At 45.1% G+C, this 62,427-nt stretch overlaps 1 protein-coding gene and 1 long non-coding RNA gene across 2 annotated transcripts; both read left to right on the top strand.

The window, feature by feature from the left end:
* The first annotated feature begins 7,528 nt into the window (after positions 1-7,528).
* Positions 7,529-8,595, top strand: LOC129146419 (uncharacterized). The gene is made up of 3 exons (XR_008553122.1): positions 7,529-7,806; positions 8,042-8,230; positions 8,485-8,595. It is a non-coding gene; the product is annotated as an uncharacterized LOC129146419 (long non-coding RNA).
* Positions 8,596-25,826: 17,231 nt separating this feature from the next.
* Positions 25,827-58,106, top strand: LOC119252045 (HLA class I histocompatibility antigen, alpha chain G-like; the record flags this gene model as incomplete). Its single annotated transcript, XM_054698542.1, has 9 exons — positions 25,827-25,864; positions 26,408-26,519; positions 55,217-55,246; positions 55,796-56,022; positions 56,225-56,500; positions 57,093-57,368; positions 57,490-57,609; positions 57,887-57,918; positions 58,047-58,106. Coding segments are annotated over exons 2-9 (1,062 nt in total), but the record flags the coding sequence as incomplete, so codon positions are not given.
* Positions 58,107-62,427: the final 4,321 nt, after the last annotated feature.

Raw genomic sequence — 62,427 nt, forward strand, 5'->3', positions numbered from 1 at the left:
AGTATACAAAACACTAATATGAAGGGATATGTGCACTCCTATGTTCATTGTTAATAGTATTTTCAATACCAAGTGATAGAGCAACCTAAGGGTCCAACAATAGATGAGTTGGTTACAAAAATATGGCACACAACACACAAATACTACTCAGCTACTAAAAAAACCCCACCGGACTAAAATTCCTCTTTGCAATAATATCGATGGTACCAAGAAGAGACTATGACTCACAGAATTAGCTAGAAGAAAGAATAATACCAGGGAGAGTAATGGTTTGTCCACAGATCCAAACTATAGCCTAACTTGAAAATAAAACAAAAATCTCTTACTTAGAGAGACCAATTTTCATCAACTACTTAAAAATTTATGGGCACAGAATGAACTACATCTATTCAAACATAGTGTTTTTCATTAGACTGTTATTTCATTGCAATCTGGTTCAGTATGCAAACTTGTAACATAAAAAGGTAATGAAGGGCTATTTATTAAAAGAGATGGATAAAAGGGATCTGAAAAGCATTATCCTTCAGGGCTACCATGCGAAACCCTGCCATTTCTTATTTTCCATTTTGTATAATAAGAACGAAAGTTTAAATTATTCATATTAGTTTTTTACTTTGACATTTACCAAAAAGACTCTTTTCAATTTCAGAAAAAATTGTTCGTATTAACATGTAGTATACAGTCTTACACATGCATACCAATTAATTTAAATCTAAAACTTGCCTGTGACATGATTCCTTGATCAGTAAAGACACATTCATTTTATATTAAATTCTATATGGCCAATACTGCAGTGAGGAATTATTGGGAAATGGGCCTCGCTGCTGGCTTTGGGAGTAAGTCTCAGCTCTATCACTGCTGTGGCTTGAGTTCAATTCCCCACGAGGGAGCTAAGCCACATAGGGTGCAGTAGCCTTCTCCTGTCATGGCCTGCTGCTCCCTGAGCAGGTGTATTTCAGTACATCTGCCTGTTCTGCTCCCCACTCTCTCTGGTGAATCCTTTCAACCACTGCACCTCTGGTCTACACCCCAGTTCTTCTATGCTTAAAAAAAATACATTGGAAAAGGTGCAGTCTTTGTTTGGAAAGTCTGCAAAGCAGATCAAGGAGAAAAGACTTTAATGAGAAACTATTTGAGAATAGTACAGAGCAATATGATGAAGGATTAACATGGGTAATTCAAACTAAGCATAAACTAACTGAAGTATAAACTTTTGAGAATAAATCAATCAGCTAATTCTGTTACATTACATTCATTTATCAACTCTTAATCAACTTGCTTCAGTGTACTTCTGCTACATTGTCTGGTCCACAAATCACTATACAACAGAATACACTTAAAATATGAAGAGGAACTCCATTATGGAAGTTTGTAGATGGCTCACAGCTATTCCATGCAAACACAGTTTGGGGAACCTCCCCTCAGGAAACCACAGGAAACAGGTCTTGGGCCCAAAGTCTCTACAAGGGTGTTGCCACAATATGCCCCCCGTGGGGCAGAGGAGTGTGCACGCATGAGCCACAAATTCATGGTCCTCCTTGGAACCCGGGTCCAGGTTAGTTATTTAGGCTTATGAAACAGGACTTGGGCACTATTCCAAAATGTGCTATGGATCAAACCATGGCAATTCAACCCTGCATTTCCATTACATTGTGAGTGCTCCTGCATCAGGAAATAATCTCCTCTTTTCACCACCATAGAGAACACTTGATTTTCCTAGGGCTACAAGAATTATGGGGAGTGATGTATTACTATCTCGTCTATTCTTTCTCTGCACTGTTCCCTATTGGAATGGCATTAAAATTAGCCAAATCAGACTGGAAAGGAAAGGAAAACAATGAAATAACTGCAGGGGACATAATTTGAGGAACATTTTCCAGGACATAATTTGAGGAAATTCAAGGATTTTCTATATTATTGATGCAGATGTTGGCTACATAGATCAACTGAGGAGCAACATTTTCTTACCCAGACCTAGATGTGGTATAAATGGAATTAGAATTGATTTCTAATATTGATGCAGAGTTGGCTACATAGATCAACTGAGGTGCAAACATTTCTTACCCATGACCTAGATGTGGTATAAATGGAATTAGAAATTTCCTCCATATCTGAGGATTGGAAAGCTGATAGTATACCAAAGACTATGATTCAACTAAGAGGCCCACATAGTAAGACCTCCGTAGTGGATCATGGCTTTTAGCAGTAATGTAAGCAAAACACCCAAAAGCAATAATTAATATATATATGCGCGTGTTACTCTAGTTTATAACACTGTATAAATTTTTGGAGTACAGCTTCACACCTATTAAAATGTGTAATTCCACACCACACACACCAACAGAGTTCTAATGTGCCTCCACTAACAGGCTTCCCCTAACACACACACCCCCTCCAGGATCAGGTCCTCCTGCCAATTTGTGTATGTGCAAGCATCGACTTCTTTCCTTTCATGTGTGTGTGTGGTGTGTTGTGTGTGTGGTGTGTGTGCCCTCACCCCACTGAAAGGAGGACTCTGGTGAAGTTTTTCTTAGAGGTGACCCAAGAAGCCCATCTGGACCCCCAACACCTCTCCCAAGGGAAACAAGGAAAGTCTGAGAAACTGTCATCCAGGCAAACTGGATGGGATTATTGGGCATAAAATGGACATTAGCAAAAACGAATTAAAGTATGGCGTTTAGTTATTTGTCAACATTTGCTGCTTTAGTGGTAAAAAAAAAATCTGTACTCATGTAGGATGTTAACAAATGGAATGGTGTGGGATAAACAAGACGTGTACTGCCTCTGCAACTTTTCTGTAAATCGAACAGTATTCTTTAAATGTTATTTTTTAAAATACTCTCAATATTTAATAGGTTATATAAAGAAAAATTTTTTTCTTTTCCAGTTTTCCCAGGTATCACCGTCCAGGGACTGGAGAGAGGGGTTCTGGGAGAAAATGGAAACCTCACACACAGGGCAGGCTCCGGAGTCTCCTCTCCTCTGAGCCCTGCTGCTCTGACTCCTCAAAGAGCATCTCACCCCCCAGGTCCCGCCCTCCAGCACCCCCAACTCTGCCCACCTCAGCCCCGCCCGTCCTGGCGGCGCCACCAAATCCGGAGCAGCGCGGCAGCGCCCCCGTGTGGCCACAGGGCTGAGCACAGGAGCCCAGAGCCGCCCTTTCTCCTGCTCAGCCAGGCCCTCCCCAGGCTCCCTGGGCCCCCAGCGGCAGGACAGGGATCTGCACACAAGGGGGCGCCCAAGTCCAGTGTCAGGTCGGAAGTCCTCAAATTTTCTTAGTCCTATGGACAAAGGACAAAGCAGGTTTCCAGGTCATTACAGCTGATTCCCAGATTATGGGCTGATCCCCAAATATAGAGGTTCCTTCAGTCTCGGATGGATCCTTGGACTCCAGAGTCTCTGTACTTTGTTTCTGCTTCTGCTTCCAGGGAATTAACATTCAATTCTACCCAGGAGCCCAGGGCCTCGCCCAAGAAAAGGACAAGGTTCCAGGAAACGCCAAGACCCGTGGGCCGATAACCCATCCATGTCTTAGAGCAGGGAGGAGCAGGAGTGATCACAGCCGGGGAGAGACCCGGGGAGCTGGTGGTGGTGTGTGGTGGATCATTGGTGGAAGGGCCGCACCTAAGAGGAACAATAACTATAGAAAGATGACCCACGCTGTAAGGAAATAAATAAATAAATATAGATCTTTTAAAAATTTCCATTCCTGAATGAGGGGAGGTTGAGGAGAGCCCCCAGGGCATGACTAGGAAGACAGGGAGGCTCCTGGAAATGGAGCAGGGGATGAAAATGGGACTAGGGGATGGGGCCCCAAAAGAGTGGTGGGGGCACCAGGAAGGGTGGGGCCAGGAAGGGGCAGCATCAGGACACTGTGAGGGAAGGTCTGTGTGGGTGACGCGGCTCTGGCTGGGGCTGGGAGAGTCTCTGTCTCCCCTGGTGGGACTGCAGAGGGGCTGGAGCTGTAACTGACCAGGGAATCACTTAGGTTCTGGGCCTTTCCTGTCCGTGCAGGGCTGGTGTGACTCAAACACGCACACTCAGGCTGATGAAGGAGAGAGAGGAGGAGAGGACAGATGGTTAGGAGGAGGCCCCCATTTCCTGAGCCACAACATCCTCCCCAACTCCCCAATGCTGGGGTGGCAGGGAGATTCCTGGAATCAAGAGGAGGTGATTCAGGGAATCAAGAGGAGAAAGGCCTGTGCTGCCCTGGAGGGCCAGCACTGGGGGCTGATTCTGGGGCTCCAAGGCCCCACTCCCTGCAGGCGGGTCAGAGTCAGCCCTGCTCACAGCTCCAGGCTGCTGACAGCCCCTCTGTGCCGTGACCCTGCAGACACCGCTCTGGGGATAGTATAAAGAAACAAAACAGCAAAATTAAATGGGAATCTAAAAACGGTAGAACTAATTTTTTAAAATCACATATTTTGAAGGACACTTCAGAGGACGTGGAATCCTTGTCTGACAGCTCATTGCAATCAGGACCTTGACAGTCACGTGAGCTACTCTGGCCTCCACTGTTTCTTGTGAGAAAACAGCCACTGATCCCTTTATCGCCTGAATATTTTACTGGTTTGTACCAAATCACTTCCTCCTTTGCACCTAAAACAAAGATCTGGCGTCTCCACAGTCTCTGAGGGGGAGGCGGCAGGAGGGGCCTCACTCAGAGGCTCCAGCTCTGGGTCCCACGAGGCTGCGATGGGGACGAGATGTTGGCGGATCTGAATGGCCGTGATCAGCGTGGAAGGACCTGCCTCAGAGCTCCTGCATGTGGCTCCTGGAGAAAACCCTCAGGTCCTTGTCCTGTGGGCGTCCCCTTAGCTGAGGGTCCACCGTGTGCAGGGAGTCACCCCAGAGAGGGACCAGGAGGGGAGCCCGGGCGGGAAGTCTCAGCCCCTGTGAGCCTGACTCTGTGACGTGGCGCGTCCCTTCTGCTTCATTCTCCTCACGAGGAAGAGCCAGCGAGTCAGACACACTCACGGGGGGAGCTGTCTCCCCTCCTGTGTATCCCAGAACTGGTGGAGAATTGAAAACCAACACAGTAGACCTTCTGGACACTCATTATTTCCATTCTGCCCACATAAAAAATAAGCTGCCTCCCACCCAAGACCCCTAAAAGTCTCTCCCATCACAGAAGCAGCGTGACGTCAGCATCTCATCGTGTGACTCAGGACCATGCAGATGAGGCGCCTTGAGAGCATCTGTGCAGTGAAATTGTCTGTGCTCAGCTCCTTGTGGGCTAGGGCAGTTTCCCATAAGCCCTTGATGAAGATAGTGGAGGACAGACACAGGGCAACTTGTAGACCCATTTTTTAATGTTTAAAAAAACTTATTGAGATATAACTTTTGGCCATTTTGTCATTTGTTGAAGGCTCACCTGTCATGTCCTTTTGGTAAGTGCAGAGCAGGACAATCATCCCATACTCTACCTTGAGAACATCTCCATCACCACAACAACCTTGTTTCCTGGGCCTGGGCCCATGGGCACCAGCCCCACTTTCCCCTCCCCAGCCCTGGGCAGCCAGAGCCCACTCTCTGCCTCTGGGGATGGGCCAGGGAACTTCTCTCTAAACACATCCCAGGCGACTCCGCTGACACAGACCTGCAGTGGACATTTGGGGTACCCTAATCTAATGCATGCTGGTGCCCAGGAACATACTCCACAGGGTGTTAAGGTCACAGAGAACCACATGACCCCACCCAGGAGGCCCTGCAGCCTGGGGTGTGTGAGGAGAGAAGGGCAGTAGCTGCCTCAGAGGGGGCCAAGGCAGAGCCAGGGAGGTTCCTTCCTCAGCAGGAAGGGGACATGGGAGCTGGGTCTTGAAAGCCAGATGTGGGCACAGGAACAGAAGTGGCTCAGGGAGCTGATGAAAGGCCGACTACATGACCTCAGCAGTGATTTTCTCCATGTGACCTTGGAGATCCCTCCCCAGCACTCTGTGAACTGGGAAGTGATACTGTCCTGACACCCCTCCCCCACACCCTCTCAGAAACAAGGACATGGAGACTGAGGTTATGGCAGTGCCAAGGTCAGAACCCCTGCCACCTGGCTAATGTCTGGGCCTCTGGACCGACACCATCCTCCAAACTGACCGGGGCACCAAGGAGGCAGTGACCCTGGAGCCCTCACCACCCGCTCCAGTTACCACACATGTCTTGTCTGGATTTGACTAAAGACAAAAGCACAGTAGTAAGTCATCATGTCATCACCCTTTATGGAAATGAACTCACCAAAGAACAAGACACAGAGTGACTGGTTGTACCAAAAAACAAAACCCAACTTGATGCTGCCTCCAAGAGACAGGATCAAAACAGCCCCACTGCGGGAGACAGGTATAGGCCAGGATGCCTCAGGCGCTGCCCAGGGTGGACAGTTCACACCCCCACTGCTGGAGAAGCCAAGACAGGATCAGGATCCTGCAGGCATGATTGTATTTTTTTTGATACTCTTCTTTTTTTATTTTTTAACTTCACTTTTCACTTGTAAACACTATTTGCTTTCCCCCACCCCCTCAGGTGTAGTCCCCATAGAGTTTCCTTCTCCAAGGCACCCGTGCACCATCACCTCAGGCCCCTGTGCTCCCCCCTCCCTCCCTCTGGTCCTCCACACACTGGGGATCAGAGAGAGACTGAGACAGGGACACAGAGGAATGGGGCAGGGACAGAGGAGCCGAGAGGACAGGGACACCACAGAGAGTGAGATGAGGACAGACCAGGAGGGGTAGAGAGAACATCAGAGGGACATACAGAAAGAGAAAGGGAGAGTCAGCCAGTGAGGACAGGGAAGGAGACAGAAGAGGCTTCGCTGGCATCACTCACTGTTGGAGTGGACACCCCCTGCCTTGGGTGGCCTCGTCCCAGTCAGAACCCAGCCCCAAGTCGATACAACCTCCAGGCAAGTGGGCAGGTATGTGAGCAGGCAGGGGGTCCTGAGAAATCTGTGGCCGGCAGGTGCGCACTGTCTGTGGCCCTGACACCTTGACTGGGCCTGCAAGGCCCTGTAGGGCACAGCCAGAGAGGAGCAGGCCTGACAGGCACTCTGGGTGGGAGGACAGGCACCCCAGGTGGGAGATGACTCTGCCCCCAGCAGGGCTGGCCAGGCCTGGGTGAGGCGTGTGCAGGTGCCCTTCCCCGGGTGGGAACCTCCAAGTGCTGTGAGCCTGACACCAGCCTCCCCTTCAAGGGCAGCAGAGAGGAGTGACCCACTTCCCAGGACTGCCCTGGGAGAGGCTCCACACTCTGGAGCTCCTCTGGGCCCATGGGAGACAGGAGCCTGGAGTTGCCGATGCTGCAGGGCCTGCTCCCTGGCAGGGAGGATGAGCCAGGTCAGCAGCCAGAGACCAGAGTGCCCAGCAGGGGCCCTGGCTACGTCTCGCCATGTCTCGCCATCCAAGGGCTCAGGGAGGCTGTGCTGCTGTCAGTGTTGTGGGCTGGGCCTGGCATGGAGGGTGAACAGGAAGTGGCCCAGGCAGCCATGGGATGGGGGGGGCATCTGTCTGAGCAGGAAGTCCAGGGAAGGGGACCCAGGAAGTGACATCACCTCCGCGAGATGACAGGGCACACATGACCTCGGAACCCTGGTCCCCAGGCAGTTGGTTCTGAACCAAATCTGACCCAGCTCACTTGCCTGGTGGGCCTGGACCCGGCACCATGTTTTCTTGCTGTTTGCCCAGGTCTCCCTGCAGTGGACCCAAAAAATTTCCCTGAAACTCGTGTCGCACTCTGCTGAAAGGCATGAGGAGCCTGTGTCGACGTCTCTGGCCAGCACCAGCACTGCCCCTGAGGAAACTAGGGGGGCCCTCGGGACAGGTCAGGCCACGCCAGGGCTCTGATGCCCCCACCCTCCCTTCCCCCTGTGAATGTGGGTGTGCGAGCGGTGAGAGTGAGCGTGTGCGTGCTCAAGGAAGGAGGGTCTGGCCCACCCAGGAGGCGGGTCATGTCTACACCAGAACCAGCCTGGCTGGTGGTGGGACCCAGAGAGTCATGGCTGCTCCCTCTTGCCCCAGCTGGTTGCTACCCAGCAGGTGTGTCTGTTTGCTCCCAGAGGGTGTTCTGTGTCCAGGAAGGTGAAGAGATCCAGAGAGTGCAATTCCCCGACTGTCCTCCCACAGCCCAGTGTGGGATCTGTCCCAGCACAGAGCCCAGGTTGAAGTGCACCCGCAATTTGAGATTGGGGCACATGTCCAAAGGAACTGGCTGGAGTACACAAAGCCCCTGGAGGAGCTGTCCGAGGGTAAGTGGCACAGGATGGTGCATGGGCCCGACTGGGCGGGGTAGGGTCAGGTGCCCTTGGAGGAGACCACACGGGCTAGATTCAGACCACGAGCAGTATGACCTGGCATCTGTAGCTGCCGAATTTGGGGAACAGAATCCCAGGGGCCCCCTATCTTGGGCTGGTCTCTGCTCAGGGCTCTAGCATGTGGTCTGTTTGCAAAGGCAAGTGGCAATCTGGCATGTGGCTGATGGCCTGTCCTTTTGCATCCTTAGCCCCTTCTCAAGGAGCACAGCCAGGCTCCCCTGCTGCCCATGGGACAGGCCAGGAGACCAGCCAAGTTGCTGATTGGAGACAAGCAGACACTAGGGGTCCGGAAGGGCCAGGAGAAGCCGTTCCTGCATATGCTGTTCCAGAGCAACAGGAGAGCCCAGCAGGCCTGCTGGGTCAGACAGACAATGCCCAGGGTACTGTAGCTGTTCCTGGGCACTCTGAGCTCACTAAACCCCTGAATAGTCAGCCTGAAACTCCCCAGATTCCAGCAGGATGTCTCCAGGCTGCTGAGCTAATACCAGCCCTGCTGGGGAAACCAGGCCAGGACCTTAAACTGTGGGACAACCTGCTGGGCACAAGCACACACCACCTGTTTGCAGGGAGCCAGGCCCTAGCCAGGCCCCAGCAGGGCAGCTGGCAGTGGTGTGTTTACACCAGCCCCACTGTGGGAGACAGGTAGAGGCCAGGATGCTTCAGGAGCTGCCCAGTGTGGGCAGTTCACACCCACCCCTTCTGGGGAAGCCAAGACTGGAGCAGAATCCCGAACACTTCTTTGAGGATTCTGAGATAAGAGGAGTGCCGTGGGAGGAACCAGACAATGACCAGGATACTGAACCCTATAGGGACAGTGCTGAGCTCACTCCACCCCTGCGGGACAGCCAGGCCCTGGTCAGGAGAATGCAGCCTATGCAAGAGCGTCCTGAGCTCAAACCATGCCTGTGGGAGGAAGCCATTTCTGGCCAACATCCTGCAGGTTCAAGTGAGGGTGCTAAGCCACAGCAGCCCTGCCTGGGGAACCAGCCCCTGCAGGGATCCTGCAGCACAAGCAGAGGGTGCTCACCTGATGCCATTCCTCCAGGGTCCCATCCCTGACCCCTGTCCTGCCTGTCCACCTCTGGTACAGACTAAGCACCGCTGACCCCAAACCTCTCCTCACCCACCTCCATAGCCACATGTCCTCATTTAACTTCTACTAACCCTGCACCCACAGACACCTGGCCCTCCTCTTGTAGTTCAAATCTTTGTTTCCTAATTGATTTCAAGTTGTTTTCATTTTATTTCCTCCAAGGTTTCTTGTTCATTATGGAAGTACAAATAAAGTTTGTTTTGTATCACCCAAGTTTTTTTACTCCTTCTGAGTCCAGTTCTGTCATAGTGCTGGCCTCCTTCTCACTGTGGCCTTGCGGAAGATCTACAACCCAGTGTAAACCGTTTAATCAAACCACTCACTGCCCAGGCCCCTCAGTCCCCGATTCATTCACATGCCTGTTACCTCTATTCTGAATTCTACCTGGACGTTTTACAGAGAAGGAACCACATAAGTGGTGACCTGGGATCTTCCCAAGTACACAATAGAGGTAGCACACATGGTAGGTGTAATGCAAATTTGGTTTGTTGGGCCTCCCTGGTGTCCCAGGGGTGAAGTCTCAGCGCTGTTACCACTGAGGCCTGAGTCTAGCCCAGGCCAGGGAGCTGACCCTCCTAGGGCTCAGCAGACTTCTCCTATCTCACCAGATGCTCCCCTTAGCAGTGTCTTTCAGTAAATCTACCTGGTCTGCTTCCCACTCTGTCTCTGGTGAATCCTCTTATTCCCATGCTTCAAGCCTACACTCTAGTTCTTCTCTGCAGAAAGAAAAAAAAAAATGGGGATGCTCAATTTAAGTTAATCGGTAGGGTTTTGCAAATGAGCAATATCTATCAAATCAGCCATATGTCATTACATAAGTATAATCAAGAAATCATTATTAATGTCTACATCAGTCCATGTTAGGACATCCATTTATAAGAACATATGTTTTAGGAGGAAGATATTAAGATTAGAGATGTAATGGGATATCCAGGGCTACAATTTCATTAAATAGTCTCACCCAGGAGCGCCCAATGAGACAGCGAGGAGTGGCAAGAGCTGCAGGCAGTGCCCTGATGACTTAATTTGAATGGTGGCAATGTTGACCTCCCTCCGTTATGGCTATAAAATAGACTCCTGGCAGTGGTTTGTGACTTTCTGAATGATTCAGTGCTGAGAAGGAGCAAGATGAGAAGATGAACGTCAAAGGAAGTTAGGAAATGCGTTTTTGTCCATGGGAGTGGACACAGGGTGTAAGACCTTTGTGTCTCATCTTAGGTCTCACCTCAGAGAGCACCTACCACAGATAATGTCCCCTTTGTGTGGATAACACTCAGCCTCTCTCGTTGGTCACCCCAGGGCTGATTCAACAGTCCCTGAAAGTCATAAAAATTGAGATCAAGAGTGATTTGATCATACCTGTACCTGAGTCCAGTAGCATGAGTTTCTTCTCATCATGGGAGATTCATCAGTCACTGTCACTCATGAATGCCCAGATTTCCAGTCAAAGAAATCACAGCCAAGCTCTTGCTGTGATAACATCACTTAGTAGACCAGACAGCTACATGGTAACAGGTGCATTTCTTCATCCAGTTTACCCTGTTATGGACAGTGATTTGTTCTCAAGAATTGACATCCATTCTGGATGTAAGATTCCCTTCCCTGACTGCCAGCATCTCCATTCGAGAGCCAACAGATTGCCTAATTTAACAGCATAGAGCCTATATAACATTGCCTCTGATATATAACATGTGGGCACATTTTATGGTGAAATAAGTATGACATTAGCAGCATGTCTGCAGGAATCACTGATTCTACCATACAGCATGTCACCTGGAAGTTGACAGCATAATTGAAGGATGAGAGACATTAAAAACTTTTAACATTTTATCTTGGGCAAAACACTCTGTGATGGTGGAAGGCAGATTTCAACATGTGTTATACACATTGAAGTAATGGCCAATATATAATCTGTGTTCCAATATCGAGAAAGCATGGATCCTGGAACTAAGAGGTGAAGAAGGATCAGCCACTCTCACCATTACTCCTAATGATCCACTGGAGGAATTTATTCATCTCACCCCATGCCTTTCACCCTATTAGATTAGAGGCTTCCCAGGGATGTGAGGTGGGAGGTTGGGAGGCATATTTGTACCAGCAAGGTTCTGCTGGATTTGATGTTATATCTACTGCCTAAGCATTTATATTCCGTGAGCCAGTGAGCCACAATGAACTCTATTGTGATCGTTTTCAGGATAATTGACCCTGATTCCTATGAGGAGCTAGGGTTGCTGCTGCACAATGGAGTAAGAAAGGAGCACGTGTAGAAACTCTGGAGATCTGGGGCTTCTTGCCAAGTTGAAATACAAGCAGGCCATGCAGAAACCATGTCCTGATGGGGGTGAGGGACTCAGCCTCCAACTCCACAGGGATGAAGAATGTAGGTTTGCTCCAGGGGGAGGGGAATCTGGAATGGGTGTGGGGGAAAGAGACAAAGCACATTGATAATGGTGTTGTGACCACATGCATCTGTGGAGGCTTGGCTCCATTAACTGAGTCTTTTGTAGAGCTTGTCACTGACCACCACATCAAAGACCCTCTGACTGACTGGACTCCGCAGAGGGCATGAGAACATTTGAGTGGTGTAAGGAGTAGACCTTATGGAACATTTCTCAGGCCTCATGTCTTCTATCCCTTCAGTTCACCTTTTCACTGCTATGGTTTATTGCTTCATAGTGAGCAGTTCCATGCAGGAATAACCTTCCACCACCTTAGTCCAGCTGCACTTTATTTGTCACTTTCTGCCTCAGGTCCTTTCTGAAGCCATTCTGTGAGATGACTGCTGCACCGGTCTGGCACCTGCTCACTCATGTACAACCTAGGAGAGGGAATTAATAGCCCCTGTGGCGACCCTCGATCTATGGGAGATAGAAATCAGTGAGTAAATAGGTCCCTCCATCTTTCCTTCCATCGGTGGACAATTCTGAGGTGTATTCCACATAGCTCCTTAGAGGGCCCCAGGGAGATTGAACCCCAGTTGCCCATGGCAGTACCCAGGTCAGTAAAGCACCCTGTTATCAACTTTTCTTCCACTCCCTGCTTTATGCTTCCTTTTCCCATGGTAATGAACCCAAATAAACTATTTGCATGCAAAACCTCAAGTTTTTTTCTGGCTAAGATATGTGTGTTACTTGGGGAAAATGGAGATGGGGATAAAGCTGCTGATATGGGTGTGGAAAGGTATCCCAGGAAAATTATCATTTATGCTAAATGCTGTTTATGTAAAAACACATAGATATGTAAAGAGATGCATGCAAAAATGTCACCAAAATATTAATGCTAATTATTATGGTAAGATGACAAGATAATTTTTATTACATTTTTATATTTCAGAAGTTTCATATTTTATAAATGGTTTGAGTTGTTCACAATGAATGTGTGATATTTACATAATATAATTAGAGAAACGCAGTAAAAATGGGAGTATAAATAATGAGACAATAAATAGATCTTGGGGCCAAGGTGGTATTTCTCACTTTAGACATCTACACATAAAAATCTTTTTTTCCTGAAGCCAGAAAGCAAACCCTTCTCTATAGAAGTAAATTGAAGTTTTACCTTGTCAAAACAAGTGTCAAGGCATGAGCAGAGCCCACTAGTTGCATAGCAAGGGCTGGACTTCAGTCTGAGCTCCACTGGAACCTCTTGCTATCCTCACACTCCATCCTCCAACCTTGCTGAAATCACATAACTCCAACTCCCACTTGGAGAAAAAGAAAAAAAAAATATCCTAAACTCTTAGGCATTTGGTATTTCCTCAAAATTCTTAATTATGAGCGATAACAAGAGGCATTAAATTGACTTATGTGTTCCAAAGGCTGATTTGGGCCCTATGAGGAATGATGGCATCTATTTTCAATTTTCTTTCCTCCACTATCCCTCCTTCTGATCCACAGTTTCAAGTCTTTTATTTATAATTGTCCTTAATATAGCTTGGTTCAGTTCCTAACTAGAACGTGCACTGGGAAGGAATTGAGACAGTGTTTTTGAGTGGTGGGGAAAGTGATTGAACCCCTTTTATGAACTAGGTTGAATTTTGGAAAATATAGGCAACTTCCTATTTCTTTTTAAAGATTTTTTTATTTATATAAGAACTGGAGTATAGTCAGAGGCATGGGAGGGTGAAAGAAATCACCAGAGACAGAGTGGGGAGCAGAACAGGCAGACAGACAGAAGACACTGCTGAGGGGAGCAGCGGGAGAGGCAGGAGAGGTCTGCCGTGCCATGTGTGTTTCTCCCTGGGCGGCTGGGAATCAAACCCACACTGCAGAGGCTGCAGACAGCTTCACAGTGCAGTGCTCCACCTGCTGCACCACTAGGGAGGCCCTCAACTTTCTATTTCACACCCATCACAGAAGAAATCTTCTGGGTGAAGATTCTAAGTATGAAGGATTTTGAAATGTGTACTGGAATGAAGAAGGTTGGGGAAATCAGTTCCAAAATCATCAGGTGACAGCAGCTTCAAATATTATTAAATCCTGACTTGAGAATTGAAGAAAATTTCCCACGGGGGAAAAAAAAAATGGAATGAAAGTTGATACTTGGCACTTGATTCTACAATCCAGAAGAAAGAAAAGGCAAACTTCCTGTAAACATCAGTTTTGAGACTTAAACACACCAGAAGCATCTTTTTTTACTTTAAGATGGATGTTTCTACCACCCTGTGGTGATTAAACAAACTTATGAACACTCTTTTAAGTTCAATATTCTCTATTGAAAACCATAACTTATCCCTCCCCCACCCCTCAAGTCATCCACTCTTTGTGAGAATAAATGAAACCATTGTTATTATTATTATCAAATGTTTATTAAATAATTTTGACCACAAGATATTGCTAAAAAATACATATATAATATATATATATAAATGTGTATATAAAAATATATGTATATAAATATATACAAATATGTATGTGAGTGTGTGTGTATATACAGAAATTTCCTATTTCTCCTTCACACTGCTTTCCCCAATGACATCAATCTTTGTGGAACCATCATTTCATAACATGATTACCCCTTCCCCACTCTTTTTTTTTTTTTTTTTTTTTTTTTTTTTATAGAGGCATGCTTTATTTATTTGTTTGCTGTTTGTTTGTTTGTTTTGTTTATACATGCACTGGGTACAGTCAGAAGCGCGGGAGGGTGAGAGAATTCACCAGAGCCAGAGCGGGGAGCAGAGCAGGCAGAAGGACCGAAGTACACTGCTGAGGGGAGCAGCGGGCGGCAGGAGAGGTCTGCGCGCCATGTGGGACCCTCCTCTGGTGGCCGGGAGCAGCCGGGGATCGAACCGGCGCCGCAGAGGCCGCGGGCAGCTTCGCAACCCAGCGCTCAACCGCTGCGCCACCGGGGAGGCCCCCTTCCCCACTCTTATCCCCCAGCCATCAGTCTTGGATTCTGAAAAAATCCTACTCTCAAGTGGCAGCATATTTGCAGCACAAGAATGAGAATCTGAGAATAAGAAGCCTTTCCTGGTTCCTGATCCACAGCTTATTGTCTTTATGTGATATGGCTTCTCAAGGACATAAAAAAATTCCCTCAAACAAAAGCCAATGGTTTATTTATATAAAGTAGAGGCAATGAACTCATGAATGCATGCATTTGCTTATTATTCTTCCTCGCAGAGGAGATGGATGGATGGATCTATTTATCTCTCTGTCTACACATCTCTCTCTCTCTGTCTCCTCACTGCCTCATCCCCTTCCCCTCAGTCTTTTTCGCCGCACCTAGGCCGTCTTTTCCTTTCAAGGACTTCTGACCCAAGATTTTGCCGAAAGCTGGTCTGCGGCACTGATTCAAGTAGGCCATCTGTGACTGCTTGCACTGTTTTCATTTGGCATTACTGGGCGGATTGTCAATAATTCCTTACGTGGACCTGCTTTACCCTTGTTGGCTACCAGAACTTAGCAGGCCTAGAAAAGCAGTGGGAGTGGGGGGGACAGTGAGAAAGAAGGCGGGGAAGACAGGGGGTGGCTAATGAGTCTCCTCAGTGAGCACACAAAACAGTGAAGGAATGAAATATAAGCAGGAAGTGAATTTGCTTCCAAGGGAAAATTGGTGGAAAATTATTTTTCCTCTGCTTTGGATTTCATTTTTAAAAAATGCCTTTCTCTTGGGCCTCCCCTCGTGGCCCAGCAGTTGAGTGCTGGGCTGTGAAGCTGCCTGCAGGCTCTGCAGCACCAGTTTGATCCTCAGCCACCGGCGAAGGTCCCACATGGCACACAGACCTCTCCTGCCGCCCGCTGCGCCCCTCAGCCATGTATTTCGTCAGTCTGCCTGTTCTGTTCTCCACTCTGGCTCTCGTGAATTCTCTCACCCTCCCGCACTTCTGACTGTACCCAGTGCTTGTATAAATAAATAAATAAATCTTTTAAAAAAGTGCCTTTCTCTTTAGTGAAGAAAAAAAAATTTAAAGGTAAACCCACAATGAGGCACCACTTCATGCCCATGAGAAAAGCCCATCTTGAAATAAAAAAAGACATCCCCTGCTCATGGATTGGAAGAATTAGCATTATTAAAATGGCCATCCTACCAAAAGCAATTTACAGATTCAATGCTATTCCAATAAAAATTTCAATGACATTCTTCAAAGAAATAGAACAATTATTGATGAAATTCCTATGGAATCACCAAAAACCCCAAATAGCAAAAGCTCTCCTGAAAAAAAAAAAAAGAAGGGAATGGAGGCATCAGACTTCAATTTATGCCACAAAGCCATAATCATCAAAACTGCATGGTACTGGAATAAGAACAGACACACGGACCAATGGAACCTAATAGAAAATCCAAAAATAAACCCACAGATTTATGGTCAGCTAATCTTTGACAAAGGAGCAAAGAATATGCACTGGAGCAAAGAAAGTTTGTTCAATAAATGGTGTTGGGAAAACTGAGTCGCTACATGCAAGAGAATGAAGCTTGACTACTACCTCACACCATACACAAAAACCAACTCAAAATGGATTAAAGAACTAGACATAAGACCTGAAAATACATAGAAGGAAATACAGGTGAAACACTACATGACATGCAACTCAAAGACATCTTTACAGACACATCACCCAAAGCAGTGAGAGTGAAAGCAAAGATTAACAGCTGGGATGACATCAAATTAAAGAGCTTCTGCACAGCAAAAGAGACAATAACCAAAACAAAGAGAAATCCCACCGACTGGGAGAAAATTTTTGCACACAACACTAATGATAAAGGACTGATCACAAAAATCTGCAAAGAGCTGATGAGACTTAACAACAACAAAGAAAATAATCCAGTCAAAAAATGGGCAGAAAAGATAAAAAGAAACTTCTTCAAAGAGGATATGCAAATGGCCAACAGGCATATGAAAAAATGTTCAACATCACTTGTAATCAGGGAAATGCAAATCAAAACTACAATGAGATACCATCTTACACCAGTGAGAATGGCACATATTAAAAAAACTAGCAACAACAAATGTTGGCGAGGCTGTGGAGAAAAAGGAACTCTTCTGCACTGTTGGTGGGAGTGCATACTGGTCCAACCACTATGGAGAGCTGTGTGGAGATTTCTTGACCTACTAAACATAGAGCTTCCAAATGATCCAGCAATTCCACTCCTAGGTATTTACCCAAAGGACACAGAAACAGTAATTCCAAAGGGCATCTGCAGGCCTATGTTTATAGCAGCACTATTTACAATAGCTAAGCTATGGAAACAACACAAATGCCCAAAAATAGATGACTGGATCAAGAAGATGTGGTACATATACACTATGGAATATTACTCAGCAATCAAAAAAGATAAACACATGCAATTTGCAGTAACATGGATGGAGCTAGTAGGGATCATGCTCAGCGAAATAAGTCAGAAAGAAAAAGAAAAATACCAGATGGTCTCACTCAGAGCAGGAATTTAGAAAACCAAAATAAGGGACCAGGAAAAAGACTAATTAATATGAAATCAAAATCAAAATCAACAAGCAACTATAAACCAGAGACACACTATGGGGAGGGCAGGGAGAGGAAGAACTCGGGTCAAAATAAGGGGGGGTGCAATTGTATGGGGAATATAACCAAAATGAAAATGCATACATTATCCAAAAATGAAAAATGATATAAGAATTATATAAAATAAAATATTAATTAAAAAAAGAGAAAAAAAGAAATGCTTTTATTCTTTTGGTGCAGCAGGAACATTGCTCCTCAAATAGTTTTTGCCCGTGGGATGAGGAGATGAGTGTTCTAACCTCAGTGTCTCTGACACTTACATCCATGAGCTCCTGCAAAGATTCACTTCTAAGACATCGTGGTTGTTTGAATGATTGTACCCAAAAGGTATTGATTAATGGATCCATGTTCACCCCCAAAGAAATTTCTAATGGGCTGCAACAAGGTTCTATCTGTAACTCTGTACACTTTATCATTCACTCACGAAGATGTGAAAGTCAGACACTGGATAATTAGAATACTAAAGCAATGGATATAGGGTGCAAAGGTGTTCTGAAGTTCAGTTAGTAAAAATGATGTCATAATCACAAGAATAGAAGAGGACATGAGACTAAACTGAGGTTTAAATATAAATGTTAAAGTGGGTTAAACTAATTGCTATTCAAAAAAAAAAAGAAAACTAAAACAATGTGTTCTCCAGTGAACACTGGCAGGGCTGTCCTTCCAGCACATCTTTTCTAGAAATTAACTCTCTACCTATACAGAATGTTAGCCACATAAGCACTTAAGGTACAACATGACGTAGGTGATAAGACCAGAAGTGGACACTTGACCCAAGAAAGAGAATCTGTTTCTGAGGATTCAAAAATCAGATCTGAGAATGGTAAGACAGTCCCGTTTAGGAAGTCTGGGGTCTAAGAGGTAAAACCTTGGGTTGGCAGGTAGCCATGTCTCCACTATGGGGGCAACACAGAGATCTATCTGTATAGACAGGAACAGGAGAGGCTTCTTTCTAATTTTAGTTTCCTTGGGTCAGTTGCTTCTGTGGCTGAGGTGCATCTTTATCTCTTGGTGTCATTCTACTGTAATAACCTGACAGAATCTAGTAAATTCCCTTTTAACTCAAGCTAATTAAGTTTCTGTCACTTGCAACATAAAATGTCAGTAATAATATTTAAACTTGACCTCCAACATAGTGTCTGGAATAAGGGTAGACTAATAATAAAGTATTAAATCTCTAGATAGTACTAATAAAGTATTAAATCTAAGCTCTGCCCTGATTATACTACGGTGGACTACAGTGGGTCATTTCCAGGTTCAGTTTTCTAAAGATGACTGTCAAGGGATAGGTCTAAAGGAAGAGGATGTAGCTGTACAGAAATGTTTGAAGAGTTGTCATGTGGAAAACAGGGAAGCTGGTCTGTGTTATCCAATGAACAAAATTTACAGCAAAAGTTGAAGGCTGGAATATAATATAAAGTTTCCTTTCTCAGCATTAGAGCTATCCTGTAATGGATGGATTATCTAGTGGAAGATCAAGGCTATCATCAATGGGAAGATTGCATCATGATTTGGATATTTACTTATTTGGTAATTTGAAATAGGTAGCAATTAATTGTTAGTTTATAATTTATTGAAGATTTTCCATACGTGAACTGTTGTGTTTGACATATGCTTTATATGAATTTACTCATGTAAACTTCATAATGATCATATGAAATAAGGATTGCCATATCCATTAAAATTATTTATCAACTATTGTGACAAAGGGTAATACTGTGGCAATTTTTAAAATGCAAAAGCTAATTTATGGAATGATGCTACTGTTAGTTTCAATTGTCATAAGTACTTGTAATTTTACCATTACATGGAATATTTTAAGTTAATAGATAGTTCTCAATTTTGACTCAATTCTATAGCAAATTGTAACCTTTCAGATTTTTAATAAATATAAGCTATAGCACTTCCATTTCCATTATGATTAAGTTAGTTATAATTACTCAATTAACTCCCTGTTGTGCTTTCAGGAAGTGGTGAATAATGTGGTGATTAATGTCCTTTCATTGTTTTACATAGTAGGAAAACTGACTCTTGTCTTAATATTTCAGAGTTGTGAAATTCAATTATTTCATCTTTCACAGGTAGGTAAGACATGGAGTTATACTTACTTACTTTACTATGGATCAAATCCCCAAATCTTTAAATTTATCTGCTCCATAAAGATTCCAAAACAAACTACTAAGTGGTCTGCTTAACATCAGATTGAATGTGGAGGGAAGATAACCTAAAGTAGATAACTAGCCCAACTTACCATATTCTTTATAAAATAACAAAATATTATCTATCACACTAAATTCTAACATACATTTTTTTAGAGACTACAGAAATAAACCCTTATTTAAATGGACAATTAATCTATGACAAAGGAGCCAAAAGTATACATTAGAGAAAGGAAACTTTCTTCAACAAATGGTACTAGGAAAACTGGACAGTCACATGCAGAAAAATGTCTCATACCACATACAAAAGTTAATTCAAAATGGAATAGAGATGTGGATGTAAGATCTGAAGCCATAAAAAATACACAGAAGAAAACATAAGCAAAACACTCTACCACATTGACTTCAGGGATGTATTTGGGGAATTGACTCCAATGGCAAGGTAAACAGAAGCAAAAATAAACAAATGGGATGACACCCAACTGAAAAGTTTTTGCACAGTGAAATAAACTACCATTATAACAAAAAGATGTCCCACTGAGTGGAAGAAAATATTTGTATATCATATATCTGACAGGGGACTAATATCAAAGATCTACAAACTTCAACAACAAAAATTATCCAATAAAATCGACACTTCTCCAAACAAAACATATAGATGACCAGCAGGAACATGAAAAAATGTTCATCATCACTTTTCATCATCTGTAAATCAAAACCACATTGGGATACCACTTTACACTGTGAGAATGACCCATATTGAAAAGACTAGAACAAGTGTTGGGGAGGGTGTTGGTTGGATTCAGACAGGGCTAGCCCTTATAGAAAAGAGTACAGAGCTTGCTCAAAATATTAAAAACAGATCTGATGGTTGATGCCACATTCCTAGGTATCTATCTGAAGTTACTTAGGCATGCACTAGAAGAATTACAAAAAGATTTATTCAAAGGAATATTTATACTCCTATGTTCGCTATACACGATTTGCATTGGTTATAGAAATAACCTCAATGAACTGGTCCAACCACTATGGAAAGCTGTGTGGAGATTCCTCAACCTACTAAAGATAGAATTTCCATATGATCCAGCAATTGCACTCCTATGTATTTACCCAAAGGACACAGAAACATTTATTCCAAAGAGTACCTGCACCCCTATGTTTATAGCAGCACTATTTTCAATAGCTAAGCTTTGGAAACAACCCAAATGCCCAAAAATAAATGACTGGTACATATACAGAAGATATGGTACATATACACCATGGAATATTACTCAGCATTCAAAAAAGAGAAACACATACAATTTGCAGCAACATGGATGGAGCTGGAAGGGATCATGCTCAGCGAAATAAGCCAGAAAGAAAAAGAACAATACTGGATGGTCTCACTCATAGCAGGAATCTAGAAAACCTAAATAAGGGACCAGGAAAAAGAATAACTATAAGAAAGAAAAAAATCAAAATCAACAAGCAACAATGAACCAGAGAAACACTATGGAGGGGAGGGCGGGGAAAGGAGGGATTGGGGTCAAAATCAGGGGGTTGCAATTGTATGGGGAATATAAAAATAAAAGAAATTAAAAAAAAAAGAAATAACCTCAGTGCTCAAGGATAGATGAGTGGGTAAAGAAGTTGTGGCCTATTTGTACAATGAATATTACTCAGTTTAAAAACAGATGAAAATTTGTCAGAACAGCATGCATAGAACTGGAGGGGATTATGCTAAGGAACTAAGAAGAAGAAAGACAAATACTGGATGATTTGATTCATATATGAAATACAGAGAAATAAATGAAAGGAACAGACAAAATTAAACCAAAACAAACTCTAGAAATATGACTGCAGAATAGAGGCTAGAGTGGGGATGAGTGGGAAGGAGGCCCCATTGTCTATGGTGGAGGATTCTAGGTATACATGTGTGGTAGGCCTGGTGTGGAAACATATAACTTATGAGGCATGAACCTATATCCCTTAATTGTATAAAGTGTTGCAAATCAATGTTCCCTCAAAAAGTTATAGAAACAGGGCCTCCCCTGGTGGCACAGGCAGTTGAGCGCAGCACTGTGAAGCTGTTCACAGCTTCTGCAGCGTCAGTTTGATCCTGACCGGCCGGCGAGGGTCCCACATGGCACGGCAGACCTCTCCTGTCTCGCCTGCTGCTCCCCTCAGCAGTGTGCTTCGTCTGTCTGCCTGTTCTGCTCCGGGCTCTGTCTCTGGTGAAGCCTCTCACCCTCCCACGCATCTGGCCTGTACCCCAGTTCTTGTATAAATCAATAAATAAATCTTTAAAAAAAAAAGTTATAGAAACATTAAAAATATATTTTACTTAAAGAAACTCTGCATTATCAATTTAATTTTAGACCCAATTTTTTTTACCAGACACTATAAAAATTCTGCTACAGTACATGATTTTTGCTTAATTTCCCTCATTCTCTTTTCCTAGTTTATCCTACATTTTTTTCTTTTGAAAATGTCTGCTTAAAAGACTATCCATAAATATACAAAGATCATAGCTAAACCAGATGCAGAGAGACTGTCAGTTAATGACAGATGCTGGAGATTCTTTTCAAATTAAATATTCAGGACCAGGTGGCTGAGTAGGCCTAACAAAAAAACACAAGCTTATGAGGGACAAAAAGATGGAGTCAGAAGAACTAGTTCTCATTTGGATAAATTTAAGTTATTTAATGAAAGCATGTAAGAAGGATTTGAAATCAAAGTCAAAGTGAAATTAAGTTAAATCATTTATTCACTTCTATACAAAAGGGAAATGTTATTGCAATTTGTAATATTTCTTTTCAAAATTAATACTTAGGACAAATGCTAGTATTTATAATATCAGCTAAAGGGAAAAAAAATCCCTTCATTATGCTTTAGTGAGAGCATAATATTCAGTCTGTTTCCGACTCCTACAGACTGGTAATAATTAAAATAATCAACTTTTCTTCATATGAGTTAAAGTAGAAATAGAATCTCATAAAATACATCATACTTCTTGTACTGAAAGATCTCATAGCTGAAATTCAGTTTGGTGCCTTACAGCTGCATGTAGTAAATGAACTATCCATGTAGTTTGACTTCACCCAGAAGCTAATGACCTCAGAAGCATTTTAAGATGTTTGTGAAACACAAATGAAGTGAGTCATCAGAGATATGCTGCAATATGTGTTTGAGATACATGCTCACACATGTGGATAATATTTGTTCCAAGCAGATGAATATTGCTGTTGCCAAAGTGGTCACTATTTTAGAAAGTAATCAAATGAAGACAACAGTGTGACCTAGGGAAGGTCACACTGTTGAGACTTAAATTTATTTCATAAAAAATTCCTTTTTTAGGGCCTCCCCGGTGGTGCAGCGGTTGAGCGCTGGGTTGCGAAGCTGCCTGCAGCCTCTGCAGCGCCGGTTCGATCCCCGCCTACTCCCTGGCCACAGGAGGAGGGTCTCACATGGCGAGCAGACCTCTTCTGCCGCCCGCTGCTCCCCTCAGCAGTGTACTTCAGTCCTTCTGCCTGCTCTGCTCCCCACTCTAGCTCTGGTGAATTCTCTCACACTCCCGTGCTTCTGACTATACCCAGTGCTTGCACTGTTGGTGGGAGTGCAAACTGGTCCAACCACTATGGAGAGCTGTGTAGAGATTTCTTGACCTACTAAACATAGAGCTTCCATATGATCCAGCAATTCCACTCCTAGGTATTTACCCAAAGGACACAGAAACATCAATTCTAAAGAGCACCTGCACCCCTATATTCATAGCAGCACTGTTTACAATAGCTAAGCTTTGGAAACAACGCAAATGCCCAAAAATAAATGACTGGATCAAGAAGATGTGGTACATATATACCATGGAATATTACTCAGCATTCAAAAAAGATAAACACATGCAATTTGCAGCAACATGGATGGCACTGGAAGGGATCATGCTCAGCGAAATAAGCCAGAAAAAAAAAAGAAAAATACCGGATGGTCTCACTCATAGCAGGAATCTAGAAAACTTAAATAAGGGACCAGGAAAATGAATAACTATAAGAAAAAAAAATCAAAATCAACAAACAACTATGAACCAGAGACACTTGGTGGGGGATGGGGCGCGGGGAGGGGAGGGATTGGGGGCAAAATAAGGGGGTTGTAATTGTATAAATAAATCTTTAAAAAAATTCCTTTTTAAAGTATACAATAGAAGATACTGAGAAAATAGTCTTTTAAAAATATTTTGGAAATATTTATAGACTCAAATTATTTAGATGTGCTCTAGAACTTTGTTAGTGGGTATGATGAGGCATCTTCATATCAAGGTGTGGAAAATTGTTCCAAAAATCTATATGGTATTGTAATCCAATGATAATTCCAAGAACTTTTTATTACAGTTTTGATTTGCATTTTTCTGATGATAAGTGACAATGAATATTCTTTTCCTTTGATGTCTTCTTCTGCTATCTCATTTTTGTATTTTCACTGAATGGGAACAAAAACCAATGTTTAGTTTTCCACTGAAATAACATTGGCTCACAACACTGTCTATGATTCAGAGGTATAGGTTTACACCTCTTTAGGTATATTTTACCACACCACACCCACCACCAGGCACCCTCACTCCTCCACATTTTCCCCCTGTGTCTGTTCGCCATCTGTATGTCTTAATTGGAGAAGTGTCTATTTTGTTCTTCTGCCCATTTTTTGATTAGATTATTTGCTTTTTTTTTGTTAAGTTGTATGAGTTCTCTGTAGAGTTTGTGTAGATTTTGGTAATCAATCTTTTGTAGAATGTATGATGTACAAATACTTTCTCCCTCTCAGTAGATATCTTTTATTTTAATGATAGTTTATTTTAATGATATTTATTTCACTGTGGAGAAGCTTTTAGTTTGATATAAAGCCATTTGTTTATTTTGTTTTTGTTTACCTTGCCTTTGAAGTCAAGTCCCCCAAAACATCTTTGAAGCCAATGTTGTGGAGTGTTTTGTCTATGTTTTTCTTCTATATATTTTATGACTTAAGGTCTTACATTCATGTCTTTAATATATTTTGAGTTTATTTTGGTGTATGGTGTGAAACAGTGGTCTAGTTTAGTTTCTCTGCATTTGGTTGTCCACTTTTCCCAGTGTCATTTATTGAAGGGACTTTCCTTTTCCCAATGTATACTCTTGGCTCTTTTGTCAAATATTACTTGTCTGTATAAGCATGGGTTTATTTCTGGGTGTTTAATTGTATTCCAGTGGTCTACTTGTCTGTTTTATTCAATTACCATACTGTTTTTATTACTATAGCTTTGTGGTATAGTCTGAAGTCTAGTACTGTAATTCTTCCATTCTTTTTGGTTTGGATTGCTTTAGCAAGATATCACCCACCTCACACCTGTGAGAATGGCCCATAACAAAAATATCAGAAACAACAATATTGGTGAGGAGAAAAAGAAACCATCACATACTGTTCATGGGACTGTACACTGGTTCAGCCTTTATGGGAACAGTATGGAGGTTTCTCAAAAAAGTAAAATATATCTTCCATATGGTCTGGCAATTCCATTCCTAAATATCTATTTCCCAAAATACAAAAACACTAACTTAAAGAGATAGATGAATTCCTATCCTAATTGCGGCACTCTTTATAACAGCTGAGCTGTGGAAGTAGTCTAAGTTCCCAAGGACTGATGGGTGAATAAAGAATTTATGGTAAATTTACACAATGAAACACTGTTCACCTACCACAAAAAAATGCAGTCATGCCATTTGCAACAACATGGAGGGAACTGATGGAACTGGAGGGGATTACACTAAGTGAGGTAAGTTGGAGAAAGACAAATACTGGATGATTATACTCATATACGGAACATCAAAACAAAGGAACGGACACAATTAAATCAAACCCTAGAAATCCTACCATAGAATTGAGGTTACCAGAGGGGGCGTTGCGGGAGAAAAAGGGGGGAACCACAATGGACTGATGGACGGTTGTGGGTGCTTTGGTGGTTGGTGTGGAATGACAACATGCAAATGAAGGGGTGTGGGGGTAAGTAGGGGGGAAGCTTCAGGCTTTGCCGCCCTCCCATTGCACATGTGCACTCGGCCAAACGGCGTGGCGTGGCGTGCGTGGCGTCGTGCGTGGCATGCGTGGCGTGGCATGCGTGCGTGCCATGTGTGGCGTACGAGGTGTGGCGTAGTGTGCGTGGCGTGGCGTGCGAGGCGTGGCGTGGCGTGCGTGGCGTGCGTGGCGTGGCGCAGCGCAGCGCAGTGTGGTGCGGTGCCGAGGCCGGAGGAGGGGCTGGAGTGGCCCAGCTGACGGAGCGCGATGGCTGAGCGCGGAGAGCGTGACGACACCAACGGGGCTGCTGGAGCCGGTAATGAACCTCCCCGGGGTGGCGGGTTGCCCAGTTCTTGCGTGTGTAAATAAATAAATCTTTAGAAAGAAAACATTTGCCCAACAGAAGGTGTCCTTGGGGGACGTCACACGTTCTCTCAGAGAAAACCCCTGTTCCCGTCTCTGTGTGACGCGCCCGCGCTGGTGCTCGTGACCGTCTTCGCGGTCACCCGGCGGCGGGTCGCGGCTCCTCGTGGTTCTCGCGTCCCCGCCCCGCCCAGCGCGAGTCCCCGGGCCTGGGCCCGAGACAGACGGGGACGCGCGAGGCCCGGACACTCCCCGCGGGGATGCGGGTGACTGGACGGGCGTGTCCACTTCTGGTGCAGAGACTCCCTGGGTCCTGCTCCCTGGTGAGCTTGGCGGGTCCTCGAGGTCACTTTCGAGGGTGAATATGAAGTTAGAGAGATTGGGGGGGGGGTAAATTTGAGAACTGCCCCTTCTTGTGTAACTGTGCAGACTTAGGCAAATCATTTTATTTCTCTGAACCTCAGATTCTTCAGTAACACTTTTCTTAAAATACCAGCCCCCCAGGAGGAGTGTGAGGAGGAAATGGAATGATGCGTGTGAAGAAGTGAGTGCAGTGTTTGTCAGGAGATGGTTCCACCATTCTCCTTCCTGATCCCACAGGAAAGAAGGTAATCCTGGTGATAATAATGCAGTGCACTTTGTAGTCATGTAGACATTACAAAGGAAATGTCACACTTTCGCAGTTCTTAAAAATTAGAGTTTGAAAATAACTTTAAAATTGCATTGCTTTTGTTTTTATCTTTTTTTTTAAACGGAGGTCAAGTGACTTTATGCAAAGTATCCACAGTCACCCAGCTAGGTAATGGCGAGATAATTCAAACATGGGTGATATTTTGTTCCTAAATATGCTTTTTTGGATATCTTCTCTTTATTAAGTATGTCTTAAAGTAATTGCACTTTATAATCACAAACCAATGCAAGATTTTCTCATCTAATTCCTACAAAAATATCTAGGTAGGTAGCATTATTTTCCCCATTAAGAAATCAGAATGGGGCCTCCCCGGTGGCGCAGCGGTTGAGCGCTGGGTTGCGAAGCTAACTGGCCTCTGCAGCGCCAGTTCGATCCCCGGCTGCTCCCCGGCCACTGGAGGAGGGTCCCACATGGCGCGCAGACCTCTCCTGCCGCCCGCTGCTCCCCTCAGCAGTGTACTTCAGTCCTTCTGCCTGCTCTGCTCCCCGCTCTGGCTCTGGTGAATTCTCTCACCCTCCCGCGCTTCTGACTGTACCCAGTGCATGTATAAACAAAACAAACAAACAAACAAACAAATAAATAAATAACATGCCTCTATTAAAAAAAAAAAAAAAAAAAAAGAAATCAGAATGGAGCTTCAGAGAAGTTAGGTAATATCTGCAAGTCTTCAAATTATGAAGTACCCTCTGAGAACTGCTTTATATATATTCCATGAAATTTGGCATTGTGTGTTTTATTATGAGTTTGTTCAAAATATTTTCTAGTTTTGCTTGTGATTTGTTTGACCCAAGAAAATGTGGTTTTGTGTATTAAGTGTATTAAAAATGTGTCTTAAATTTCTGAATATGTGGAGATTTAATGGATTTGAACTGTCCAATATGATATTCATTGGTCAATTGTGGATATTTAATTTATTTAAATGAATTCAAATTAAAATTCAGGACCTCCCGGGTGGCGCAGTGGTTGAGCGCTGAGTTGCGAAGCTGCCCTCAGCCTCTGAGGCGCTGGTTCGATCCCCGGCTGCTCCCCGGCCACCGGAGGAGGGTCTCACATGGTGTGCAGGCCTCTGCTGCCGCCCGCTGCTCCCCTCAGCAGTGTACTTCGATCCTTCTGCCTGCTCTGCTCCCCCCCTGGCTCTGGTGAATTCTCTCACCCTCCCACGCTTCTGACTGTACCCAGTGCATGTATAAATAAATAAATAAATCTTTAAAACAAAAAAAGAGCAATTATAAAAAAAAAGACTGAAGTGTCTTTTAGAAAAAAAATTAAAATTCAGTGGCTAAACCATTCTAGCCAAATTTTAATTGCTTAAAAGTCATATATGGATAATGGGTACCATATTTGGGTGGTACAGATATAGAACCTTTTCATCATTACAGAAAATTCTATTGTAATATTTTGTTAATGATTTCTAATCTAATACTGTTACAGTATTAGATTTTGTTTGTATGCTTTGTTTGTATGATTTTGACTTTTGACATTTATTGAGACTTGTTTTATGTCTCAGAGTATAGTCTACCTTGGTGAATTTTTCAAGTGCACATGAGAAGATTACAATTCTTTTCTGTTCTTGGGTGTAGTGTTCTATAGCTTTCAACTAAGTTGATTTATATCTCTGATGTCGTTGTTAAATTTTTGTCTTGTCAATTGCTGAGGTACAGGTGCTAAAATCTGCAACAATAATTTGGATCTGTCTATACTTTTTATTAGTTCATGACAGAACTAATAATATGACAGCTTTAAAATTTTTAAGTTTTCTTGATGACTTAACCCTTTTATCATTATGAAATGCCTATCTTGGGAATACTCTTTGAAGTCTACTTCTATTATAAAATATGGTAATGGAAGATGTTTTATGATTAGTATTTCAATTCTATATATTTTCCATTCTTTCATTTTCAGTTTTTCTGTTGTCTTTTTTTTTTTTTTTAAAGATTTATTTATTTATTTATACAAGCACTGGGTACAGTCAGAAGCGCGGGAGGGTGAGAGAATTCACCAGAGCCAGAGCGAGGAGCAGAGCAGGCAGAAGGACCGAAGTACACTGCTGAGGGGAGCAGCGGGCAGCTGGAGAGGTCTGCCGCCATGTGGGACCCTCCTCCAGTGGCCTGGGAGCAGCTGGGTATCGAACTGGCGTTGCAGAGGCTGAGGGCAGCTTCGCAACACAGCGCTCAACCACTGTGCCACCGGGGAGGCTCTGTTGTCTTTTTTTTTAAGATTTATTTATTTATGCACACAAGAACTGGGGTGTAGACCAGAGGTGCAGGGATTGGGGGGGTGAGAGGATTCACCAGAGAGAGTGGGGAGCAGAACAGGAAGATCTACTGAAATATACTGATGAGGGGAGAAGTGAGCGAGACAGGAGAGGTCTGCTGTGCCATGTGGGTTGCGCCCTGGCTGGCTGAGGGTAGAACTCATGCTGCAGTGGTTGGGGAGAGCTTGATAGTGCGTGTCTTTAACCCCTGCGCCACCAGGGAGGCCCCCTTTTCTGTTGTCGCGATGTTTAAAGAGTGTTACTTGTCAAAAACATCTACTTTGATGTTGCATTCTTTAGCCAGTCTGAGTCTGAATCTTTTAATTTCTTTTTTTAGTTATTATTAGTATATGTGGGTTTTAAACTACAATGCTGATATTTGATTTTTATTGTTGCATTTGCTCTTTCTTTGTTCCTCTCTTTTTATTGTTAATTAAGTATTTTTAGGTCTTCATTTTTTATTTTCTATGTTTGGTATTATCTTTAGTTATATCATTTTATGTTATGTTCTTAGTGGTTGATTTAAAAATTACATTATACATCTCTAACTTGTCATATGTATATAATAACAAAATTCTGTTACTTTACAATGTAAGGATATTAAAATAGCATATTTTAATTAATCACTCTCTCTTCCCCTGTGCTCTGTCTTGCCACACATTTTTTTATTTCTAAATATGGTACAACCTAACATTACCTTGTTACTATTTTTACCTTATAAGAGTAATAGTCTTTAAAATGTATGTATTTGTGTGTGTATGTGTTTGTCACTTATATCTACTGATATGTCTTTTCTTTTTCCAGTGTTCTTCACACCTTCCCAAATAACGGGGTCTCTACTTGTTATTTTTCTTTTTGAACTAAACATTTTAGTGTTCCTTTTGTATTCTTTGAACTAATACATTTTAGTATTCCTTATCGAAGTCTATTTAAGACAATTTCTTTCACCTTTTCTTTGGGGAAATATCTTTATTTTTGAAAGATAATTTAACTAGTTCTAGAATTCTAGACTAATATGTTTTTCTGTTTAACACTTTAAGGTTGTCATGGCCGTGTCTTCTGGTCTCTATTGATTCCAATGAGGAGATATAACTTCTATTGTTTTTCTCCTTTCTGGAATGTGTTTTCTTTTCTCTTGTGGCTTTTAAGATTCTTCTCTTCGTGTTTGATTTTAAGCAGTTAGACAGTGATGTATAATTTTGGCATTTCTTTGTATTTATTCTTCTTTAGGTTTCTGAGTCTATTGAATCTTGGGTCAATGGCTTTCATATGTTCTAGGCCATTACAGTATTTCTCCTGGAAATCAAGTTATGTATTTATTAGCATGTTTGTCTTGAACGCAAATATGTTTTAAAATCACATTGTCTGTTTTCAATGACACTGATTCCTCTGCTGTATACAACATAATAAACTCATTGACAGTATTATTTATCTGTAATATATCTTTGATTTCTAGCACTTGCATTTGACTCTGAAATTGTCCAAACATGTTCACTTATTCTATTTCTTTCATCTTAAATATTTATAAACATTATTTTAAAGTGTCTGCCTTATAATTCCAACAACAATTTCATTCTTTAGGGAAGGTTTCATTTACTGTTTTCTCTTTGAGGAAATATTAGTTTTCTTTTTCTATGTGTTTTATAATTTGATTTTGATTAAGATTAAATTCAGACATCATCAATTGTAAAGGAATAGTAGAGTCTGAAGAAAACAGCAATCATCTCTAGAGAAAGGGCAGACTTTTGTTATCTGGCACACCATTAGTGAGAAGATTTGAGACAATCTAGTCAGTAGTGGAGCTAGACCTGTAAGGTTTTGTGGCTTTAGTTATTCAGTTCACTATAGGTTTCAGGTTACGTGGTAGAGGAATCACAACTTTGTGTAGGGGAAGAGAGGAAGTTTCTCCCTACCCCTTTGGGTTCTTTTAGACTGACTGAACAACAAAGTAATGTCAGATACATCAGTAGGAAAAAAAACAATATTGAGTTACATACATATGGAGAATTTTTTTTAATAAAGATTTATTATTTATTTATACAAGTACTGGGTACAGTCAGAAGCGCGGGAGGGTGAGAGAATTCACCAGAGCCAGAGGAGAGAGCAGAGCAGGCAGTCTGACGAAATACACTGCTGAGGGGAGCAGCGGGCGGCAGGAGAGGTCTGCGCGCCATGTGGGACCCTCGCCATGCAGCCAGGAATCAAACTGGTGCTGCAGAGGCTGAGGGCAGCTTCACAACCCAGCACTCAGCCGCTGTGCCACTGGGGAGGCCCACATATGGAGAATTTAAGTGGATGTGAATTCCAGGGTCAGTTGGGGCAAATGAAGGTCTACGTCCTTAGCTAAGGAATAAGATAGAGGCCAGGGCCTTCAAGGAGAGAGGAAGGGAACTCACATTATGAGGACTGGGTGACTCACATGACAAAGACCAGATTTTTTAATTAGGTGTTTGCCCTGCCTCTTAGATAGGTTTCTACCATCGAAGGGTTCTTTCTGGTAAAAAGCCTAATTCTGAATAATAGTCTCAATTTTCATTTTTCTTTTTTTTTATATATTTTTTTATAGAGGCATGTTTTATTTATTTATTTATTTGTTTGTTTGTTTTGTTTATACATGCACTAGGTACAGTCAGAAGGCCGGAGGGTGAGAGAATTCACCAGAGCCAGAGCAGGGAGCAGAGCAGGCAGAAGGACCGAAGTACACTGCTGAGGGGAGCAGCGGGCGGCAGGAGAGGTCTGCGCGCCATGTGGGACCCTCCGCAGGTGGTGTGGGAGCAGCCGGGGATCGAACCCAGCCCTGCAGAGGCTGTCGGCTGCTTCGCAACCCAGCGCTCAACCCCTGTGCCACCGGGGAGGCCCAATTTTCATTTTTCAAGATAGTTAAGGGAGTGGTAAAGTTTTCTCCTATGAGAACCTGCAGGGTCTTTATTAACCTTAGTTTGAAATAATCCACATGCCAAATTGACACATCTCCATCAAGCCTCTTCTAAAACACTTAGAGAGGCCTATCCTCCACTTCCCTTTAGCAGAAACTGGGATATGAACACCTGGGAGTATTTAATCACTTCTTTTTTTTTTAAAAGATTTATTTATTTATGCATACAAGAACTGGGGTACAGGCCAGAGTTGTGGGGGTGTGAGGATTCACCAGAGACAGAGCCTGGCACAGAACAGGCAGACTGACTGAAATACATTGCTGAGGGGAACAGCAGGCGAGTCAGGAGAGGTCTGCTGTGCCATGTAGGTTGCTCCCTGGCTATGGATCATACTCATGGTGCAGTGGCTGTGGGTATCGTCATAGGTTACATCTTTTTTTTTTTTTAAATAAATTTTATTTTTATATTCCCCATACAATTGCAACCCCCCATTTTGACCCCAATCCCTCCCCTCCCACTCCTCACCCCCCAAAAAGTGTCTCTGGTTCATAGTTGTTTGTTGATTTTGATTTTCACTTTCTTATAGTTATTCAATTTCCTGGTCCCTTATTTAAGTTTTCTAGATTCCTGCTATGAGTGAGACCACCGGTATTTTTCTTTTTCTTTCTGGCTTATTTCGCTGAGCATGATCCCTTCCAGCGCCATCCATGTTGCTGCAAATTGCATGTGTTTATCTTTTTTGAATGCTGAGTAATATTCCATGGTATATATGTACCACATCCTCTTGATCCAGTCATCTATTTTTGGGCATTTAGGCTGTTTCCAAAGCTTAGCTATTGTAAATAGTGCTGCTTAGCTATTGTAAATAGCTATTGTAAATAGGGTGCAGGTGTTCTTTGGAATTGATGTTTCTGTGTCCTTTGGGTAAATACCTAGGAGTGGAATTGCTGGATCATATGGAAGCTCTATGTTTAGTAGGTCCAGAAATCTCCACACAGCTCTCCATAGTGGTTGGACCAGTTTGCACTCCCACCAGCAGTGCAGGAGAGTTCCTTTTTCTCCACAACCTCGCCAACATTTGTGTTGCTAGTTTTTTTAATATGTGCCATTCTCACTGGTGTAAGATGGTATCTCATGGTAGTTTTGATTTGCATTTCCCTGATTACAAGTGATGTTGAACATTTTTTCATATGCCTGTTGGCCCATAGGTTACATCTTAACCCCTGCGCCACCAGGGAGGCCAATCACTTCTTTCTTACCTTCATGTTTAACAGGATCTGTTTGCTTTTGCTTTATTCCTCTGTGGTGGTAGTCTCCTGAAAAAGGTTCACATAGACTTTTTCTAAGATATCTAGATTCCCCCCCATATATGTTATCTTGATATGTAGAACTAGGATCAATTGAGATCCTCAACTGAAACTGTTACTACTTCTTCAAGAATGATTATCTAGATTTACTAAATTAAGGATATTTCCAGAAACAACCCCTTTTTTTTCCCCTTTTTAAAATCAGAGGAACCTACCTTAAGGCAGGACAAACATCCAGAGGGAAGATTTTGTCATATGAAATTGTTCCCTCCTCATCACGTGAAATGACCCCCAACCACCTTATACTTTAGATCCCTTCACACAGAATATAAACCGCAGACGTGCATCATTTATTTTAGAATTTATAATGTAAATTCTCCATATATCTGTTATTAAATTTGATATTTTCTCCTACTTATCTGTTTGATATAAATGTATTTGTCTAGTGTCGGAAGAACCCAGGGGGGTGGGGAAAAATTCCCCCCTGTCTCCTAAGAGAGGTATCCACGCTCCTGCCCTCTACCACTGTACATGGTCCCTTCCTAGTACTCAGTGCAAAGTCTGGGGTTTCTCTCCATATCCCTGTTCTGCCCTTAGTCTTCAGGGGGTCTTTTGTAGTTGTGTTTGGGGTGGGCTGTCTACCTCCATTTCCTGGTCCTTCCCTCAGTGGGGAGAAGAACCTAACCCAAGGGAAGGCCCATGTGTATCTCTGGGGTGACTCTGAGTTCTCCTGGAATTACTCTCAGTTCTCCTCAGACTCCCATCTGTACCTGGGGACAGAGAGTAGCTGTTTTTCTCAGTTCTGCAGCTCCTCACCCAGAGGTACATGCTGCTCATCAGCAGCACCATGACGTGGGTGTTCGGGACTTCCCCTAGTTCTTCCTCTCTGACTTCAGCAGGATTTCCATGCCTGAGTTCAGGGTCTCTCAGTTATCTCCCTGCCCCCTCAAGCTGTCCTGTGAAGGTCCATGGAAAAGGGCCAAAGGATAGGTGCAGGCCCCTGTGTCTGAGCTCTTGGGGATTCTAAACCCTTTAAAATCGCCTTGAAGGCTCAGCTGCTTTTTTTTTCAGCTTCCTTTTCCATTGGATTTGCTGCTCAGGAAAAAAGCCGCTCTCCTAGGAGGTTGTTGTCACTTTTTGGATCCGGTTCATTAGGCTTTTTTTACAACCTGAATTCTCTTCAGGCTTAAAAAAACATGATTTTTGTAGATTATCTGGGTCGCTCTTCTTAAGGTAGGAGCAGTGTTCTCTTGTGGATGTGAAAGTCAGGATAGCTTTTTCTATCATGTTTAATGTTGAAATGGTTACAAGTGAACGCTAATTGACTTTTTAATGCATTCTCTTGAAATTCTCATCATCACCATTACAGTTTTGCACATAGGTGATAACACCTTGAAACCATTTTTTCACAGCCTATTCAAACACTTGCAAGAGTAAATTTATGTTTAAAGATTTTAATAGTTTTTCCTTTTCCTTTATTGACAAATGATGTTAAATTTTAGCTTGCAATAATGCAGAGTTCAAAAACTATATTTTACGTATCAAATATTTGAAAGTAGCAATGAAACTCTATTTACAGAATATGAATACAGTCATCTGAGAAGCTAGCTAGATTGCCAGTAAGAGCACATCAGCCACAAAGCAACATTTATCCAATTTATGTGAAAGAGATTTGGAGTTATATTGTGTGGGCTCATACCTGAAAGGTGTCCTGACCACCTTCACCCCGACAACTTGCACCTTTGGGCATTTGGAATACAAACTTGTGGTTGCATGGGTTTCCTTGTCCATGATGGGTAGTGGCATGCTTTGCAGCTGGCTGCCGATGTAGATGGAACTATTCTGAAAGCCATCCGAGAGAACAGTGGGCCTGTTCTGAATTTGGCTTCTCTTAGGTATACATGTGTAGATCCCAATAGAGATGAATTCTTGTCTATTAAAACTCAGCTCAGAAATCAACTCCTTTCTGAACCCCATTTTCTCCCCTACTTCCTCGGACACTTTTACACATAATTGCTCTTAAATTTACATACACACCTTTGTGCCTACACCTCCTAGGTTGAACTACAATCTGTGTAACAGTCTATACCCATTCTACTTACTAAAGAATTCCTCCCAGGCCTCCCCTGGTGGCGCAGCGGTTGAGTGCTGGGTTGCGAGGTTGCCCGCAGCCTCTGCGGCACCGGTTCAATCCCCAGCTGCTCCCTGGCCCCGGAGGAGGGTCCCACATGGCGTGCAGACCTCTCCTGCCGCCTGCTGCTCCCCTCAGCAGTGTACTTGGGCCCTTCTGCCTGCTCTGCTCCCCGCTCTGGCTCTGGTGAATTCTCTCACCCTCCGGTGCTTCTGACTGTACCCAGTGCTTGCATAAACAAACAAACAAACAAACAAACAAGTAAATAAATAAAAAGAATTCCTCCCCTTTAGACCTCATCATGCTTGGGTCACCCTTCAGGGAGTCCTGAAAAGAACTTGTGTTTCTACCACTTCTGACTTCCTTAATTGTGCAGGGGGCTGAGGGAACCAGTACCTCCCCATCTTGTTAAACCATCAGCACACACCACTTGAGAAGCTCAGAGACAGAGCTTAATGTCACACTGCTCCAGGTCACTTAGCCTCCCATCTCTACTTTTACTCAATCCTGTGTTCTGAGCTCTGTTTCCAGTTATCAAGTTGGCAGATAAAATGCATATAAAAATTTTAGATTAACAATGCAAGTGAAATCTTACTCTAAGCATGTCTCAAGTAGTGTACTAGACCTATACACTATTCATTCTTTATTTGACATTCTTTTTCGTTCTAGCATTCAACTAGCCTAGAGTTAATCAAACCTGATAATTTAGACTATTCAAAGATTTTTATTCTTATTTTTAATTTTTTAAATTGTAGATTCCTGTATTTTTATTCATTAAATTTGGACACTCTTCTCACTAGGATAAAGTTAGTAATAAGGTAAACCCCTGACTATTTTAGTCCTTGATGAGTGATGTTGAGTTAGCCAGCACATTCAAACTTTTGTGTCCTTCTCAGTCCACTGACAGGGTTGGGTGAGACTCAAGGAGATAATAAATGTAAATGATGTTGGTGTAATATAAGTTGCTCTACAGAGGTAAAAGTCAGCATGATGATTACAGAAAATGACAGAATCTAATTAAAGTGCCTGGGTCTTTAAACAGTCCTTTTGCACTGCTTTCATTTTAGGCAGTTTAGCTGTCATTGGGGGAGGCAGAAGAGTGTCCTGGGGGATTTTTAAACCTGAGTCCTGGATTTGAATCATGACTGCCACTTAATGTGGTGGGACACTGTCCAAAGTATTTGCCGTTTCTATACCTCAGCCTCTCTCTTTGTAAAATTGAGGTACTGTTAGTATTAGGGGGAAATGATGTCCTGAGCTAATCCCATACAGGCTTTGTGGACCCCACCCCCACTCCAGACTAAAGCCATCAAGACATTGGGAAGACAAATCCCGTCACCACCAAAGGGAGGGTGGCTGGGACCTGAGGGTGGAGTTGGGCAGCCAGGTTGGATATAAAAACCAAACATGTGGGCCTTGGGCTGGCTAGCTGTCGCTCGCCTCCTGGCTACACAGCTCCTGGCTTGCAGCCAGCTCTCAGAGCGCCATTTTGGGATTCCTGATCGGCGGATCGGGTAGGACTCATTTAAAACTTTGTCTCCCACTTTTCTCCCTGAGCTGTACATTTCCTCATTTCCCTTCCCTTGTAAATAAACCTTTTATTAACCTTTCGCATGTGCCTGCAGTAGAGCATTGATAAGTCCTTTAAAGCGCGTGGGTGAGGACCCACAGTCAGGCACCCCGTTTTGTATCGGGGTTGCTCTACACAGTTGCACAGCTAGCACTCAGTATAGCACCCACAGGTATCCAGTTCTCAAAGCCCTAGCATATCACTACTGTTTCACTAAAAGGTAACTTTGTGTTCCTGCTATCACATCACATAGGAGATTGCCTCCTGGACCTTTTTATAAGCATTTCCTTAAGATATCACTGGATGTGCTGTGAAAAAGTTTCTATCATCAGAAGTTTGGAAAATGTTGCATATCACATGCTCTTTGGAAGCTTTACAGCACATATTTGCTCATCAAAGCTTCTGATATGCTCCATTATAAACAACTTCTACTTATTTACCCAGAATTTCTTAAACTCATTTACACATGAAACACCTTTTTTTATGACCCATCTATTAATATTCTGTGTAACTATTTTCACCTGTCATCATTCCTATTAAGTCCTTTTAAGGCAAGAGAGAAAGTCAAGAGGTACTATTGTACAGATAATCCAACACTATATAAAAGGGGGATATCATTTACCATTGCAAAATTAATCAAGAGAGGAAGTACAAATAGTGATAAAAAGCTACTGGCGTCAGGAAATATTTCTAAAATAAGCTCACAAAGCAAGAGTGACATAACTACGTTATTTGTAGGTAGCATAGAATATATCCAAAATACTGAAAATGGTCAGGGGAGAGCACAAGACAGGCTGCTGTTTTTCATTGTTTGATTAACTGTAGGCTAGCTGAATACTAGAACAAAAAAGAATGGCAGATAAAAAATGAATAGTGTTTTTAGTATACCTCTAGTACACTACTTGAGACATGAGAATTCATGTCTACTTGAGAATTCCTCTACAAAGCCTGATTTAAAAAAAATGTTAATATACTAGCTGGATTAAAAAATTGCAAATACAAAAAAAAAAAAACAACCTTTGAATACGGAAAAGTGTTCAGACTAGGTGAACACTAGATTCAACCAACCCTAGAACCATTGAAAAAGGAATGTCTGGGGACATTCCTTTACCCTCCAATCCTCCACAGTGGAGCAGTGATGAATTGCTGCTAGCCAGCTGGAACTTCATGCACTGCTTTTACTTGCTCCCTTTCTATTTTGTGTTTGTTAATAGTCTTCTCCCCCTTTTTCCTTCTCACATTTCATACCACCCTGCAATTCTTCATTGCAGTGTAAGATTTCAAAGAAATTAGTAAGCCCAAGGCAACTGGCTGATTATTGAATTCAACTGCTGTGCCATCTAGACAATAGTATGACTACTTTTCCTCCCAGCAACTCCACATATGCTTGCTCTTTTATGGCATTTTTTAGCAAAAAGGTCCTGAAAATCACTAGTAATCCTAAGATAACAAGAATTTCAGATTCAGTAAGCTTTCGAAATGGAATCCAGATGTATTCTCTAAGCCCTTTTAAGTCACAAAGCAAGGCAAGGTGGCCTGACTGACTGATTAAATGATTATTTCTGCCTGGATTTAATTTCTGGCTCTGTTGGGAATTTTCTGTGGTCTAGAGTAAAGGATTAGTCTTTTACTCAGAAATCTGAATGTGTAGCTCCATTAGAGATGAATTCTTGTCTATTAAAACTCAGCTCAGAAATCACCTCCTTTCTGAACCCTATTTTCTCTCCTCCTTCCTCGGACACTTTTACACATAATTGCTCTTAAATTCACATACACCTCCTAGGTTGTACTACAATCTGTGTACCAATCTATACCCATTCTACATACTAAAGGGTACATTTTTAGACGCACAAAGGGTGGGTATAATCCTCTTCCTTTGCATATAGGCAGGACTTGTGCTTAAGGTGAGTTATTGCCCCATGGATCAGGTTACTTTATATGACAAAGATGAGGGAATAATCCTGCTGTGATTACCATATGTTCTATAAGATTCTCAGAGCAGGTGGCAGGGACACTGCACTACCAAGGTCTTGATTTTGGTCCACTGAGATTGATTTTGAACTTCTGATCTCCAGAACAATGAAATAACAGATTTGTGTTATTTTAAGCCACTGGCTGTGTGGTAATTTATTTCCATAGCAATAGAGATTTTAACCCCTGCCCCATTCTACATGAACTTTGGTGACTATTAATCATGTACTTTTCCACTCCTTCTTCTTCAAAGAAAAGACAAAACCCAGATTTTCTAGACCAAGCTCAGAATGGAAGACAGTTGGATCAAAATCATCCCAGTGCATCCCCCAGGATATCTTAAATGAATTTCAACACTTGAGACCCCTGTATGTCCATCCTTCCCAATGTTGACTGGTGACCTCTGAGCCAGTTAGAACACTAGTAAATTCCATTTGGTGTGGGCTTGAGGGTTTAAACCAGTAAATGCAATTTATTTTGCCTACAATCAAAATACCCTACCAGCTATCATTTGGTTAGAACTTATTTTCTTCTCCCCCAAATATTCTCTTCAGTTTGACTTTGCATTTGCGATTTTATGCTTTGTCTTTAATTAGGTTTTAACTCTATGATAATCAACTCTTTATATTTCAACTCTTTACAACAACTCTTACAGCAATTCTAGAATTATTTATTTTTAGTACCATTTCACTATAGGGAAACAGACACAAAGTGTTAGTGTGCCCAATGTCACATGGCTATTTTGTGGATCTTGTTCTTACAAGTCCACCCACCCAGCCACCAAGTTACATTGTTTTCAAATAGGTGATGTCTGCCAAAGAAAAATGGAAGAGGCGTTTCTCACAGAGGGAAGGAAGACCCCAAAGTTAAGGGCAAGGAGGAGGCTATGCATATAACTGTTAAAGATAGAAAAGCTAAAGGAGGAGAGTATTTTCTGAGGGGAGGAAAATCGCTGACTAGAGGAACTAATCAATCAACCAGTGTTGGCAGTTCCTCCCAGTACTGTGTATTGTGCTATGATGTTTGGACAAAATATCAAGCAAAAGAATTAAGAGAAACAAAAGACCTGGTTCCTGTTCCCATGGTCTTAGTAATCTAGCTCTGATGATAAGACCAGTGACCAATGGTAGTAAAGGAAAGGGCTCTTTACAGGATTACAAGAGATAATGCAGGGCCTCCCTGGTGGCGCAACGGTTGAGCACCGGGTTGGGAACCTGCCCGCAGCCTCTGCAGCGCCGGTTCTATCCCCGGCTGCTCCCTGGCCACCGGAGGCGGGTCCCACATGGCGCGCAGACCTCTCCTGCCGCCCGCTGCTCCCCTCAGCAGTGTACTTCGGTCTTTCTGCCTGCTCTGCTCCCCGCTCTGGCTCTGGTGAATTCTCTCACCCTCCCGTGCTTCTGACTGTACCCAGTGCTTGTATAAATAAATAAATAAATATTAAAAAAAAAAGAGAGCTAATGCAAGGAAATCTCTTAGTAAGGTGTTTGGAAGTAATGAGGCTAAGTAAATATTTAGTCTAATTCCAGTTTTGATCAGGCCTTCATCAGGGATAAATTCTTCGCTTAGACATGGCAATGCCTCCACTTGAGATTTACCTTCCTCCTCTGCTTCCAGCACTGGTGCGTTTCCTGTACACCTGTCTCAAGGTAATCTTACTTTCCTCCTCCTTCAGTTTCTTGGAGGGCTTTTTTCACTTTGGGTTCCAACATATCACCAATAATGCTTGTCGGATAATGTGGCAGGATGGAGTTTTCTCCTCCTACCTCATCCTCGTTCCCTGGTCAGAAGTCCATTTTTGATAAGAAGGGGCAACTATGGGCATAATAATGCATGAGCTGTGTATTTAGCAGTATTAGCCTGTGAAAGGTTGACTATTCTGTGTTTCCTTTTGAGGATGGATTATCTCAGCCTAGTGTCCTCCAGATGGAAGGAAGGGTCTAAAACCCTCCCCTCCAGGATCATCTAGAAGAAGTTGTTAGTCTGGGTCAAGAGCGTAAGGGAAGAGATGAGGTCTGGGGGAGGGACAGAGATAGAAAAATCAAGAGATACAGGGGAGAACTGATAGTGGAATAGGATGTGAACCAAGAGGTAATGAGAGAGGGGCCAGTACATTTCTTCATTACTTTAACGGATATTTCTAGCCAATCTCTACATTTGAGGAAATGTGTTCATGGGACAAGAAAACTCCTGCCTTCAGGGATCTCAAATGACAGTGAAAACATGGACAATACACTAGTGAACGGTGGAACACCTAGAAAATGTTGGAGAGTAGTAAGTCATAAAAGAGAGAGAAAAGAGGGTGATACACTGGAGAGCACCTGGGGGTGAATGAGACAGAAACTCATCACAGGACACGAACACAACCTGCAACCTTCCGTTTAATTATTACGGCTGTCCTAGACACTGGAATCCAGGTTTAGCTGGGCCTTTATTAAGAATCAGATATCGGGCCTCCCTGGTGGCGCAGCGGTTGAGTGCTGGGTTGCGAAGCTGCCCGCAGCCTCTGCAGCGCCGGTTCGATCCCCGCCTGCTCCCGGGCCACCAGACGAGGGTCCCACATGGCGCGCAGACCTCTCCTGCCGCCCGCTGCTCCCTCAGCAGTGTACTTCGGTCCTTCTGCCTGCTCTGCTCCCCGCTCTGGCTCTGGTGAATTCTCTCACCCTCCCATGCTTCTGACTGTACCCAGTGCTTGTATAAATAAATAAATAAATAAATAAATAAATAAATAAATAAATAAATAAATAAATAAATAAATCTTAAAAAAAAAAAAGAATCAGATATCACTCTCCAATGTGTCCCTTAAAAAAAGAATTTTTGGTGCATTGCCTTAACCTCCCCCCTCCTCCAGTGATCCGTTAAGGATCTTATTAAGGCTAAACACCTTGTATGGACCAGTGATGACACTATAGCTCAGGTCATGACCTGTACTTCTAGACCCTATTTTTTAAAAAGATTTATTTATTCATGCATACAAGAACCGGGGCGCAGGCCAGATGTGCAGGAGGGTGAGAGGATTCACCAGAGACAGAGCGGGGAACAGAACAGGTGGACTGATGAAATACACTGCTGAGGGGAGCAGCGGGCGAGACAGGAGACCTTCATCATGTTAGCGTGTATTAGGAAACAGGTCAGACTGAGAACCTGAAGCTGTATTCTCCCCTTCCTGTGCACAGCCCTGTCCTTCTGGGAACTCTAGGAGAATATGGGGAGACCTAAGGGTTCTCACCCTCTGCCCTCAGCCCTGTGGCCACACGGGGGCGCTGCGGCGCTGTCCTAGTCTGGCAGCCAGGGGAGAGGCTGGGTGTGTGTGCCTCAGGCTGAGAGGGTGAGCTGGGGCTGAGCATCACTGGGGGAGGGGGTGAGATGCCCTGTGAGCAGCCCTGGCACCAGGCTGGGGTGGGGGGAGTGGGGGAGAGGAGAGGAGGCTCTGGAGCTGCCTGTGTCCGAGGCGCCATCTTCTCTCCCCACAGCCTCTCTCTGCAGCCCCTTGGTGACCACACCCTGGAGACTGCAAAGCAGATGCTTTTCCCTTCAGCTCCCTGTGCCTTTCCTGAGGCCTATTTTATTTTATTTTTTTTTAATTGAAGCAACACTGATTTACAGTACTGTGTGTGATTTAGGGGAATAATTTCACATCTTTTCGATGTGAAATTACCAAAGCAGATACTTTTCTCTTCCACTCCCTGTCCCTTTGCTGTGGGCTGTTTTTCAAATTGCACTCACGGTGATTTACAATTCATGTAGGGAACAGGCTCCCATCTCTTCAGAGGTAGTGACCACACCACCACCCCCACCCCCCCAGCACCCAGAGTCCTTCCCCAGATCCACTGTGCCTCCCACACTCTGCTCTCACCCTCCCTCCTGGACAGAGAGGCAGGGACCTGCTGTCTGGGTACCTCAGGCCTCGCTCCTGCCACCTCCTGCAATGACAGTAAAGGTTTGTGGTTCTACTTTCTATTTCCTTGGTAAGTCCTTTCACCCTTTCACTTTTAACCTATATTTGTTTGTATAGAAAGTCTTTCTAACACACATAGAATACAAATCTCCTTGATATTATACAATCTGAGAATCGCAGGCTTTTTAAAAATTTTATATAATACATCATTTTTCATTTTTGCATAATGTATGCATTTTCATTTTGGTTATATTCCCCATACAATTCCCACCCCCTTATTCTGACCCTAATCCCTCTTCTCCTCCCCCTGCCCCCCGCTGTAGTGTATCTCTGGTCTGTAGTTGCTTGTTGATTTTGATTTTTACTTTATTGCAGTTAGTCTTCTTCCTGGTCCCTTATTTAGGTTTTCTAAATTCCTGCTATGAATGAGACCATCCGGTATTTTTCTTTTTCTTTCTGGCTTTCTTTGCTGAGCATGATCCCTTCTGGCTCCATCCATGTTGCTGCAAATGGCATGGGTTTATCTTTTCTGATGGCTGAGTAATATTCCATGGTGTATATGTACCACATCTTCTTGATCCAGTCATCTATTTTTGGGCATTTGGGTTGTTTCCATAGCTTAGCTATTGTAAATAATGTTGCTATAAACATAGGGGTGCAGGTGACCTTTGGAATTAATGTTTCTGTGTCATTTGGGAAAATACCTAGGAGTGGAATTGCTGGATCCTATGGAAGTTCTATCTTTAGTAGGTTGAGGAATCTCCACACAGCTCGCCATAGTGGTTGGACCATTTTGCACTCCCACCAGCAGTGCAGGAGAGTTCCTTTTTCTCCACAGCCTCGCCAGCATTTGTTGTTGCTAGTTTTTCTAATATGTGCCAGAGAATCGCAGGCTTTTGATTGGGGTTTAGTTAATTTTTTTCCCCAGTATAATAACAACTTTACTGAGGACAGGTGGTGGGAGCTTGGTCTGTTGGAAGCTGCCCCGGCTGCGGGATCAGGCACTGGGGGCTCTGTTCGGTGCTAGGTCCTGGGAGCAGGACAAACGCAGGGCTGGGTTGACACCCCGAAGGAACAGCCCAACCCCAGCACCTGGATCACTACGAGGCCAGCTGCGAAGGTCCCTGAACCCAGCCGCATTGCGCGCCCTCCTGGAGGGGTCTGGATTCGGCCTGACCCAAGCCTCTCAGGCCACAAAGCTGCTTGCTCAGGGGGCCGCCTCTCAGGGCACCAGCAGTGCCTGATTTATTTATTTTTTTATTATTTTATTTTATCTATTTTTTACATCATTTTTCATTTTCATTTTTGCACATTGTATGCATTTTCATCTTGGTTATATTCCCCTTACAATTCCCGCCCCACTTATTTTTATCCTAATCCCTCCTCTCCTCCCCGCCGCCACGTGTGTCTCTGGTCTATATTTGCTTGTTGACTTTGATTTTTACTTTATTGTAATTAGTCTTTTTCCTGGTCCCTTATTTAGGTTTTCTAAATTCCTGCTATGAGTGAGACCATCCGGTATTTGATATGGTTAGATTTGAGTCTATCATTTTGATATTTATTTTTTCGTTGTCTCGCATCTTTTTCATTCCATGTCATCATTTTCTACCTTTCTTTATTCAAACAAGTATTTTTCTGTGAAATTAATTCTTCATGTGGCTTTAGATATATTTATTTCAGTACTTTTTATTGTTGTAAATACTTAAATCTGTCTTTCATTTTTCAATATCTACTTAATTGAACTACATTTCGTAACATATAGGACATTTACAGCAATATAGTTCTGTTTAACCACCTTAATGTTATTCATGTAATATATATATATTGAACCAAAATAAACAAGCCAAATAAAACTGTAAAACAAAAAATAAAGCAGTCATATCTGTTCAATAAGTTAAGACAAGCTACAAAAAAAGAGTATTCTGTGTGTCTCTATTGCTAGTTACTGCTGTAATGTGTGAGTTATTATCTACTGTCACTTCCCGAGGCCTGGAAGAAATCCTTTAACATTCCTTCGGACAGAACTTCTAGCAATGAATTCTCTGTTTTTAATTAACTCTAGTGTATTAACTTTGTCTTTTTTCTCCCCACTTTTATTTCTTAAGATTTCTTTACATGAAATAAAATTTGCCAATTTTAGATGGACAGTTACGTAAATATAAATAATAGAGTAAATAGATAGATAAATAAACATTCTAAATAAATAGAATCCTGGAACTGCCATAGAGCACAGACAGCACAGCCCCCTCATCCTAGAATATCTCCTGCTTCTTTATATTGTTTTTTTGAAATTTGTTTATTTATATATTTTACATTGTTCTTCATTTTTGTACAGTATTTGATTTCTCCTCTCAGGTGTTGTCCCCATGAAAGTGCCTCCACCAGGACACCTGAGAACATCATCACAGACTCTGCTGCTCTTCCCTCCCATTTTGATCCATTTCCCTCTTTATCCCCAGATGAATGTCTCCAATGTTTAGTTTGCTGCTAGTTTTGTCTTTTTTCCCCCAATGCCTTGTATGGTTTCCCTGTGTTCCTCCTCTAAGTGAAACCATCCGATATTTTTTCCTTTTCCTTCTGACTTATTTTTCACTGAGCATAATCCCTTCCAGCTCCATCTATGTTACTGCAAATGGCATGTTTATCTTTTTTGATTACTGAGTAGTATTCCCTTGTGTATATATAGCACATCTTCTTGATCCAGACATCTGGTTTTGGGCATTCAGGTTGTTTCCATATCTTAGCTATTGTCAATAGCTGCACCTTTATATTTGATCCTCTCTCCATACCCCAGCCAGGCAACTGTGTCTCCTTTCTATCTGTACTCTGAAGTTTCTCACTCTATTAGATTTTATCATCATGAGGGAGTTCTCTATATATGCCCATGAATTCTATTTTGAAATCTTTTATGGCTGATTTTAATAGAACCACTCCAATCTCCTTATGATTTCTATCTTCATAGCTTATCTTTTTTCCATCAATTTACCTTCAATGTGTCTTTATATTGAAACTTCATCTCTTGTAAGCAATATATAGTTCACTTCTACAGTACTGTAAGTTTAAGCTTAATCATTTTATCACCTGTGTGAGGCAGACAACCTAGACTCTATTAGCCTCATTTTACAGGAAAGAGTGGAAACATTCCCATATTTAGCATGACACAGATCTAGGATCCAAGCCCAGGGCTTCCACACTCATGACTTCTTTCTCCAAGACTTCTTTTTTTGTTGTTTAAGATTTATTTATTTATGGGTCTCCCTGGTGGCACAAGGGATTAAGACAACCTATGAAGCTGTCCACAGCCTCTGCAGCACAAGTTCGATCCCCGGCCAGGGAGCTAACCACATGGCACAGCGGACCTCTCCTGACTCGCCCACTGCTCCTCTAAGCAGTGTATTTCAGTCAATCTGCCTGTTCTGTTTCCCACTCTGTCTCTGATGAATCCTCTCACCCTCCACACCTCTGGCCTCTACCCCAGTGATGGTTCCATCTCGGGGTCTCATGAGGCTGCAATCACAATGTCAGGCTGAAGAAAAGGCTTGGTGGACATGGGAGGATCAACATAAAGGCTCATGTACGTGGCTGCTGGAAAAAAGCTTCAGTTCCTCACCGTGTGAGCATCTCCTCATCTGAGTGTCCACCCAGCACAGCAAATGTCTTCCCCCAGAGAGGAGCAAAGAGATCAAGCAGGAGATCCCGATACCTTCTGAGCCTCGCTGTGAAGTGGCGCACGTGCCTCAGTCTCCTCTATGAGCAGGGAGCCAGCAAGTCCAGGGACTCACAGAAGGGGAATAGGTCTTGACCTCTTGAGTGTATAAAAAAAACCTGTGGACATTTGAAAAACTTCTACTGTCCATCATCTGGCCACTAAATATTTATATCCTTTTGTCAAAGAAAGAAAATTATGCCGATACCTTGTAGAGAGTAGTCAGGCTTTATTCAAACAAGCACCATGGAGAAAGCAGGTTTAATTCTAAATACATGAAAGATATAAGATTGAGCACATCTGGACCCTTATTTTTCTGGGGATTCCCTCTCTTCCCCACTGAAGTTGGACATTTTGCCAGAACCAGGCAAAATCTGCCCCTGCAATGTGCACAGCTGGGCCCCTGCTCTGTTGCTTCAGTCTCCACTTGCTGCATTTTCATTCTGGGTCTTAAAGGGTTTGACTTGTCTCCATGTGATTCAATGGTGTTGGACAGCGTCTACCCAGATGTTGGCATTCACCCACTTGTTGGTTACTTTGTGCCGGCATACCCAAATACTCAAATGCAGCCACCAAATCTGATGTTTTATTCCTCGAGTCAGTAAGATTTTTCTTCTGGTTCTCTGAGCTTGTGTGGATTGGGGAAGTCATCAGTCATAGGTGCAGACTCACAGATTGCATCAGGATGTGTCTGTCACTCAAGGGTAGAACGCCCTTTAAGTTCCTTCTCGTTTTCCAACAATTTCTTTTGAGTGTCCCACACATCGGCATAGTTTAGCCATCAGCCATGGATTTGACAGAGTTTGTATTCAGATTTGGGATCTCACCTCTCCATCTGTTGTTAAAATACATGTTAATTAAACTATTTGGACATGCCATATTTTAAGGATATACCTAAAACCCATGATTTCCACATGAAGGTAATTTTATTGTACATTATATTTTACTATTTTATTATACAACAATGTATTGGGGGGCAGATACTGAAAGTTAGGAACATTCTAGATATGTACTGTCAATGTGGTAGCTACTAGCCACATATGGCTTTTTAATTTTAAATGATATATAGTAAAATGTGCAACATCTCAGCTTAAGAGCCACATTTCAACAGTTAGAGGCACCATATTGGTCAGTGCATATGTAGAACATTTCTTTCTTCCTGAACATTCTATTGGACCACACACCTCTTCATGCTTTGGGAGCATCAACTCAGATGCACTACACACATGTAAAATCAAGGGGCCAATATTATCTCTCTTAAAGATGAGGTTCCTGGATGGAAATACATATTAAGCAGGTGAAAAACAAAATCAAAAAAGATTATCAGTGGGTCTCATGCCTCTAGACACTAACTCTCCCAGTTCCAAAGAGAAGTACCTGTCTCTCCACCTCCCTTGTCAGATTGAGCACTCTCTCATCATCTCTGAGGACTGAGTTCTCTTCCAGGGAGTCCAGGGACAAAGCTCTAAGAAAAACTTTGAAAATTGGAAATCCAAACCAAGAAGGTGGATTCTGAGAGCTCAATAAGAGACAGAGGCAGAGACTATCCCTGGTTCACTGAGAAAAGCATTTCCAAAGTCGATCTGTGGAACCGTTGAGGTCACCCAGAACTTTTCACGGGATCCAGGAGTTCAAAACTATTTTTATAACATCACTTAGACACCATTTGCCTTTCACTATTTTGACATTTGCTAAGGTAAAACTTAGTAAGAGTGGAAATTATAGTACCAACTGCAGTAGTAGTTGTTTTTCACCACTACTTTCTTGCAGAAAAAAAAAAAAAATCCGGACCAGTTTCACTTCAAAATGTCCTGGGTAAATCACGAAAGCATCTTTTCTATTTATCATCCTGAAATCCACATATTTTTAAAGGTCTGAAGCGATGACAAGGAAGTGCACATAAGGCATGTCTACTACAGTCCAAAGGGCCGTGTCCCAGGGGGAAAAATGTATGATGTGAATTTGCCTCTTCTTTTAGGCAATATCATTTTTAATTGAAGGAATGAATGGCTAAAACCATGGTTCCTTAGACTAGTTGAATTGGCAGACACTTCCCTGAAAATGAATGTGAGTCTGTCCCTTTTAAAAATCAACTGAGGGCACTTGCTGCCTTGATAAAATGTAAACTCCCAGAGAAAACCAGAATTATGGAAAATTGAGTCCTAAACTATAAACTTGACAACTTACAGTATAGACTAATTTTTCTTTAGGGATCTGTGGTAAAAAGTAAAACGTGATTTTTGATAACTTGATCCCAGTGTAACCAACACTGTATCTATTTAACATGTAGTTGAAAGGTTTGGAGCGGTAAAGAAAAGGAGAGCCAGGCTATATTTCGCAAAAGAAGGGAAAATTTATTGCACCTTGGGCAGATCTCAGGGACCCAAGGTGGGGGGTCCGTGAAGCCGCGCACATTGTCAGGGGGACGCGGGCTTTTATAGGGTGAGGTCAGGTGGGAGACTGGGTTTTGTAGGGCCCAGAAAAGATTTGGGGGGGCAGATTTCCTTGTCTGAGAAAAGATTTGGGGGGGGGTAGTTCATTGTCTGAATCCTCTAGTCAGGCTTCCACATTCCTGTTCCCAGGTGGGCTTCCTGGTGGGTTTTTGCATTCAGGCCTCCTGCATGGACCTTTCATACCAGCCTTTAGTTGATTGGAAAAAGGATGAAGTTTCTTTCTTTGGCTACTTCCTGCTGGAAGAGGGCAAAAACCAAGGGGGTGGCTCAGGCCTGGTTATGAGGGTCTTCTGCAGGGATGGGAGAATGTGGGTGGAGGAGTTGATTAAAGGTGGTAGGAGACATTTCCCGAATGCGAGCCTGTGTGAATTTTAGGAGGCAAGGAGCAAAAAGAAAAAACAAGGTTATTGTTAGTATTGGCCCCAAGAGAGGGAGGAGCCATGACACTATAGGATTTTGAAACCATGTCAGTGAAGAGTTGGAGCCCCTGCTTTCCCTTTCCGTGTCTTTGCGTAGTTTCATGAAGGCTTCCACATTTTGTTCTACAATCCCTGACTCACTGATATAGTAATAACATTCTTCCCTGAGGAACAGGCAGGTACCCCCCTTATCAGCCGTTGACAGGTCGAGAGCCCACCGGTTTTGGAGAGTGGCCTGTGCCAGGGAGGGGAGCTGTCTTTGTGATGATGCTAAAGACACAGGTTTTTCTAAGGAGGTGTCTATCCTTTCACCGAAATGTTAGAAGTGCAGGAATGAAAGCCGACAAGGGCGTCAGTTTGCTAGCAGGGGTAGCTGTGACTGGAGTCCCATAGGGGGACTGAGAATTGAGTTGAGGAGTCTGGCAAGCAGTGTCCGTTGTCTTGGCCGTAGTGGTATTGAAATTAATTGGAGCTGCCGCCAGTAGAGGCCTCTGAAAGGAAGCACAGAGGAAACATGAGAAGGTATTCGTCCCAAAAGAGTTATTTAGGAAGGCTTTAACATTTTGGATTATATGAATCCAGGTTGAGGGTGTCTCTGTCTTTTCTGATGATGTTAGCTGATTTTATAGGACTTGTTCTGAATGGAGGATGTCCTGGGAGACTTGGACTATGGCATTTTGTGTCAGGACATATTCCCTTGAGACGGGACAATGTTGCCACTGGGTAGAAATGCCAGCCAGTAGAAATACACTGCGGCTTGGACTCCCTGTACCCAACGTTGGTCTCAAGGATCTGAAACAGCAGAGTTAACTTGATTCCCATTGAAACCCGTATTTTGACGGACCGGAGAGAGCATTCATCCTTTGTCTGGAAGGTGCACTGTACATGACGGGTAAGGGCACCCCTCATATTATTTGTAGGTATTTTTGCAGTGATTTAAGGTTTGATGGTAAAAGAAACCAAACAAGGTATTCATAGGGATAGTAATCAACGAAAGAGTTAGGGTGAGAGTGATGGGTGCTGTGCATCCGGCCTGTGGGCATCCGCAGTACCCACCAAGTGGGTAGTCTCAGTGGACCCTGAGACAAAGGTTTCCCTAACTTTGAATTTCCATACACAGGACACTGGGCTAGGGGAGATCCTGACAAGAAATGCGCATCCTAGTAGGACCCAGGTTACGGGGGCGCATTTGACCTGAGAGAGATGGTGCCAGGAGGGGTGTCCCAGAAGTGTTACCGCTGCAGGCATGGTGAGAATGACCATGTGTGGACCGGTCCATGGAGGCTGCAGTGGCCTTGGCTGAAGCGATTTGAGCAGGACTCGGTCTCCCAGACGCAGTGGTGGGGAAGGTCAGCTGAGGTCAGGATCCGAGGCAGGACTGGGTAAGTACCGGTCTGCGTGTTCCCGGAGCAGCTGCGGAGCTCTAACGAGAGTTTAGTCAGGTGATCCTTGATTAGCCCATTGGCGCGCCCCACTTTCCCTGAGGATTGTGGGTGGTGGAGAATGTGAAGCTTCCAGGTGATACCCAGAGCCGCGGAGACCTGCTGAGTAATCTTTGAGATAAAAAGCTGGACCATTGTGAGATTGGAGAGAGGTGGGGAGGCCAAAGCATGGGATAATGTGGTTAAGAAGGGCCTCGGTTACCACCTGAGCCATTTTTCTAGCTGCAGGAAGACCTCGACCCAACCTGTTACTGTATTAATAACCATTGTTAGCAGATATTTAACCTTTTTGTGAGTAGGGAGGTGAGTAAAATCAACCTGCCAGTCCTGTCCGGGTAAGTGTCCACGCAGCTGGTGAGCTGCAAGGCTGCTAAAAGCTTAAGTATAAGTTTAGCATTCATGATGGGGGACCCCTTGCTAGAGAGGAACGCTTTTACCTGCCAAATCGCAGCATGACTGTGAGCCATAAGGAAGGCATATTTTGAATCCGTATAGATGGTGACTTTCTTATGGTTGCTGAGGGTCAGGGCCCTGGTTAAATGCTATGAGTTCTGCCTTTTGGAAGGTGGTTTCTCTGGGCAGCTTTTCTGCCTCAATTACCAGATTGACGGTAACAATGGCCATGGCAGCCCTCCAATTTGAGGACATGAATGGGGACCAGAGACAGGCAGAAGACTGGCTGGGTTGAGAGAATTAGACTGAGTGAGACTCGCCAGAGGGTTTTCGATAAAGAGCACGTGGAAGTCCTGTGAGCGGGCAGGAGTGAGAGTGGAGAGCGGGCGGGGAGACAGGAGGGCCTGAAGGCGGTGCGGGGAATGTGCTTGGACAGGTCTTCCCAGAGTAAGTTTGAGGGGTTCCCGGGTGAGCAGAGCTGCCGCTGCCAGGGCTCTAAGGCGAGGTTGCCAGCCCCTGACGGTGGGATCCATCTGCTTGGAGAGATAAGTGACAGGACGCCGGGCTGGGCCCAGAGGCTTGGAAAGGCCGCCTGCCGCAATGCCCCGACGTGCGTCTGAACAAGAGCAAAGGCTTTTCTGGATGAGGAAGGGCAAGGGCAGGTGCCTTAAGATGGATGTATGTGAGTAAAAGGAAGGCCCTGCGGACCTCCCTGGGGGATTGGAGACGTCCTTTGGGGGAGGCTTTTGCTGTGTCATACAGTGGCTTGGCTGGGAAAGCAAAATTAGGGATCCATGATGGAAAATCCGACCAAACCTAGGAAGGAAAGGGTTTGTTCTGCCGATTCAGGGGAGGGAAGGTCCCGGATGGCCTGTTTGTGGTCCACCGTCAGCTGTTTGGAGGAAGGAGTTAGTGGAAGACCCAGATAGACGGCTGTGGGAACTGAAAGTTGGGCTTTGGATGGGGAGACACGGTATCCTTTTGAGCCCAGGAAGGTGAGGAGTTGTGCCATGTGTTGCTGAGATTGTGGCGGAGAAGGACTGCAGAGGAGGAGGTCAGCGACATCCTGGAGGAGAGTGATGGGTGGAGTATGACATGACGAGAGATCACTAGCTCATGCCTGACCAAACAGATGAGGGCTGTCCTGGAACCCCTGAGGCAGGACTGTCCAGGCCAGTTGCTGGGAGGTGTGTGTGTCCGGATCTTCCCAAGTAAAAGCAAATAGGAAGTAACCTTGAGGATCCAGAGGGATGGTAAAAAAAAGGCATTTTTGAGGTCAAGTACAGAGAAGCGTGTGGTAGAAGACAGTATATGAGTTAGAAGGGTGTAGGGGTTGGCACTACGGCATGGATAGGCACTACCACCTCATTAATGAGGTGAAGGTCTCGCACTAGGCAATAAGAACCGTCAAGCTTTTTTAACTGGGAGGATGGGAGTATTACAGGGTGAGCTGGTAGGAGTAAGGAGTCCCTTTCCCAGGAGTCATTGGATGATGGTTTGAGACCCTGATGGTGAGTGAGGGAGATTGGAAACTGTGGGCGAGAGGGAAAAGAAGAGGGATCCTTAAGGCGAATGAGGACTGGGGTATGATGGCTGCAACAATCAATTGCAGACCAGGGGGTTGACAGTGGGAGGAGACAGCGGGGAGCCCTGAGGAGGATGAGGAGATGTTTGGAGCAGTGGGAGGATGAGAGCAGCGCTAGGGTCTTGGAACCATGAGCCGCCCCGAGTTTGGTCAGGAAGTCACAACCCAGGGGTGGTGTGGGGCAAGAAGGCATGACTAGGAAAGAGCGGACCAGTGGTCCTGGGCTGAGAAGGAAGGCTGTCAGCACCCGTAACTGAGACCTGAGAAGGATAAACTTGACCGGATTAGGAGGGGAGGACAGAGAGGGTAGCCCCTGTGCCAACCAGAAAGGATACGGACTTACCTGCTACCTTGACCATTACCCTGGGCTCCTCAAAGGTTATCAGAGTCAATGAGTCTGGGCCTCTTCAGTCCTCAGACGCCAAACCCAAGACCGCTGGTGGAAGAGTAGCCGGGGCTGGAAGGACTGGCCCACCACAGCCAGGCGTGGAGGGACAGTCACTTCTCCAGTGTTGCAGATGGGGCACGGTCCTGGCGGAGGGTGGGGGTTGGGGCACTGTCTGGACCAGTGGCCTTTTCCACCACATTTGAAGCAGGATCCTGGCGGTGGTTGTTGGGGCCCATTGTCGTCTTCTGTCAGGCGGCAGGTGCTGAGGTGGTTGGAGGAGCAGGGCCTGGCGGTCTTAAGGCGGCTACTAGGGCCTGAGCTTGAAGCTCAGCCTTCTGGCGACTACGGAGTTCCCTCTCTGCCCTGTCCTTTTCCTTCCGGTTGTTAAATACTGTAAAGGCCATATTCAGTAGATCCTGGATAGAGGTCGTCAGCCTTCTTAAGCTGTTTATTAATGTCTGGGGCTGACTGAGATATAAAATGCATAGCCAGAACTGTGGCGCCTCCAGGCAAGTCAGGGGCAAGCCTGATATGGTGCTGGAGCGCCTCCATCAGGCAGCGGCTAAGGAGGGCAGCAGGGTTTTTTGAGGCCCGACTGGGTAATCTTTGTGAGCTTAGTAAAGCTTATAGGTTTAGGTGCTGCCCATTGCAGACCAGCTAGGAGACAGGTAATGAAATGGTCTAGGTGAGCCCAGCCCCGGGGGTCCTGCCTGTATCAGTCTGGAAGTCCCACCTCCTGCAAAGAGGGTGCCTGGGTTGTGCAGCGGCCATTAAGCCTTAGTGAGCTTGGAGGGGTTCTTGGCTTCCAGTTCCACGGGGAGAGGTAGAAAGAGGGAGTGAACAAGAGGGAGAGTGGAGGGTTCGGGACGGGGCAGGGTCCCCACGCAGGATAGAACCCCGTTCCCGGCCAACGCACCAGATGAAAGATTTGGCGTGGTAAAGAAAAGGAGAGCCAGGCTAAATTTCTCAAAGGAAGGGAAAATTTATTGCGCCCCGGGCGGACCTTGGGACCCAAGGTGGGAGTCTGTGAAGCCACACACATTGTCAGGGGGATGCAGGCTTTTATAGGGTGAGGAGGTCAGATGGGGGGACTGGGTTTGTAGGGCACAAAAAGAATTTGTAGGGCGGGGGAAGTTTCTTTGTCTGAGAAATGATTGTAGGGCAGGGGGAGGTTCATTGTCTGAATCCTCTAGGCAGGCTTCCGCATTCCTGTTCCCAGGTGGGCTTCCTGGTGGGTTTTTGCATTCAGGCCTCCTGCATGGACCTATCAGTGAAACAATAGGTAACTTTTTTTAAAAAAAAAAATCATACAATTGTATGATTATCCTTACATTTACAGAAAGTAATTTTCTTAAAAATGCTTTGTTAGCATATGTTGGTTATTAATATTCTAAAGTAAAGAAGTAATAATGCCAGGGACCAGCCTTGGCAAACTGTCCTGTCAGGGATTCCTGTAAGGATGAGAGGACATGGGACAAATCTGGGTTAGGGAGGGTTAGGGACAAAACTGAGAGGGTTAGGGACAAATCTGAGGGATTAGGGGGAGGGGGAGTAAGGAGATGCAAACACTTGATCAGGGTGCAGACATCATCCTGCTGAGGGTCTCAGCAGCCCTTTATATATTACAAGCAAACCCAGTGTTAGGGGGAAAAGGATGTCCTAAAGCTAATTCCATACAGGCTTTGTGGACTCCACCCCCACCCTAGGCCAAAGCCAAAGACACTGGGAACTCCAAATCCCATCACCACCAAAGGGAAGGTGGCTGGGACCTAAGGGTGCGGTTAAGCAGCCAAGTTGGTAGAAACTAGCCATAAACAAATGAGACTCTAGCAGGAGTCAGCTAAAGAGATTCCTGACTTTTCAGGAATCTGCCCCATGCCTGGACCTTTGTAAGACGACAGGAGTAGCATGGCTCCCAGCATCATAATATCTTTTTGAAAGGTTTTATTCTAGTAAAGTAAATATTTAAAGCTATAACCCATGTAAAAAAAAAATATACATGGGATCTGTAACATTTTGTGAGACTGTAGAGACATCTTGAAAGAAAAATGTTTGAGAATCACTGACCCAATTCCTGGGCCTGGATTCAGGGAGGCAACAGTGTGACAAAGGTCTTGGTGCAGGAGAGCAGGGGTCTCGGGTTGTGGCTCTCAAGGTATCAGTCCCCAGCTGTAAGGTGACTGTCAGGGCTTCCTCATCTCTCCAGTTTCACTTCTTCCCACAGCCTGTGTGGGGTCCTCCTGCCTGGATACTGGTGAGTCACCCCAGGGCTCACTCCCCATTGCCTGGAGGTCTCCAGAGCAGCCAATCAGCAGCCCCGCGGCGCCCGTTCCAAAGCCCCCACCCGCCCGCCTGGACTCCGTGGAGGCGCGTCCTGGGGGATGGGGGGCGCAGCCCTCCTGCTCCTGCTCGCGGGGGCCGCGGCCCCGAGGGAGACCCGGGCGGGTGAGTGCGGGTCGGGAGGGGACAGGGCGCTCCCAGAGGCGGGAGCGAGGGCGCGGGCGGGCGTGGGAAAGGCGCGACCTCGCCGCCACCCTAGTTGTCCCCCCACCTCGGCCCCGCCCCGTCCTGGGCCCTTTCCGTCCCCCGAGACCCCAGCCTCCTCTGGCCCCCGAGTCCCGGCCATTTTCGTCCTGCAGCCGCTTTTCACTCTCACTCGTCTTTCACCCACTTTCTGTCTCGTGGGCGCCCCCCGGGACTCGAGCCCCCGAAGGGGAGAAGAATAGCCCGGGTCTCCCCTCCCGCCCCCAGGCCCCCACTCCATGAGGTTTTTTTACACCGCGATGTCCCGGCCCGGCCTCAGGGAGCCCCGCTTCATCGCCGTGGGCTACGTGGACGACACGCAGTTCAAACGCTTCGACAGCGACTCTCCGGGAGAGAACTTGGAGCCGAGGGCGCCCTGGGCGGAGCAGGTGCAGCAGGCGGGGCAGGAGGAGTGGGACGAGAGGACTCAGATGCTAAGGGGCCGCGCACTGTGGTACCGAGCGCAGCTGGACTCCCTGCGTGGCCTCTACAACCAGAGCGAGACCGGTGAGCTGGCGTGGGTCCGGGCCGGGTCAGCACCCCCATCCCCACGGACGGGGGTCGCTCAGGGTCTCCCCCTCCAGGCTTCTCTGCAACCTGCCCGGGAACAGCCCGCGGGACTTTCACCCCGTTTCATTCTGTTTAGTTTATTCCTGGCGGGAGGGGGGGCGGGCGGGGAGATCGCGGGCTGACTGGGGGTCGGGGACAGACTCTCACACCTTCCAGAGGATGTCTGGCTGCGACATGGGGCCCGACGGGCGCCTGCTCCGCGCATACAGTCAGTTCGCCTACGACGGTGTCGATTACCTGACCTTGAACGAGGACCTGCGCTCCTGGACCGCTGCGGACACGCCCGCGCAGATCACCCGGCTCCAGTGGGAGGCCGAGGGTTTGGCAGAGGGATTCAGGAACTACTTGGAGGGCAGTAACTTGAGGTGGCTGCGCACATTCCTGGAGTACGGGAAGAAGACTCTGCAGCGCACGGGTAAGAGGGGCCTGGAGGCCTCCCGGTCCCCCCCTGCCTGGAGTCACTGCGGGAAATGAGTCCTCTCTCCAGTCCCGAGAGGGGGGCTCCCCTGGGTTTCATGTTCTGCACTAGAGAGACTCCCAGAGACTCCTGCTTCTCCTGAAGGACAGTGAAGGGATCCCGTCTCTCCTGAGAAAGACAGACAGTCCCTGACATCACGCGTCACCGGGTCCTTTTGACCAGGGGCCTGTTTGAGAACCACGAGTTTCTCTCTCAGTCTTGTTTCTGGTCTGAGAACATTTTCAGTTATGTGATTCCTGCTTTTCTGTGTCATTCACCTCTCCCCTACCCCCTCGTCGGAAATAAAGTCTGTGTTCCACTCCTTAGAGACCTGCATCATCCTAGCCTGGGCTTTTATCCTGGTTCTAGAACTTTCTAAGGAATAAGGGAATCTCATAGATTCCCCCCACCACTACCACCCTGCTTTTTACATTTTATGTTTCTTCCTTCCAAACCAGTTGTCTTGTCCATTCCGAGGATGGTCACATGAGGATACTTCAGTGTCCATGGAGGAAACCCAAGATGTGAATTTTCTGATTTACCCCCTCAGATCCCCCAAAGACACATGTGACCCACCACCCCACCTCTGAGCATGAGGTCACCCTGAGATGCTGGGCCCTGGACTTCTACCCTGCGGACATCACCCTGACCTGGCAGCAAGATGGGGAGGACCTGACCCAGGAGATGGAGCTGGTGGAGACCAGGCCTGGGGGAGATGGAACCTTCCAGAAATGGACGGCTGTGGTGGTGCCTTCTGGAGAGGAGCAGAGATACACATGCCATGTGCAGCATGAGGGGCTGCTGGAGCCCCGAGTCCTGAGATGGGGTAAGGAGGGAACATGGCACTGAGCTTCTGCTTGGAGGAATCAGGACCCTTTCTGGAACAACTCTAGTGGCTCAGGATGGGGGACCTGGGGCTCAGGGTCTCACTCTCCCTTCCCTTCCAGTGCCCCCTCCTCAGTTCTCCATCCCCACTGCGGGCATCATTGCTGGCCTGGTTCTCCTTGGAGCTGTGGTCACTGGAGCTGCGGTGGCTGCAGCTGTGAAGTGGAGGAAGAAGCGCTCAGGTGGGTAAAGGAGTGGGGGATCTTGTCCACTGAGGGCTTTTAAGTCCCAGGGAGAACTTACCCTGCCTGGTTAATGGGAAGTACCATCCACACACACGTGTGTTGCCCAGAGGGCATTTGGTCCAGTCCCCCCTCACCTCCTTTCTTCATTTTTCCCAGTCCTGACCTGGGTCTTTACTCACAGTTCTGGAAACTTCCTTGTGGTGCAGGATTAGAAGATTCCTTTAGGCTTCTGACCTGACTCCTCCCTGGTCTCACGTGATGTCTCTTCCCACAGGTGGAAAGGAGGAACCTTCACTCAGGTTGCAGGTAAGTGTGGTCAGGGGTTGGATCCCTGAGCCCCTGGGGACAGTATAGGTGGATTCAATGGGAGAGTCACCCCCATCAGTCCCACCTGTGATCTCTTCTCTGACCGGGTTCTGTTTTGTTCTCCCCAGGCAATGACAGTACCCAAGGCTCTGATGTGTCTCTCAGCCCCTAAAGTGACCTTCAAAATAAATCTGATTGAATAAAATTATTCCTATTGTTTTCAGATTCCATTTAATTTTGCTGTTTGCTTTTATTTTATTCACACTATCTCCAGAGCAGTGTCTGCAGGGTCACAGCACAGAGGGGCTGTGAGCAGGGCTGACTCTGACATGCCTACAGGGAGTGGGGCCCTGGAGCCCCAGAATCAGCCCTCAGGGCTGGTCCTCCAGGGCAGCACAGGCCTTGCTCTGCCCTCCTCTTGGCTCCTAGCATTGGTGGAGTTGAGGATGATGTTCTGGCTCAGGAAATGGGGGCCTCCTCCAAACATCTGTCTTCTCTTCATCTCTCTCCTTCATCAGCCTGAGTATGTGTGTTTGAGTCACACCAGCCCTGCATGGACAGGAAAAGGCCCAAAACTAGTAATTTACTGGTCAGTTATAGAGTCAACCCCTTTGCAGTTCTACCAGGAGAAAACAGAGACTCTCCCAGCCCCCAGCCAGAGCCCATGTCACCCATACAGACCTTCTCCCAGCAGTGTCCCCGATGCTGCCCATCCTGGCCCTATCCTCTCTGGTGCCCCCACCACTCCTTTTGGGCCCATCCCCTAGTCTCCATTTTCATCCTCTGCTCCATTTCCAGGAGCCTCCCCATCTTCCAAGTCATGCCCTGGGAACTCTCCTCTGTCCGCCCCTCATTCAAGGATGGTGAACTTTAAAAAATATATATTTATTCATTTTCTTACAATGTGGGTCATCTTTCTATGGTTATTGTTACCCTTAGGTGTGGTGCTCCCACCAATAATCAACCCACATACCACCTCCAGCTCTTCTCCAGTTGGATCATTTCTGCTGCCCCCTGCTGCAAGACATGGCTCAATGGTCAGCTCACGGGCCTTGTCTTTTTCTAGAAAACTTGTCCTTTACCTGGGTGAGGTCCTGGGCTCCTGGGGAAATTGAAGTTTGATTCCCAGGAGGGGGTACTTTCACCCTTGGATGCAGAAACAAATTACAGAGACTCTGGAGTCAAAGGATCCACTCCAACATTTAAGGAATATTTGGAGGATCTGTCCATAATCTGGGAATTAGCTGTTAAAACCTGGAAATCTCATTCTATCCTTAGTCCATAGGACTCACTAGGAAGAAAATTTGAGGACTTCTGACCTGACACTGGACTTGGGCGTCCCCTTGTGTGCAGATCCCTGTCCTGCCGCTGGGGGCCCAGGGAGCCTGGGGAGGGCCTGGCTGAGCAGGAGAAAGGGCGGCTCTGGGCTCCTGTGCTCAGCTCTGTGGCCACACGGGGGCGCTGCCGCGCTGCTCCGGATTCTGGTGGCGCCGCCAGGACGGTGGGGGGGTGCTGAGGTGGGCACAGCTGTGGATGCTGGAGGGTGGCGACCTGGGGGTGAGATGCTCTGTGAGGAGTCAGAGAAGCAGGGCTCAGAGGAGAGGAGACTCTGGAGCCTGCCCTGGGTGTGAGGTTTCCAATCCCCCCCCCCCGCCCCCAGAATCCCTACTCTAGTCCCAGGATAACAATACCTGGGAAAACTGGAAAGTAGGAAAAAATTTTCCTTCTCCAACCTATTAAATATTGAGGGCATTTAAAAAATAACATTTAAAGGATACTGTTAGACTTACAGAAAAGTTGCATAGGTCATACAAGTCTTGCTTATCCCACACAGGTCTTATTTATCCCATTTTCAGTGTTAACATCCTACATGAGTAAAATTTTTATTTTTACAACTAAGGGAGCAATGTTGACATAATTACTAAACACCATGCTTTCATTAGTTTTTGCTAATGTGCATTTTATGCTCCATAATCCCATCCAGTTTGCCTAGAAGGCGATTTCTCAGGCTTTCCTTGTTTTTATAACATTGACACTGCTTAAGAGTGATGTTTTGGAGAGGTGCTGGGGTCACAGATGGGGGTTCTTGGGTCACCTCTGAAAAAAGTTTCTCTAGAGTCCCCCTTTAAGTGGCTCGCATGTGCGTACATACACACACACACACACACACACACACACACACACACACACACACACTGAAAGAAGATGCTTGTGCAGACACAAGCAGGCAGGAAGAGCTGCCCCTGGAGAGGGCGGGTGTGTTAGCAGAAGCCTGCAGGTCCCAGGCGGCTGCCTTGGGAGCAGAGCTGAGTCTTCCCACAGTGCACTGGTTTAGTGTTCTAGTTGGGAGGGCTTCATTCCCCTGTGCAATTGTTATCTGTTTTTAATTACTTCTATGGTGTGACTAGGCTGATTTGTCAGGAGCAGTGAGTCTCTGCAATGGCTCCATCCCCATATCCCAGCTCTGGTCTGAGCCTCCTTATACTTCCTATAGTGTCTGATACTTGCCATAGCAGTTGGCCCAAAGTGTTTTTCATTTCTGTAGTGGGTTTAATGACGATGTTAATCACTTCTCTCCCCTCCTCGTTTCTGGTCATGTGACCCCTCCATCCTGCTTTTTCTACTCTTAGCCTCCATCATAGAGTCCTGCTCAGGAATATTGTCCCTTAATTTAGTTTTTTTTTTTCTTTCTTTCTTTCTTAGTGAGACTGTTGGTTTGGGGACGTAGACCACAGGGATGCAGGGTCATTCTCCACTCAACACAAAAAGGACACATCATGTCCATCTGACTCATCACTGCTGGTGTTAACCTTCAACACCAGGCTGAGGCAGTTTCCCAGCTTTCTTCCTGCAAAACTTCTCTTTTTTCCATTTCTTTAGATATTGTAGTCTTTGGAGGGGTCTCAGTGTGGCCCTCAAGCATACGTGTCATTTCCAATGGGAATTTTTTTGCACATTTCCTAATTATTAGATTCTGGTTCACAGAAGACCCTGTGGGATGAGAAGTCACATCTACTTTGGTGTGATAATTGGTATTGTTTAGGATTTGATAACAGCAATGCAGGTACATTTTTGGGAATTATTTTCTAGAATTTAGATTTGTATCATTTTCTGCTATATCTTAAGGAACCGGAGGGAACGTGTCAGAGGAAGGCGGTGGTGTCCATGCAGGCCCTTCCCTCACAGCCCGGCCCAAGCAGAGACCCCGAGTGTCTCCTCAGGGGCCTCTGCTGCCTCCTCAAGTGAGCAGAGGACTCATGTCATGGAGGAAGGAGACCTGCCCTGCCATGTCTTCCCTCCTGGGTATGAATGTGGGGAGTGGGCCCCCAAGCATGTGCGCATGTGTGCAGAGCCCCCAAGCATGTGTGAAGGGGGTTCCCAGGACCCTTTTTGGCGGAAAGGACTTGCTGAATAGCTAGAAGAGCACCAGAGCAGTACCTGCTCCTCTGCTGTGAGTCCAATGTCTAAGCTCCAGGGACAGCTGTGGGGTCTCTCTCAGACGGGGCTGGTTCTAAGTGACTCACCCGGTGGCTTCCTTCGCCCAGCCTGGGCCTGCCTTAGGCCTTGTCCCTCGCTCAAGATTTTCACCTATTGGATCTACGAGCAGGAAAGGCCCCTGTAAGGAAAGTGATTATCAGGCTTTTCTCTCCTCCAACCACTAGGACTGATGATGGATCCTGCGGTCCTGAATTGCATGCCTGATGGCGGCCCCTGGAGTGGGGGGTGGGCACAGTAGGGACACCTGGGCTGAGACTGGCTTATAAGGGTGGTGTCACGGGGACACCAGCAGAACAGCAAAGGAGAAAAGAATAGAAAGGAAATGAGAACGAGTAGAAGAACAAGAGCAGAAGAGAGAAAGAGAAACAGAAGAGAGAGAACGAGACCACGACAGAACGCCGGAAAGTCCAGGAAAAGTGAAGATTCACCAGGGGCTGGGAGGCCTGCCAGCTCCCTGCCCCCCACCACACCTGCCTGTCGTGTACCTGGCAGATCCCAATAAAATCCTGAGAAAGTCACTGAGGGCTCCAGGACTCTCCTTTACCCATCTGCACAGGGTCTTAGAGATCCTGCTCTGTGCCTTCCTGCCTCTGCAGCCCCTTTCCCTGCACAACATGCGCACACGCCCATTTTCACTTGGGAGTTCGGGTGCCCATAGAACCTCTCAGCACCGGGCTCCTTCTGTGAGGACATCCTGCACCATCAGGATCTGGGCTGTGGCTGGAAATGGGAGATGATTAGGACCTGGAGCACCTGCCGGGGTTCCTACTGACAGATCTGGGGACATGTGGAGAACACAGACCTCCCACACTGCCTGTGCCATCCTCCCGTCCCTGCACCCTGACTCTGGGCCACCTCCCCACATCCGTAACCCACTTCTAAGCAGACATGCCCCTTATTTACTGCCACAGTCTCCAGTCTCCCCTTCCCATCAGGACACGAGCTCCACAAGCCAGCAAGTTGGGCTGTATTTAGTTCATTGAGGTTTCCTAGATGCAAAAACAGCCTGTC

This window comes from Talpa occidentalis, unplaced genomic scaffold (assembly GCF_014898055.3).
Source record: "Talpa occidentalis isolate TD23 unplaced genomic scaffold, MPIMG_talOcc4v2.1 talOcc4.2, whole genome shotgun sequence".
NCBI lineage: Eukaryota > Metazoa > Chordata > Mammalia > Eulipotyphla > Talpidae > Talpa > Talpa occidentalis.